The sequence below is a fragment of the Triticum dicoccoides genome, chromosome 2A, assembly GCF_002162155.2.
Source record: "Triticum dicoccoides isolate Atlit2015 ecotype Zavitan chromosome 2A, WEW_v2.0, whole genome shotgun sequence".
NCBI lineage: Eukaryota > Viridiplantae > Streptophyta > Magnoliopsida > Poales > Poaceae > Triticum > Triticum dicoccoides.
This window is the reverse complement of record NC_041382.1, coordinates 129713170-129785258: the sequence shown is the minus strand read 5'-3', so window position 1 is coordinate 129785258 and position 72089 is coordinate 129713170. Positions and strand designations below refer to the sequence as shown.

The 72089-nt window shown below is 47.5% G+C and overlaps 1 protein-coding gene across 1 annotated transcript; it reads left to right on the top strand.

Annotated features, from left to right (window-relative positions):
* Nucleotides 1–31674: 31674 nt before the first annotated feature.
* LOC119359161 (dirigent protein 1-like) lies at nt 31675–32549 on the top strand. Its single transcript, XM_037625474.1, has one exon. The coding sequence runs from the start codon at nt 31723–31725 to the stop codon at nt 32257–32259; it is 537 nt and encodes a 178-aa protein (XP_037481371.1). The 5' UTR covers nt 31675–31722; the 3' UTR covers nt 32260–32549.
* Nucleotides 32550–72089: the final 39540 nt, after the last annotated feature.

The following is a 72089-nucleotide window of genomic DNA, read 5'->3' as shown; positions in this document are numbered from 1 at the left end:
CGCCGCTGGTCTCCGCGTGAGTATTCTCTCTCAACGCTTTATTCTTTCTTTGTGGCTTTGTCTGAGTCTTTTGCCTGCTTCCCTTGCTTCAGGGCTCCCCTCACTCTTGAGAGGGTCACCGCCGCCTCCATCATGGGGTCAGCGGAGACGTCCGCCACCACCCGGCGGATTGACCCCGCTGCTGACCTCCGGGAGGCAACAGAGCGAAATGCGCAAGAGAAGCGCAACGATGAAGATGCCGCTTGCCTGGAGAAGGCGGAGACCGATAGGGCGGAGGCCTCCGCCAAGAAGAAACCGGCGGAGGGCGAAGCCGTCGCCGCGATGAAGCGGCAGGCTGAGGAGGCCGCGCGCCGCCAATTGGCGGTGTTCGTCACCCCGCTGAACTCTGCGCCGCCGCCTCCGGAGTTCACGGGGCAGACTGAGGAAGCTGGCGGCGAGAACCCCATCATGAAGAGGGAAGGCGACGACTCCTCTACGCCGGACGTGATCGTTCCGCCGCCGCCTCCTCTACGCCGGACGTGATCGTTCCGCCGCCGCCTCCTCTACGCCGGACGTGATCGTTCCGCCGCCGCCTCCGCCGCCGTCTGGGAGCCCGCAAGGCAAACAGCCAGCGGACCCTCTGGTGCCGCCGACCGAAGACGAGGCCGTGGCGAGGGTACTCCTCCAAGGCGGCTCACCAACACGCCGCCGTCTGGAGAAGGCGACTTCGGCACCCCGCCCCCTGGAGGCCGGCACCGCCAGCTCGGCGACCCTAGACGCCGAAGCGACGAGCGCCGCGCCCATTGGGTGGGTGCGAGGAGGCGGCACAGGGTCGCTGAACCAGGTGCTTCTGGACGTCCAGGCGAAGCTTCATGCTGAGGGCGACGCTCTCCAGAATTGCACCAAGGCGTACCTGGCATCGCGGGCAGCCCTCCGGGTCTGTTTTTCCTTTGGTCCTTGTTTTCTTGTTCCTCTCTATGGGGACGCGCCAGCACACCCACTGGGTGTAGTTCCCGAGTTTCGGGCTGGCTGCTGAGCAGGCGGCCTGGAACTCCAATTGATGAACTCTGGGTATTAACTTTTTGTCTGAAACGCTTGTCGCAGGATTACCACAACCTCCGCGTCACTGCCTTCAACCGTAACGTTGAAGAGCTGGGCAAGCGGACCGCCGATTTGTCGGAGAGCCGGAGTAAGTCCTTTTTCTTCTTTGCGTGGGCGCGCTGGTGCACCCGCGGGCTGTAGTCCTCGAGATTCAGGACGACTGCTGAGCAGTCGGGCCAGATCTCCCCAGCGACCTTCTTTATTGATGACTTAATGCCTTCTTTCTTCCTTCTTTTCAGGAGCCAACGCTGCTCTTCAACAGCAACTAAGTGAAGCCAACTCCGCATTGCGCGCCAAAGGGGAGGAGTGCAGCAAGCTCGCCACAGAGCGCGATCTGCTGGCCACTCAATTGGCAGAGCAGAGGGAGCTACTTGCGAAGACGCAGAGGGAGGCGGAAGAGATGGAAACTGCCCTCCTGGCCGAGTTCGCGAGCGAGCGCTCCTCTTGGTCTGACAAGGAGGCAATGCTGGCCTCTGGCTTCCATGAGATTGAAGACATCGTTGATGGTGAGTTTCTTTAATTTCTTTCTTCGAGCTGCCGATTATAAGTCATGCAGACTCCTAGTTTTTGACTTGCTTCTTCATTTCTTCCGTCTTGGCAGACTTCTTTCCTGGGCACTCGCAGGCCGCCATCCAAGCCATCGAGGCTGACCGTGAAGGTCGGAGGCCGGAGGGCGCAGAGATCGCCGCCGACGCCCCCCGAACCCTTGACGAGCACATCCTGAGCATTGAGGCTCGCCTTCGGCCGGCTCACCGGATGCTGCACCGGCTTCGGCGTGTCGGTGCCCAGGCGATTGCCACCCTGTGGCCGGACATGCAGGCTCCGCGCACCCCCAGCCTGACGGCCGACTGGCTAGAGGTCGCGGCTGGTCGTCTTGAGGCCTGGAAGGGCTCTTCGGCCCGAGCTGGAGCGCGTCGGGCCTTGGAGTTCATCAAGGCATGGTATCCGGGGCTGGATCTAGACCGGCTGGCCACACTTCGGTCGGAGGCCCAGCCGGAGCTGGCAGCTGCGGAAGACGCCCTCGTCAAGCGTGCTGCAGCGATCGCCGAGTACACCGACACCAGCATCTTCATTCCCGAGCGGTCTGAAGACGGCGAGGAGGTACCGCCGGAGTGGTTTGGGATGAACCCAGACTACAGCGAGGACTCGGCGGAGGTGATTGGCTCCAGCGTCGAGGAGGAAGGCGAGGCGGAGGACGGAGGCGAGATGGAGGCACCAGAAGACGGAGCAGACGGCCAGCCTCAGCCCGACCGCGCCTCCAGCAACGAGTCGCGTGCGACCGAGCCGACTGCCGCCGGAGGCGATCAAGCCGAGACTACCCAGCCGGCCGCCCCGATGCATGACGCTGCCGCCTCTTCCGACCCTCCGAATCCGTCTGCTGCTTCCTAAGCTGCCGCCTTATCTTTATTTTATCTGCTTTAGTAGTCTTTGAAGAACTTGTTAATTCGCACAATTCCACCCGCGGGGTGTATTTTGAACTTCTGCTCGAAGATTCGGCCAAGGGCCTACGTTATGTAAATATATTTATCCGAGTTCTATCTTTTCTTGCTCATTGCTCTTTTGGCTTTCTTCCTTTGCCGCTTTCTCTTAGTTGCCTGCCTTGCCAATCGAACAGCCGCTCTCCGGACTGCCGCTGGATCAAATGCTTGGCTACTTTGAGAAGGCAAGTACTTAGCCATTTTTAAGAGTTTTTGAGCAAGTTGAATAGAAGGCAGCAATCCGACTATTCGAGTATCGGTTTGCGAAAAAAGGATGGAAGCCGTCTTGAGCTATGTTTTATGCTTTGAGTCCTTAGCCATTTTTTATGCGAACGCCCATTCTACCTTACTTCTGCCCACCGTACAGTCGCTCTGGGAGCTGCGGCTTCTGACAGGAGACGGTTTAGGTGTTACACACTACTTGTCCGGCTGCAGGAAGCATTTCACAGTGCAAGGCGGCAAGTCCCCGGGCCGACTTGTCGAGCCCAGTGCCAAGCGGCATAACAAAGAGTAACATACTTGTTGGCATAATTTTTATCATACAGACAAAAGAGGGCAGTCCCCGAGCTCGTCTCGGGGGCCCGAAGTCTTGGTACTTTAATACAAAAGGTAGCGTGGTACATACTGCATCAACTGTAAAATCTTCGGAGGAGATTTGCATTCCATGGCCGCTCTGTCTCCTTGCCGGAGTCGTCCCTCTTGCGTGCTCGGGGCTTCTGAGCGTCAATCAGGTAGTAGGAGTCGTTGCCCAGTACTTTGCTGATGATGAAAGGGCCTTCCCAAGGCGCCGACAGCTTGTGCTGGCCGGCTGTTCGCTGGATCAGCCAGAGCACAAGGTCGCCTTCTTGGAAAGATCTTGGCTTGACCTTCCTATTGTGGTATCGGCACAGGCTCTGCTGGTAGATGCTGGACCGGCCGAGTGCCAATAGCCGGCCCTCTTCCAGCTGATCGACACCGTCTTGTCGTGCTTCTTCTGCTTCCTCCTCGGTGTACATGGTGACTCGTGGGGAGTCGAACTCTATGTCCGTTGGGATGACGGCTTTGGCACCGTAGACGAGGAAGAAAGGCGTGAAGCCAGTTGACTTGTTTGGAGTCATGCGCAGACTTCAGAAGACGGCTGGTAGCTCGTTGAGCCAGCAGCCAGCCGAGCGCTCCAGAGGCTCGATCAGCCGGGGTTTGATGTCGGACAGGATGAGGCCGTTTGCTCGCTCCACCTGGCCGTTTTACTGTGGGTGGGCGACGGACGCTAGGTCCAGTCGGATGCCCTGTGTTGCGAGAAACGGGCCAAGGCGCCTTTGGCAAAATTTGTGCCATCGTCGGTGATGATGCTATGTGGTATGCCGTACCGAATTGTGATATTAGAGATGAAAGTTACGACAGTCGGACCGTTCAGCTTCTTGATTGGCTTTGCTTCTATCCACTTGGTGAACTTGTCCACGGCGACGAGTAAGTGAGTTAAGCCACCTCATGCTGTCTTGAATGGTCCCACCATGTCTAGACCCGAAACTGCAAAATTCCAGGCAATGGGGATGGTCTTGAGTGCAGAAGCCGGCTGGTGCGGCTTGGAGCTGAACTTCTGGCACCCTTTGCATTTTTGGACCAATTCCTTGACCTCTTCTAAGGAAGTCAGCCAGAAGAAATCGTGTCGAAAGGCTTTTGCGACGAGTGCTCTTGAAGCCGCATGGTGGCCGCACTCGCCTTGATGGATGTCTTTGAGAATTGCTTGGCCTTGCTCTAGCTCTACGCAGTGCTGGTAGACACCAGTGACGCTGCGCCTGACCAGCTCTCTGTTGACTATGGTGTAGGCTGCCGCCCGCCGTTGTACTTGCCGAGCTGAGGTGTCATCAGTCGGCAGCTCTTTGCTCACCATGAATTTGAGGATGGGCTGGGCCCATGAGGGTGCTGCTATTTTTTCCACTGCCAGAACTGTGACTTGGATGAGGGCGGTTGGGCTGGGAGGCGGCGGGTTGGAGTCAACAACTGTTTGCTGGGTTAATGAAGTCCCCAGGCCGACTGGCGCGGCCCTTGGGTCGAGTTCTAGAGTCTTCGAGTCCGCCGCCGCAGTCCCCGGGCCGGGTTCGACTATGGCGGCTTTGGAGCCATCTGCCAAAATCCCCGTACCGTCCGCCGGGGCTCGGGAGTCGGATCCGACGTCTTCGGGAGGAGCCGGCACAAAGATGGAGTCTGACTCTGGTGAAGGCTTGACAGACGGCTTGAGGAGGCATTGAAGGGCGACGCCGGATGGTATTGCTTGGCGGGTAGAGCCGATTCGTGCCAAGGCGTCTGCTTGGTCGTTGTCGTTTCTTGGCACATGGAGGAACTCGCACCCTTCGAAATACCCGCTGAGTTGTTGTACGAAGAAACGGTAACTCGCCATGTTTGCATCTTTCGCGTCCCAGTCGCTAGATGACTGCTGGACCACTAAGTCCGAGTCGCCATAACACAAGATCCGGCGGATGCCAAGTTCTTTGGCAAGCTGGAGCCCGTGAATGAGCGCCTCGTACTCGGCGACGTTGTTGGAGGCGGCAAAATGGATTTACAGTGCATATTTGAGCTTGTCGCCTTTAGGAGAGGTGAGGACGACGCCGGCTCCCAAGCCGGTGCGCATCTTGGAGCCGTCGAAATGCATCCGCCAATGGATGGAGTCAGGCGCTAGAGGTAGGTACTGGGTCTCGGCCCAGTCGACGAGGAAGTCGGCCAGTGCTTGTGACTTGATAGCGGTGGGGGGCTGGTAGTGGATGGTGTAGGGAGCCAGCTCTATGGCCCACTTGGCCACTTGGCCAGAAGCATCTCGGCTTCCGATGATCTCGGCAAGTGGGGCCGTGCAGACCACAGAGATCGGATGCTCTTGAAAGTAAGGCTTCAATTTCTTGGCAGTAAAGTGTACGCCATAGCACATCTTCTGGTAGTGGGGGTAGTTCTGCTTGGAGGTCGACAGTACTTCGCTCAGGTAATATACCGGTCTCTGGACAGGTAGTGCCTTGCCTTTCTCCTTGCGTTCCACTATAATGACCATGCTGACTACCCGGCTAGTGGTGGCGATGTACAGGAGCATGGGTTCCTTGGGAGTCGGAGGCGCCAGGACGGGTGGAGTAGTCAGCATCTTCTTCAACTGGAGAAAAGCTTCGTCCGCCTTATGGTTCCACTTGAAAAAAGTGGTCTTCTTCATGAGTTGGTATAAGGGGAGAGCTTTCTCGCCCAGCCGACTGATGAATCGGCTGATGGACGCCAAGCAGCCGGTGAACTTTTGCATATCCAGTAGTCGGCTGGGTACCTCCATTCTCTCAATGGCCTTGATCTTTATAGGGTTGCACTCTATGCCGCGTTCAGAGACCAGGAAGCCAAGGAGCTAACCGGCTGGTACCCCGAAGACACACTTCTCGGGATTGAGCTTGATCAGGAATTGGCGCAGGTTCTCAAAGGTCTCCTTGAGGTCTTCCAGCAGTGTTCCACACTTTTCAGTCTTCACCACCACGTCGTCCACGTAGACGTGGGCGTTCCTGCCGAGCTGCTTGAGGAGGCACTTCTGCATGCAACGCTGAAAGGTGGCGCCGGCATTCCTTAAGCCGAACGTCATGGTGAGGTAGCAGAAGGCTCCAAACGGTGTGATGAAGGCAGTCTTCAGTCTGTCAGCCGGGTTCAGCTTGATCTGGTGATATCCTGGGTATGCATCCAAAAAACTCAACAGCTCGCATCCGGCTGTGGAGTCTATCACCTGATCAATTCTTGGTAGAGCAAACGGGTCCTTAGGGCAGGCCTTGTTGAGGCTCGTGTAGTCAATACACATTCGCCACTGCTTGTTTTTCTTGAGTACCAGGACCGGATTTGCTAGCCATTCTGGAAAGAATACTTCCATAATGAAGCCGGCTACTAGGAGTCGGGCTATCTCTTCTCCGACAACTCTTCTCTTCTCTTCTGATAGGCGGCGCAGGGGCTACTTGATCGGCTTTGCGTCAGATCGGACATGTAACTTGTGCTTGGCGAATTCCGTCGGTACACCTGGCATGTCTTTGGGGGACCATGCGAAGATGTCCCGATTCTCACGGAGGAAATCGATGAACTCGCCTTCCTATTTGCTGTCGAGGTTTGCGCCTACGATAGCGTACCTCTCTGGGTGCTCCGGATCCAAGGGTATCTTCTTTGTCTCTTTGGCCGGCTTGAACGAACCCTCAGCCTCCGACTCCTTTGGGTTGGGCGATACCTCTGGCTGCTTGCCGGCCATCGCCACAACTCGCTCAAGGAGCCGCTTCTCGGCCGCGATCACCAGGGACTCGGCTAGCCGACTGCTCTCATCCGCGCAGGCAGACGACTTCCGGTAGTCGCCGGCTACAGTCAGAATTCCCCTGGAATTGGGCATCTTCATTTTGAGGTAGGCATAGTGGGGGACCGCCATGAACTTGGCCAAGGCGGGTCGGCTGAGTAGCGCATGGTATGGGCTCTCAAGGTCCACCACCTCAAATCAAACCGACTCTCGGCGGAAGTGATCTTTGTCTCTGAAGAGGACGTCCATCAAAATCTTGCCGATTGGTGAGCAGGAAAGCCCAGGAACAATGCCGTGGAACACAGTCCGGCTGTTCTGAAGCTGTCTTTGCTTGATTCCTAACTTCTCCATGGTGTCCTTGTACAGGATATTGATGCTGCTGCCTCCGTCTATCAGAACTCGCGAAAAACGCGCGGCTCGCCTATCCATAGCAAAGGTGGCGTCCAAGACCAAGGCATAGGAGCCCGGACTCGGCATCACCTCTGGGTGGTCAGCCCTGCTCCAGCTGATGGGCTTCTCGGACCAGTGCATGAACTCTGTCGTCTCTGATGCTACTGCATTCACCTCTTGTCGCTGCAGCCGCCTGCTGCGTCGATCATCGGCCATACTGGTAAACACCATGTAGGCTCCGTGTTCTTCAGGGTATTCGTCTTGTACTACGCCAACTTGTTGGGGAACATAGCAGAAATTCAAAAATTTTCCTACGTAACACCAAGATCTATCTATGGAGAGACCAGCAACGAGTAGAAAGGGGAGTGCATCTACATACCCTTGTAGATCACTAAGCGGAAACGTTCAAGTGAACGGGGTTGATGGAGTCGTACTCGTCGTGATTCAAATCACCGATGATCAAGTGCCGAACGGACGGCACCTCCGCGTTCAACACACGTACAGCCCGGTGACGTCTCCCATGCCTTGATCCAGCAAGGAGAGAGGGAGAGATTGAGGAAGACTCCATCCAACAGCAGCACAACGGCGTGGTGGTGGTGGAGGAGCGTGGTAATCCCGCAGGGCTTCGCCAAGCACCATGGGAGAAGAGGAGAAGAACTTGGGAGAGAGGGAGGGGCTGCACCAAAGGCATAAGGTGTGTTTGGGAGGCCCTCCTACCCCACTATATATAGGGATCCCAAGGGGGGGGTGCGCCAGCCCCTAGGAGATCCAATCTCCAAGGGGGCGGCGGCCAGGGGAGGAGTCCTCCCCCCCCCAAGGCACCTAGGAGGTGCCTTCCCCTGCTGGGACTCTTCCTTTAGGGTTTCCCCAGGCGCATGGGCCTCTTGGGGCTGGTGCCCTTGGCCCATGTAGGCCAAGGCGCACCCCCTACATCCCATGTGGCCCCCCGGGGCAGGTGGCCCCACCCGGTGGGCCCCCGGGACCCTTCCGGTGGTCCCGGTACAATACCGATGACCCCGAAACTTGTCCCGATGGCCGAAACAGGACTTCCTATATATAAATCTTTACCTCCGGACCATTCCGGAACTCCTCGTGACGTCCAGGATCTCATCTGGGACTCCGAACAACATTCGGTAACCACATACAAGCTTCCTTTATAACCCTAGCGTCATCGAACCTTAAGTGTGTAGACCCTACGGGTTCGGGAGACATGCAGACATGACCGAGACGTTCTTCGGTCAATAACCAACAGCGGGATCTGGATACCCATGTTGGCTCCCACATGTTCCACGATGATCTCATCGGATGAACCACGATGTCAAGGACTCAATCGATCCCGTATACAATTCCCTTCGTCTAGCGGTATTTTACTTGCCCGAGATTCGATCGTCGGTATACCAATACCTTGTTCAATCTCGTTACCGGCAAGTCACTTTACTCGTTCCGTAACACATCATCCCGTGATCAACTCCTTGGTCACATTGCGCATATGATGATGTCCTACCGAGTGGGCCCAGAGATACCTCTCCGTTTACACGGAGTGACAAATCCCAGTCTCGATCCTCATAAAACAATAGATACTTTCGGAGATACCTGTAGTGCACCTTTATAGTCACCCAGTTACGTTGTGACGTTTGATACACCCAAAGCACTCCTACGATATCCAGGAGTTACACGATCTCATGGTCAAAGGAAGAGATACTTGACATTGGCAAAGCTCTAGCAAACGAACTACACGATCTTTGTGCTATGCTTAGGATTGGGTCTTGTCCATCACATCATTCTCCTAATGATGTGATCCCGTTATCAACGACATCCAATGTCCATAGCCAGGAAACCATGACTATCTGTTGATCACAACGAGCTAGTCAACTAGAGGCTCACTAGGGACATATTGTGGTCTATGTATTCACACGTGTATTACGATTTCCGGATAATACAATTATAGCATGAATAAAAGACAATTATCATGAACAAGGAAATATAATAATAACTTATTTATTATTGCCTCTAGGGCATATTTCCAACAGTCTCCCACTTGCACTAGAGTCAATAATCTAGTTCACATCGCCATGTGATTAACACTCACAGGTCACATCGCCATGTGACTAATACCCAAGAGTTTACTAGAGTCAGTAGTCTAGTTCACATCACTATGTGATTAACACTCAATGAGTTTAATGTTTGATCATGTTGCTTGTGAGAGAGGTTTTAGTCAACGGGTCTGAACCTTTCAGATCCGTGTGTGCTTTACAAATCTCTATGTCATCTCCTAGATGCAGCTACCACGCTCTATTTGGAGCTATTCCAAACAACTGTTCTACTTGGAGCTATTCTAAATTATTGCTCCATTATATGTATCCGGTCTCTCTACTCAGAGCTATCCGGATAGGTGTCAAGCTTTCATCGTCGTAACCTTTACGACGAACTCTTTTACCACCTCCATAATCGAGAAAATTCCTTAGTCCACTAGTTACTAAGGATAACTTTGACCGCTGTCCTGTGAGCCATTCTTGGATCACTCTTGTACCCCTTGACTGACTCATGGCAAGGCACACTTTAGGTGCGGTACACAGCATAGCATACTGAAGAGCCTACGTCTTAAGCATAGGGGACGACCTTCGTCCTTTCTCTCTATTCTGCCGTGGTCGAGCTTTAAGTCTTAACTTCGTACCTTACAACTCAGGCAAGAACTCCTTCTTTGACTGGTCCATCTTGAACACCTTCAAGATCATGTCAAGGTATGTGCTCATTTGAAAGTATTATTAAGCATTTTGATCTATCCTTATAGATCTTGATGCTCAATGTTCAAGTAGCTTAATCCAGGCTTTCCATTGAAAAACACTTTCAAAATAACCCTATATGCTTTCCAGAAATTCTACGTCATTTCTGATCAACAATATGTCAACAACATATACTCATCAGAAATTCTATAGTGCTCCCACTCACTTCTTTGGAAATACAAGTTTCTCATAAACTTTGTACAAACCCAAAATCTTTGATCATCTCATCAAAGTGTACATTCCAACTCCGAGATGCTTACTCCAGTCCTTAGAAGGATCGCTGGAGCTAGCATACCTTTTAGCATCCTTAGGATTGACAAAACCTTTCTGATTGTATCATATACAACCTTTCCTTACAAAAACTGGTAAGGAAACTTGTCTTGACATCCATCTGCCAGATTTCATAAATGCAGCCAATGCTAACATGATTCCGACGGACTTTAAGCATCGCTACGGATGAGAAAATCTCATCGTAGTCAACTCCTTGAACTTGTGAAAAAATTCTTCGCCACAAGTCGAGCTTCATGGATGGTGACATTACCATCCACGTCCGTCTTCTTCTTAAAAGATCCATTTATCAAATGGCTTGCCGATCATTGGGTAAGTCCACCAAAGTCCATGCTTTGTTCTGATACATGGATCCTATCTCGGATTTCATGGTTTCTAACCATTTGTCGGAATTTGGGCCCACAATCGCTTCTCCATAGCTCGTAGGTTCATTGTTGTGTAGCAACATGACCTTCAAGACAAGATTACTGTACCACTCTCAAGTAGTACGTATCCTTGTCACCCTACGAGGTTTGGGAGTGACTTGATCTGAAGTTTCATGATCACTATCATAAGCTTCTACTTCAATTGGTGTAGGTGCCACAGGAACAACTTCCTGTGCCCTGCTACACACTGGTTGAAGTGATGGTTCAATAACCTCATCAAGTCTCCACCATCCTCCCACTCAATTCTTTCGAGAGAAACCTTTCCTCGAGAAAGGACCCGATTCTAGAAACAATTCATATTGCTTTCGGATCTGAATTAGGAGGTATACCCAACTGTTTTGGGTGTCCTATGAAGATGTACTTTATCCGCTTTGGGTTCGAGCTTAATCCTGAAAATTTTTCACATAAGCGTCGCAGCCCCAAACCTTTAAGAAACGACAACTTAGGTTTCTCTAAACCATAATTCATACGGTGTCATCTCAACGGAATTACGTGGTGCCCTATTTAAAGTGAATGTGGTTGTCTCTAATGCCTAACCCATGAATGACAGTGGTAATTCGATAAGAGACATCATGGTACGCACCATATCCAATAGGGTGCAACTATGATGTTCGGACACACCATCACACTATGGTGTTCCAGGCGGTATTAATTGTGAAACATTTTCCACAATGTGTTAATTGTGTGCCAAAACTCGTAACTCAGATATTCATCTCTATGATCGTATCATAGACATTTTATCCTCTTGTCACAATGATCTTCTACTTCACTCTGAAATTACTTGAACCATTCAATAATTCAGACTTGTGTTTCATCAAGTAAATATTCTCAACATCTACTCGAATCATCTGTGAAGTAAGATCATAATGATATTCACTGCATGCCTCAGCACTCATTGGACTACACACATCAAAATGTGTTACTTCCAACAAGTTGTTATCTTGTTCCATCTTACTGAAACCGAGGCTTTTCAGTCATCTTGCCCATGTGGTATGATTTGCATATCTCAAGTGATTCAAAATCAAGTGAGTTCAAACGGTCCATTTGCATGGAGTTTCTTCATGCATATATACCAATAGACATGGTTCGCATGTCTCAAACTTTTCAAAAAATGAGTGAGTCCAAAGATCCATCAACATGGAGCTTCTTCATGCGTTTTGTACCATTATGACTTACATGGCAGTGCCACACGTAAGTGGTACTATCATTACTATCTTTTGGCATGAAAATGTGTATCACTACGATCGAGATTCAATAAACCATTCAGGTTTAATACTAATCTTGATGGTAGAGGGAGCGTGCGATGTTTGATCATATCAACCTTGGAAACACTTCCAACATATATCGTCAGCTCACCTTTAGCTAGTCTCCGTTTATTCCATAGCTTTTATTTCGAGTTACTAACACTTAGCAACCGAACTGGTATCCTGTACCCTGGTGCTACTAGGAGTACTAGTAAAGTACACATTAACATAATGTATATCCAATATACTTCTATCGACCTTGCCAGCCTTCTCATCTACCAAGTACTAGGGTAATCTTGCTCCAGTGGTTGTTCCCCTTATTACAGAAGCACTTAGTCTCGGGTTTGGGTTCAACCTCGGGTTTCTTCATTGGTACAGCAGCTGATTTGCCGTTTCATGAAGTATCCCTTCTTTCCCTTGCCCTTCTTGAAACTAGTGGTTTCATCAACCATCAACAATTGATGCTCCTTCTTGATTTCTACTTTCGCGATGTCAAACAACGCGAATACCTCAAGGATAATCATCTCTATCCTTGATATGTTATAGTTCATCACGAAGCTCTAGCAGCTTGGTGGCAATGACTTTGGGGAAACATCACTATCTCATCTGGAGGATCAACTCCCACTCGATTCAAGTGATTGTTGTGCTCAGACAATCTGAGCACAAGCTCAACGATTGAGCTTTTCTCCCTTAGTTTGCAGGCTAAGAAAATCATCGGAGGTCTTATACCTCTTGACGTGGGCACGAGCCTGAAATCCCAATTTCAGCCCTCGAAACATCTCATATGTTCCGCGACGTTTCGAAAACGTCTTTGGTGCCTCTACTTAAACCATTTAACTGAACTATCTCGTAGTTATCAAAACGTGTATGTTCGATGTTCAAAACATCCACAAACGACGTTTGGGGTTCAGCACACTGAGCAGTGCATTAAGGACATAAGCGTTCTAGTGTCCGCATAATCGCTACTGTCAACTTTCAACTATAATTTCTCTAGGAACATTTCTAAACAGTAGAACTAAAGCGCGAGCTACGACATAATTTGCAAAAGGTCTTTTAACTATGTTCAGGATAATTAAGTTCATCTTATGAACTCCCACTCAGATAGACATCCCTCTGGTCATCTAAGCGATTACATGATCCGAGTCAACTAGGCCGTGTCCGATCATCACGTGAGACGGACTAGTTAACGTCGGTGAACATCTTCATGTTGATCGTATCTACTATACGACTCATGCTCGACCTTTCGGTCTCCGTGTTCCGAGGCCATGTCTGCACATGCTAGGCTCGTCAAGTTAACCCTAAGTGTTTTCGCTGTGTAAAACTGTCTTACACCCGTTGTATGTGAACGTAAGAATCCATCACACCCGATCATCACGTGGTGCTTAGAAGCGACGAACTGTAGCAACGGTGCACAGTTAGGGAGAACACTTCTTGAAATTGTTGTAAGGGATCATCTTATTTACTACCGTCGTCCTAAGTAAACAAGATGCATAAACATGATAAACATCACATGCAATCAAATAGTGACATGATATGGCCAATATCATTTTGCTCCTTTTGATCTTCATCTTCGGGGCTCCATGATCATCATCGTCACCGGCATGACACCATGATCTCCATCATCATGATCTCCATCATCGTGTCTTCATGAAGTTGTCACGCCAACGACTACTTCTACTTCTATGGCTAACGTGTTTAGCAATAAAGTAAAGTAAGTTACATGGCGTTCTTCAATGACACGCAGGTCATACAAAAAAATAAAGACAACTCCTATGGCTCCTGCCGGTTATCATACTCATCGACATGCAAGTCGTGAATCCTATTACAAGAACATGATCAATCTCATACATCACATATATCATTCATCACATCCTTTTGGCCATATCACATCACATAGCATACCCTGCAAAAACAAGTTAGACGTCCTCTAATTGTTGTTGCATGTTTTACGTGGCTGCTATGGGTTTCTAGCAAGAACGTTTCTTACCTACGCAAGACCACAACGTGATATGCCAATTGCTATTTACCCTTCATAAGGACCCTTTTCATCGAATCCGTTCCGACTAAAGTGGGAGAGACTGGCACCCGCTAGCCACCTTATGCACCAAGTGCATGTCAATCGGTGGAACCTGTCTCACGTAAGAGTACGTGTAAGGTCGGTCCGGGCCGCTTCATCCCACAATACCGTCGAAACAAGATTGGACTAGTAACGGTAAGCATATTGAACAACATCAACGCCCACAACTACTTTGTGTTCTACTCGTGCAAAGAATCTACGCAATAGACCTAGCTCTGATACCACTGTTGGGGAACGTAGCAGAAATTCAAAAAATTTCCTACGTAACACCAAGATCTATCTATGGAGAGACCAGCAACGAGTAGAAAGGGGAGTGCATCTACATACCCTTGTAGATCGCTAAGCGGAAACATTCAAGTGAACGGGGTTGATGGAGTCGTACTCGTCGTGATTCAAATCACCGATGATCAAGTGCCGAACGGACGACACCTCCGCGTTCAACACACGTACAGCCCGGTGACGTCTCCCATGCCTTGATCCAGCAAGGAGAGAGGGAGAGGTTGAGGAAGACTCCATCCAACAGCAGCACAACGGCGTGGTGGTGGTGGAGGAGCGTGGTAATCCCGCAGGGCTTCGCCAAGCACCATGGGAGAAGAGGAGAAGAACTTGGGAGAGAGGGAGGGGCTGCACCAAAGGCATAAGGTGTGTTTGGGAGGCCCTCCTACCCCACTATATATAGGGATCCCAAGGGGGGGTGCGCCAGCCCCTAGGAGATCCAATCTCCAAGGGGGCGGCGGCCAGGGGAGGAGTCCTCCCCCCCAAGGCACCTAGGAGGTGCCTTCCCCTGCTGGGACTCTTCCTTTAGGGTTTCCCTAGGCGCATGGGCCTCTTGGGGCTGGTGCCCTTGGCCCATGTAGGCCAAGGCGCACCCCCTACAGCCCATGTGGCCCCCCGGGGCAGGTGGCCCCACCCGGTGGGCCCCCGGAACCCTTCCGGTGGTCCCGGTACAATACCGATGACCCCGAAACTTGTCCCGATGGCCGAAACAGGACTTCCTATATATAAATCTTTACCTCCGGACCATTCCGGAACTCCTCGTAACGTCCGGGATCTCATCCGGGACTCCTAACAACATTCGGTAACCACATACAAGCTTCCTTTATAACCCTAGCGTCATCGAACCTTAAGTGTGTAGACCCTACGGGTTCGGGAGACATGCAGACATGACCGAGACGTTCTCCGGTCAATAACCAACAGCGGGATCTGGATACCCATGTTGGCTCCCACATGTTCCACGATGATCTCATCGGATGAACCACGATGTCAAGGACTCAATCGATCCCGTATACAATTCCCTTTGTCTAGCGGTATTTTACTTGCCCGAGATTTGATCGTCGGTATACCAATACCTTGTTCAATCTCGTTACCGGCAAGTCACTTTACTCGTTCTGTAACACATCATCCCGTGATCAACTCCTTGGTCACATTGCGCATATGATGATGTCCTACCGAGTGGGCCCAGAGATACCTCTCCGTTTACACGGAGTGACAAATCCCAGTCTCGATCCGCATAAAACAATAGATACTTTCGGAGATACCTGTAGTGCACCTTTATAGTCACCCAGTTACGTTGTGACGTTTGATACACCCAAAGCACTCCTACGGTATCCAGGAGTTACACGATCTCATGGTCAAAGGAAGAGATACTTGACATTGGCAAAGCTCTAGCAAACGAACTACACGATCTTTGTGCTATGCTTAGGATTGGGTCTTGTCCATCACATCATTCTCCTAATGATGTGATCCCGTTATCAACGACATCCAATGTCCATAGCCAGGAAACCATGACTATCTGTTGATCACAACGAGCTAGTCAACTAGAGGCTCACTAGGGACATATTGTGGTCTATGTATTCACACGTGTATTACGATTTCCGGATAATACAGTTATAGCATGAATAAAAGAAAATTATCATGAACAAGGAAATATAATAATAACTTATTTATTATTGCCTCTAGGGCATATTTCCAACACAACTGGCCTGACAGCCGGCTGCTGGGGCGGAGGCGGAGGCGGCTGCCCAGCAGGCGGGGAAGGCAGGAGGCCGTCTCCCTTGGCGATCCTGGTGAGCCAGTGGCACTTCCGGGTGGTGAGATTCGACGGCTTTGCGCCGCTATGGAACTTGCAAGGTCCATCCAGAGTCTGCTCGTACGAGAAGGCCGGCAACCAGTTGGGCTTGCCGCCTTTCTGTCGCTTGGGCGGAGGCTGCTCGTCCGGCTGCTGGGCTTCAACGGTCTCGACCTGCCGGCTGCTGGAAGCCGGCAGCGGGGCCTTGCACTTGTGGTCGCCCTGCTGTTGTCACCGATTGGCGTCTCCCGCAGGAGTTCTTGGAGCTTGGGGGGCCACTTTGCCAGTTGTGTTGACTTGAATCTCCGCCTTCATGGAGGAGTCGGCCGTGGCGTACTTGTCCGCTATGATCAGCAGCTCGTCGAGGGTTTCTGGCTCGTCGCAAAGGAGCTTGTGCTTGAGGAGGGTGCCTTCTCTGCCCCCGGCCGTGAAGTACTCGATGGCCTGCACCTCATGCACGCCCTCGCAGGAGTTCCGAAGCTCGGCCCAACGCATGAGGTAGTCGTGAGTCGACTCGTCGGGACCTTGCACGCACAAGGAGAGCTGGTGAGGCTTGGGAGGACGCTTGTACATGCTGGTGAAGTTGCGGACGAACGCTTCGGTGAAGTCGACCCAGCTGTTGATGCTGCGGGGCTTCAGGCTGTTCAGCCACGTCCATGCCGTGCCCTGGAGCATGAGCAGAACGTATTTTACAGCGACACGCTTGTTGCCGTTTGCTATGTTGACAGCCGTGGAGTAGTCGACCAGCCAGTCTTCCGGCGTCACGGAGCCGGTATACTTGGGCGTGTCTCTTGGGAGTGTGAACCCTCTGGGAAAGGGCTCGTCTCGAATGTGGGGTTCGAAACAAGGCGGACCCAACTCGTCTTCTTCTTCCAACGCTAGGGATCGGTGAAGTCGGTCGATCCGATGGCGGGCGTCATTTTCTCCGACTCCATCTCGGCGGCCAAGGCGATCGTCGAGAGTCGGATGGTCAACAGGTGGCGGGGAGACTCGCCTCTCCTTGCGAGGAGGAGGAGGCGGACAGTTGTCCCGTCGTTCCACTGCTCTCGGGCAGCCGTCTCGGTCGCGCTCTATGGTAATGTGAGTCCGACTGTGGCTGACAGCCGGATCCTTGTCTCTTCTTCCTCGGGCGCCGCCAGTCGGCGTCCGAGACGTCGCGCCTTGATCTCGGCGAAGGTCGTCATTTTGCCGCTGCGGCGCCTCCGTGCGGCAGCCGGCCTCGTTCTGCGCGGCACCCGCGTCGAGGAGCCGCTGGACTCGCTCCATCATCAGGCGGCGTTCTTCGCCCTCGAAATTGTCCAGCTCGTCCGCCGCTGCCTGGGCGGCTCGGATGTTCTCCGCTGGTGTAGCGTACACATGGTGGCTGGCCCCAAACGGGTTGGCGATGGCTACGCCGCGCTGCTGGACCGCGCCAAGGCGGCTGGGCCCTGCCGGGGCCGGCGAGCCGCCAACGGCGCGATCCATCTCCCGCTGGTAGGCTTCTGACAAGCGTCTCATGCTGGCCAGCTTCTTCACGCCTTCGACGAGCTGAAGGCGGCGCGCCTGCAACGTCTCTGCGTCAGCGTCTTCCGGAATGGGCGCAGTTAGGTCTTGTAGCGCCACGCCGAGTGGGTCATGTGCTCCTCTGCCGGGGAGCTCGTCATGACTGATGACGAGCACCTCGGTGACGGTGCTTCCGTCGCTCTCCACGCAAGGGAGAGGTTCGTCGTAGACCACCACATTAGTGGGGAAAGCGTTGAGCGACGCGGTGTCGGAGTCGACCAACATCGGGTCGATGGAGCCTACAGACTCCAAGTCTATGGCAGGCTCGCCGGAAACGTGGAGTTGATCAAGGAGGCCCGCGAGGAGGCTCTCAGAGCCGCCCGTTCCTGCGTTGGATGCAGGTTCGTCGGAGAGGCGAACCTCTCCGACAAGTTCGGCGAGGCAACTGGCTGCGCAGGCGATCTCAACGCCACACAGTGCATCAGCGCAAACTCCGTCTGGCGTGCCTGGCTGGCTGCGCTCGCCAGGGAGGAAAAGGGTTCCCGTCCAGAACAGGTCTCCGGAAGGCGATGCACCAGGCCCCACGGTGGGCGCCAAATGTCGGGGGTTGGTTGCGACATATGCCAAATGATGGCTTATCATGGTGGGGGCGAGTAGAATGTCGCCGGTGCCTGGAAACGGGATGAGGCGAAGACATGCACGCCGGCGAATCTTACCCGGCTTCAGGGCTCTCCGGGAAGATAATACCCCTACTGCTGCTCTGCGGGGTCTCTGCATGATCACTATGGCAAAGTGTTTACACGATTGCTCCTTGAGCTGTTTCCTAGAGGTAGGAGAGGGCAGGGCTAGCTCTCCCCCTCCTATATGATCTGGTCTAGAGCTAATGGATCCCAACCCTTTGCATGGGTGCCCTGGGGGTTTATATAGGCCTACCCCCAAGGGTACAATGGTAATCCTGCTGGACGTGGGCCCAACCATCAGTGCCTCTGGCCTCCGTCTTCTCCGCCAATTGCTGGGGCCCATCGGCTGGTGGGCCCCGCCGACTAGTCTGGTACGGAGCCGACAAGCCGTGTCCGCCGCGGGCGGGTCTTGCCGGCTGCTGATTACTGTAGCCGTGTTTCTGATGACGCGGGCTTGATCATGGAGTCGTGGCAACAGCCTCGCCGCCTGGCGGGCGATCACTATTGCCACTCTCCATCACATCTGATTAATGGCGCGTGGGCCCCGGGGGAGTGCTTGGCTGACCCCGGGGGCCGACTGGCGGCGCACTTGCCGTCTTCTGGGGTCTCACTGACTGGTGGGACCCGCTGCCTCTGGGACATACATACAAGCCGTCATGGGCGCTGGATTCGGTCCTGCAGTGCTGATGTCAGGGCCGGCACGGCAATAGTGTCACACCGCATGGAGATCTCCCCGGGTACGGCGTACTGTGCCCATGCCTGCCCTTGGTAAGGGGCGGGAGCGGGCTTTACTGTAGCCACTCCCCGGTCCTGTCCCTCCCAATGAGGACATGGGGTCTGTTGGAGTCGCAGGCGGACTCCCCAAAACCGGCTTCTCTGGAAGTCGCCAATCAGGAGTCGGCTTACCCTGAAGTCGTCCCTGGGACTCGGTCGTGAGTGGGCAGTCGGCCGTCTTGCCGTCGACTCCTTAGAAGGCGGCTCTTCGCCCTGGGTCTTGAGGGGCGCAGCCTGCCCCGATGTCTTGAAAGGTTCTGGGGCTCGGGTTGGCCTACCTATGGCCCATTACTCCGACAAGATGACTGTTGGACCACTAAGTCCGAGTCGCCATAACACAGGATCCAGCGAATGCCAAGTTCTTTGGCAAGCCGGAGCCCATGAATGAGCGCCTCGTACTCGGCGACGTTGTTGGAGGCGGCAAAATGGATTTGCAGTGCGTATTTGAGCTTGTCGCCTTTAGGGGAAGTGAGGACGACGCCGGCTCCCAAGCCAGTGCGCATCTTGGAGCCGTCGAAATGCATCCGCCAATGGGTGGAGTCGGGCGCTGGAGGTAGGTACTGGGTCTCGGCCCAGTCGACGAGAAAGTCAGCCAGTGCTTGTGACTTGATGGCGGTGCGGGGCTGGTAGTGGATGGTGTAGGGAGCCAGCTCTATGGCCCACTTGGCCACTCGGCCAGAAGCATCTCGGCTTCCGATGATCTCGGCAAGTGGGGCCGTGCAGACCATAGTGATTGGATGCTCTTGAAAGTAAGGCTTCAATTTCTTGGCGGTAAAGTGTACGCCATAGCACATCTTCTGGTAGTGGGGGTAGTTCTGCTTGGAGGCCGACAGTACTTCGCTCAGGTAATATACCGGTCTCTGGACAGGTAGTGCCTTGCCTTCCTCCTTGCGTTCCACTACAATGACCGTGCTGACTACCCGGCTGGTGGCGGCGATGTACAGGAGCATAGGTTCCTTAGGAGTCGGAGCCGCCAGAACGGGTGGAGTAGTCAACATCTTTTTCAACTGGAGAAAAGCTTTGTCTGCCTTGTGGTTCCACTCGAAAAAAATGGTCTTCTTCATGAGTTGGTATAAGGGGAGAGCTTTCTCGCCCAGTCGACTGATGAATCGACTGCTGGGCGCCAAGCAGCCGGTGAACTTTTGCACGTCCAGCAGTCGGCTGGGTACCTCCATCCTCTTGATGGCCTTGATCTTTACATGGTTGCACTCTATGCTGCGTTCAGAGACCAGGAAGCCAAGGAGTTGGCCAGCTGGTACTCCGAAAACGCACTTCTCGGGGTTGAGCTTGATCTGGAATTGACGCAGGTTCTCAAAGGTCTCCTTGAGGTCTTCCAGCAGTGTTCCACGCTTTTCCGTCTTCAGCACCACATCGTCTACGTAGACATGGGCGTTTCTCCCGAGTTGCTTGAGGAGGCACTTCTGCATGCAACGCTGAAAGGTGGTGCCGATATTCCTCAAGCCGAACATCATGGTGAGGTAGCAGAAGGCTCCAAACGGCGTGATGAAGGCGGTCTTCAATCTATCAGCCGGGTTCAGCTTGATCTGGTGATATCCTGAATATGCATCCAAAAAACTCAACAGCTCGCATCCAGCGGTGGAGTCTATCACCTGATCAATTCTTGGCAGAGCAAAAGGGTCCTTGGGGCAGGCCTTGTTGAGGCTCGTGTAGTCAATACACATTCGCCACTTCTTGTTTTTCTTCAGTACCAGGACCGGATTGGCTAGCCACTCTGGAAAGAATACTTCCATAATGAAGCCGGCCGCTAGGAGCCGGGCTATTTCTTCTCCGACAACTCTTCTCTTCTCTTTTGATAGGCGGCACAGGGGCTGCCTGACCGGCTTTGCATCAGATCGAACATGTAACTTGTGCTCGGCGAATTCCGTCGGTACACCTGGCATGTCTTTGGGGGACCATGCGAAGATGTCCCGATTCTCATGGAGGAAATCGACGAGCTCGCCTTCCTATTTGCTGTCGAGGTTTGCGCCTACGACAGCGTACCTCTCTAGGTGCTCCGGATCCAAGGGTATCTTCTTTGTCTCCTTGGCCGGCTTGAACGAACCCTCAGCCTCCGACTCCTTTGGGTTGGGCGATACCTCTGGCTGCTTGCCGGCCATCGCCACAACCCGCTTAAGGAGCCGCTTCTTGGCCGCGATTACCAGGGACTCGGCTAGCCGACTACTCTCAGCCGCACAGGCAGACGGCTTCCGGTAGTCGTCGGCTATGGTCAGAATACCCCTGGAACTGGGCATCTTCATTTTGAGGTAGGCATAGTGGGGGACTGCCATGAACTTGGCCAGGGCGGGTCGGCCAAGTAGTGCGTGGTATGGGCTCTTGAGGTCCACCACCTCAAACCAAACTGACTCTCGGTGGAAGTGCTCTTTTCTCCAAAGAGGACGTCCATCAGGATCTTGCCGATTGGTGAGCAGGATAGCCCAGGAACAATGCCGTGGAACACAGTCCGGCTGTTCTGAAGCTGTCTTTGCTTGATTCCTAATTTCTCCATGGTGTCTTTGTACATGATGTTGATGCTACTGCCTCCGTCTATCAGAACTCGCGAGAAACGCGCGGCTCGTCTATCCATGACAAAGGTGGCATCCAAGACCAAGGCATAGGAGCCCGGACTCGGCATCATCTTGGGTGATCATCCCTGCTCCAGCTGATAGGCTTCTCGGACCAGTGCATGAACTCTGGCGTCTCTGATGCTACTGCATTCACCTCTTGTCACTGCAGCCGCCTGCTGCGTCGATCATCAGCCATACTGGTAAATACTATGTAGGCTCCGTGTTCTTCGGGGTATTCGTCTTGTACTGCGCCGACTGGTCTGACAGCCGGCTGCTGGGACAGAGGCGAAGGCGGCTGCCCAGCAGGCGGGGGAGGTAGGAGGTCGTCTCCCTTGGCGATCCTGGTGAGCCAGTGGCACTTCCGAGTGGTGTGATTACGGCTTCACGCCACTATGGAACTTGCAAGTTCCATCCAGAGTCTGCTCGTCGGAGAAGGCCGGCAACTAGTTGGGCTTGCCGCCTTTCTGTCGCTTGGGCGGGGGCTGCCCATCTGGCTGCTGGGCTTCAACTGTCGCGACCTGCCGACTACTGGAAGCCGGCTGCGGGGCTTTGCGCTTGTGGTCTCTCTGCTGTTGCCGCCGACTGGCATCTCCCGCCGGAGTTCTTGGAGCTTGAGGGGCCACTTTGCCAGTTGCGCTAACTTGAATCTCCGCCTTCATGGAGGAGTCGGCCGTGGCGTACTTGTCTGCTATGATCAGCAGCTCGTCGAGCGTTTCTGGCTCATCGCAGAGGAGCTTGTGCTTGAGGAGGGTGCCTTCTCTGCACCCGGCGGTGAAGTACTCGATAGCCTGCACCTCGTGCATGCTCTCGCAGGAGTTCCGAAGCTCGGCCCAACGCGTGAGGTAGTCACGAGTCGACTCGTCGGGAGCTTGCATGCACAAGGAGAGCTGACGAGGCTTGGGAGGACGCTTGTATGTGCTGGTGAAGTTGCGGACGAAGGCTTCGGTGAAGTCGACCCAGCTGTTGATGCTGCGGGGCTTCAGGCTGTTCAGCCATGTCCGGGCCGTGCCCTGGAGCATGAGCGAAACGTATTTTACAGCGACACGCTTGTTGCCGTTCGCTATGCTGACAGTCATGTAGTAGTCGACTAGCCAGTCTTCCGGCTTCACGGAGCCGGTGTACTTGGGCGTGTCTCGTGGGAGCATGAACCCTTTGCGAAAGGGCTCGTCTCGAATGCGGGGCCCGAAACAAGGCGGACCCAACTCGTCTTCTTCTTACAGCGCCAGGGATCGGTGAAGTCGGTCGATCCAGTGGCGGGCGTCGTTTTCCCCGACTCCCTCTCGGCGGCCAAGGCGGTCGCCAAGAGTCGGATGATCAATAGGCGGCGGGGAGACTCGCCTTTCTTTGCGAGGAGGAGGAGGCGGACAGTCGTCCCGTCGTTCCACTGCTCTCGGGCGGCCGTCTCGGTCGCGCTCTATGGTAATGTGAGTCCGACTATGGCTGACAGTCGGATCCTTGTCCTTTCTTCCTCGGGCGCCGCCAGTCGGCGTCCGAGACGTCGTGCCTTGGTCTCAGCGAAGGTCGTCGTTTTGTCGCTGCGACGCCTCTGGGCGACAGCCAGCCTCGTTCTGCGCGGCAGCCGCGTCGAGGAGCCGCTGGACTCGCTCCATCATCAGGCGGCGCTCTTCGCCCTCAAAATTGTCTAGCTCGTCCGCCGCCGCCTGGGCAGCTCGAATGTACTCCACAGGTGTAGCGTACACAGGGCGTCTTGCCCCGAACAGGTCGGCGATGGCTACGCCGCGATGCTGGACCGTGCCAAGGCGGTTGGGCCCAGCTGGGGCTGGCGAGCCACCAACAGCGCGATCCATCTCTCGCTGGTAGGCTTCTGACAAGCGTCTCATGCTAGCCAGCTTCTTCGCACCTTCGATGAGCTGAAGGCGGCGCGCCTCCAACGTCTCCGCGTCAGCGTCTTCCGGAATGGGCGCAGTCAGGTCTTGTAGCGTCGGGCCAAGCGGATCATGCGCTCCTCCGCCAGGGAGCTCGTCATGACTGATGACGAGTACCTCGGTGACGATGCTTCCGCCGCTCTCCGCACGAGGGAGAGGCTCGTCGTAGACCACCACATTAGTGGGGAACGCATCGAGCGATGCGGTGTCGGAGTCGACCAGCATCGGGTCGGTGGAACCTATAGACTCCAAGTCTACGGCAGGCTCGCCGGCGACGTGGAGTTGATCAAGGAGGCCCACGAGGAGGCTCTCGGAGCCGCCCGTGCCTGCGTCGGATGCAGGTTCATCGGAGATGCGAACCTCGCCGACAAGTTCGGTGAGGCGGCTAGCGGCGCAGGCGATCTCAACGTCGTGCAGCGCGTCAGCGCAAACTCCGTCTGGCGTGCCTGGCTGGCTGCGCTCGCCAGGGAGGAAAAGGGTTCCCATCCAGAACAGGTCTCCGGATGACGGTGCACCAGGCCCCACGGTGGGCGCCAAATGTCGGGGGTTGGGTGCGACATATGCCAAAGGATGGCTTATCATGGTGGGGGCGAGTAGATCGTCTCCGGTGCCTGGAAACGGGATGAGGCGAAGACATGCACGCCGACGAATCTTACCCAGCTTCAGGGCTCTCCGGGGAGATAATACCCCTACTGCTGCTCTACGGGGTCTCCGCATGATCACTATGGCAAAGTGTTTACACGATTGCTCCTTGAGCTGTTTTCTGGAGGTAGGAGAGGGCAAGGCTAGCTCTCTGCCTCCTATATGATCTGGTCTAGAGCTAATGGATGCCCACCCTTTGCATGGGTGCCCTGGGGGGTTTATATAGGCCTACCCCCAGGGGTACAATGGTAATCCGGCTGGGCGCGGGCCCAGCCGTCACTGCCTTCGGCCTCCGTCTTCTCCGCCGACTGGTGGGCCCCGCCGACTGGCTAGGTACGGAGCTGACAGGCCGCGTCCGCCGCGGGCGGGTCTTGCCGGCTGCTGATTACTGTAGCCGTGCTTCTAATGACGCGAGCTTCGTCATGGAGTCGTGGCAACAGCCCCACCGCCTGGCGGGCGATCGCTATTGCCACTCTCCATCACATCTGGTTAATGGCGCGTGGGCCCTGGGGGAGGAGCCGGCCGACTCTCGGGGGCCGACTCCCGACGGGTCCGACTTGTGGCGCACTGGCCGTCTTCTGGGATCCCGCTGGCCGGTGGGACCGGCCGCCCAAAGGTCGTATAGACAAGCCGTCGTGGGCGTAGGATTCGGTCCACCGATGCTAATGTCAGGGCCGGCATGGCGACAGTGCCACGCCGCACGGAGATCTCCGCGGGTATGGCGTACTGTGACCATGCTTGCCTTTGGAAAGGGGTGGGAGCAGTCTTCACTGTAGCCACTCCCCTGTCCTGTCCCTCTTGATGAGGACATGGGGTTTTGCTGGAGTCGTGGGCCGACTCCCCAAGGCCGGCTTCTCTGGAAGTCGCCGGTCAGGAGTCGGCTTATCCTAAAGTCGTCCCCGGGACTCGGCCGCGAGTGGGCAGTCGGTCGCCTTGCCGCCGACTTCTCAGAAGGCGGCTCTTCATCCTGGGGTTTTGAGGGGCGCAGCCTGCCCCGATGTCTTGAAAGGTTCTGGGGCTCGGGTTAGCCTACCCATGGCCCATTACTCCGACAGAAGGCACATTCATTCTGTGAAGAGCATCACATTTAGAACATAAACATGGAGGAGCAATATGTTAATCGACACAAACCACGACAAAAAACAAATAAGAGAAACCTTCAACATTACCGAGTTGAGTGTTTTAACTCTGTCATTGATTGGCAGCTTCAAGAGTTTGATGACCGCTTCAATGAGATAAATTCTGCATTGCTTGGACACACGGCTTCTTTCAACCCAAAAGACTCGTTTACTGCTTTTAACTTGGACAGGTTAGTGAAGCTAGCCGAGTTTTATCCAAATGATTTTGATTCAAGAAAATTAGATGATCTTGGTCCTGAACTTCACACTTACAATGACAATGTGCGAGGAGATGAAAGGTTCGCCAATTTGGATGGAATCGCTGATCTTGCTAAACTAATGGTGGAAACAAATAAGCATATTATGTTTCCTTTGGTTTATCATCTTTTAAAGCTAGTACTGATATTGTCAGTTGCCACAATGTCAATGGAGAGATGCTTTTCAACCATGAATGTTGTAAAAAAAGTTACACTATAAAATGGGTGATCAATTCATGAGTGACTGCCTAATCTGCTATGTGGAGGAAGATATATTTTCTACCATTACCAATGATGCAGTGTTTAGTTTTTTTAAGGCCATGAAAGATCGAAAGGGGACGCTCTAAAATGTGAGTGCCTTTACCAGATTATTTCTCTTGTTAGTACTTATTCTAAACTTGTCAAACTAACTTGTCATTTTCGGTGTTCAAGGAAGATGAGAAGCTACATCTGGAGCTACAAAGTTATGTGATACTACTCTATTTATAATACGTAAACAAGTGATTTTATAATTTTATTGAATGGGTATGTCTTGCACTGTTCAGTTTTTAATGCAACACAATGTGTGATATATGATACCATATTTCTACTCATTATGTTGTTTTTGGGTGCTATAATTTTCTTGAAGTAATTAAAATAAGACTTTACACTTCACATATTAGTAGTAAGTTCTCACAACGAGTCATGGAGTGAACCCAATGGCCAAATTTTATGGCTCCGCCCCTGACCAGGGGTCAAACAGGTATACGGTCGACGCCATTGTTAGGTTCACACTAGCTCCAGCAGTACGGTTGGGGCATCGAGGCTGACAACCGCAAAATGCTTTATAATGTCTGACCTCTTTTTCACGCTCATGGTGCCGTCAAGACATAGTATTTTGGAGCTTGCTCTTTTCAGCGGCCCTTCGAGCAGAATCAACATCTTCTGGAACTAGAAAAACACGATAGACTTTGATGAAGGGTCTTCCTTCCGGGAACGCTTCAGTAGCTCCAGGAGGGCTTGCACCTTCGAAGAGAGAGGTTTGCCAGAGTTAAGACTGCCCGAGTCATCGTCATCAGAATGATGTACCGCCAGAGCAATAAAGAGGTCTTTTTTGATAGGGAGCGCTGACATATCGGATAACGTGAACTAGGGCTCTTGTATTTTTAGGATACAGGTTTGGCAATATATGTGAGTGCAGCTTGTTATAGCAGTTGTAGATGGAGGAGACCAGCAAATTGGACAGTCGAAGTCCTCTCCATCAGTAACCAATGAGGCAAGCTTCTTCAACAACTCGAGTTCTTAGACACATCTGCAACAAAGGTAACAGATTTCTCTATAAGTAGCAACAAAGATATTTTCAAAGTGAAAAAGTACAACGGGGTTTACTAATAAGAATCAATACTCCTAAATATTCAATTGAGTTTTTCCTCTTTGTGGAATTATTTCTACAAGTACAATGGGAGTTCAAGTTTATTTCAAAAATATATTTAGAATTTTTTGATTTTTTATTACTATTTTTCATATAGGGTGCATATACACTCATAGACCATAAGTTCCCCTCCCTAACTCCCCCAATAACAATAGTTTATTGGAGAAAAGGGATCTGCCGGACATGCTCCAAGATCAACCACATGCTGGTTCCGAAAGTTTTGAGCGTTGACTTATAAGACATGTTCAAAATGTCTTTCTTTTTGTATTGGATGTGCTTTCCAAAACCACAAGACAACCAGTATGCTCAAACTTTACAAAATAATGCAATTTGCTAGTAGGAATGTAGGATTTATGTTTTTTATGGTTTATGTGTTGCACATCCATATTTGAGACAATTATAACTTGAGCACCACTGATGTCTAAAACTGCACTGCACCCCCATTCTCCCTCGTGCCGCCCCTCCTGGGCGACTCGAGGGCGACCAAATCCTAGCCTCTCAAGCCCCACCTCTCCCTCCCTCCTCTCCCAGCTGCCGCCTGAGGACGTCGCCGACCTTGTTGTGCGGCCTTCGATGAGGGTCGTGGTGAGGCTCCGCTGCCTTGCCCTGTTGCGGGAGCTCTGGAAGCCGGGGCGGCGGCCCCGAGTGAAGATGGCGACGCGGTTCTCGCCGGTGGATGGCGTCGCGGGAGCTGGCCGCCCCTTCCGGCTGTGTGGGCGGCGGTAGGGCGGCGGAGGTCCTTCGTGGCCGCGGGAGGATCCAGTGGCTCCGTCGATCTGAATCCTGGCCCCCTCCCCTCGCTGCGATCCATCTGACCAGACCTAGATGTTGGGCGTGGGCTGGCGGAGCTCTAGAACGGGGAAACCCCTGGTCGACTTTGCGTTGACCTCGACGGTGTCGGCATCCCCGCGCTGGTTCCCTCTTCAGGGTGCGTCGAGCTTCTGGATCCCGCCACCCCTCTTCCTTCCCCGCACTCCCAGGTGAAAACTTTGGCCTGTTGGGCCGGACGACGATGGCGTTTTAGCGGTGTAGTCCTCCTTGGAGGCGTCGTTCTAGGGATGGTTGGAGGTTGTGGCTGTGGTGTTTGGTGGTTGATGGCGGCGGTCGTGCATTGCTCTCTTGGCCGCCGGTGGTGTGGGAGGCGTTGGCTGGTCCGCAATCCTTCAACGACCTTTGTCTGGTACTCTGGTGAGTCGTTGGCCGGCGTACAGTGTCCTCGTGTAGTGACACGACATGGACGAAGAGGAGACTGCGATCTCTCTCCAACTTTGGATCCCTTGGGTCAACGGCAAAACCGATATTCTCTCCTCGTTGTTCAGCCTCTCCCGTCCGCATTCATTGGCGTTTCCAATTGGCCTCTGCACTACTGTTCTAACTGCGATGGGCTCTCCGGCGACTTGACTCTATTTTTTTTAAACGGAGGCAAAAGTTTTGCCTCATCGATTAATTAAGAAGAAGAGAATTTCTTAGTTAATTAAAGGAAAACCGGGCGAAAGCCAATACAAACGGAGCACAGACTAACTACTCACATGGCAAGAAAACCCCACAACCGCATAGGCGGCCCCTGCCAGACAATCTGATTACACAACATCCACAAAGCTCGACATTGCTACTACGCCATGTGACCCCCGACAAGAACACCTCGACATAAGACATCAAACACCTTTGAACCCACAACGACGACCCAATCCAAGAGGATTGGCTGAGAGAATGAAGATCATCCATCAAGTAGCCAGAGACGCCTTGCCTATGGCGTCACTCTTGCCTTTTCCCACCTTCTTTTGTTTGCCTCTTATTGGTGTCCCCGTCAGAAGGCAAGCAATCGACCTGCCCAAACCAGGTCTAGCAACCTCCACACTGGCGAGCAAGTCACAAAGTTCTTTAGCGAAGAGAGCATCTGGGTTTGGAGTAGGTGCAACCACAATTGGCTCACTGGTCATGTTACTCACAGGCATCACATGCTCGATGGTCGCAGATGAGGGAATGGCAGAGACTGCAACACTACTAGGAAAAGGGCTACTAATGGCGCACCAGTTTTGCCTACTAATGGCGCATCACTGGTGCGCCATTAGTATCATGCCACTAGTATTTTTACTAATGGCGCACCACTGGTGCGCCATTAGTATCTGGTATACTAATGGCGCACCACCGGTGCGCCATTAGTATAGGCCACAGTGCGCCATTAGTATAGGCCACTGGTGCGCCATTAGTATTTTTGAATTTTGAAGGCGGGAAAATAATAGTGGCGCACCGTCTAACCCCCACCATGCGCCATTGCTATTTTTGAATTTTGAATTTGGATCTGGATCGTGATTTTTTTGCCCATTTTTTGCTCGTTTTTTTGCTCGTTTTTTGGCACGATATTATTTCAAATTTTGTTCCTGTTTTTGGATCTTGTACGTTCTTTTGCCGTGTTCTTTTGCCGGAGAGGAGTTCGCCGGAGAGGAGTTCGCCGGAGAGGAGGAGGAGGAGGTTACCGGAGAGGCGCTCGCCTACATCGCCGGAGAGGAGGAGGAGGTCGCCGGAGAGGAGTTCACCGAAGCATCGGAGAGGAGGAAGGAGAAACCATGAGGGAATGGGAGGAGAGGAGGTAGGAGGAGCTCACCGGAAAGGAGGGAGGAGGAGCTCACCGGAGAGGAGGGAGGAGGAGCTCATCGGAGATGAGGGAGGAGAAACCGTGAGGGGAGGGGAGGGGAGGAGAGGAGGGAGGAGGAGGTCGCCGGAGAGGAGGAGGAGGTCGCCGGAGAGGAGGAGGAGGAAGTCGCCGGAGAGGAGCAGGGTAGTATGGTGGAGGAGAGAAGGGAAGATGGAGTGGAGGAGAGGAGTAGATGGAGTGGAGGAGAGGTGGAGTGGAGGAGAAGAATGAAGAGGTAAGGAGGAGAGGACCACGCCCAGCCATATATACGGCATAGTAATGGCGCACCGTGGGCATGTGCGCCATTATTAATTTTTTTTTATTTTTTTGACTTATTTTGAATTTTGAAGGCGGGAAGATACTAATGGCGCACCATGGGCAGGTGCACCATTCGTAAGTTTAAATTTTTTTGAATTATTTTTGCCTCTCCAGATCTTAAAAGCCCCATATCTTTTTTCTGTTAGGTTTTTGAGGATTTTGAAAATGTTTAACAGGGTTCCCCCTGTTGAATTCGGATGTAACTTTTCGAGTAGATGATTTTTCATATAAAAAACTTTTTCAACCGAGTTCGTACGCGAAAATTCATGTTTGTAAATTTTGCTAACAACTAGACCACATATCACATGGGAATCTTATTTTGTTGACATTTCTATCATTTTCTTTTATTTTTTTGAAACTCAAAAGGCGGTCCACGGGGAGGGGGGGGTGCATTCGGGCGAATGTTTGGGCCAAGTTACTAATGGTGCACCGTGGCATGGTGCGCCATTACTAGTTGAACTAGTAATGGCGCACCACTCCCACGGTGCGCCATTAGTAGTTAATTTTTTTACTAATGGCGCACCGTGGATGTGGTGTGCCATTAGTATTTGCACACTAATGGCGCACCAACACATGGTGTGCCATTAGTATATAGTAATGGCGCACCACATGTTTGGTGCGCCATTAGTGTCAATTCCATCTATAGCCCTTTTCCTAGTAGTGCAACGTCCAAATCACCACACCCCTTGGCATCAGGTATCTGGCTAGACTTCAGGGGTGATGATGGCGGTAAAGCCACAATCGAGATCTCGGGGGGGGGGGGTCTACCTTCAGTTGTTCGACAGACGGAGGCAGAACCAGGCCCTCACACAACTCCCGCAACTCAGGCATGATCTGCAACACCGAAGTCACAACCTCATCATTGTCCAGTCCCTCGGAGGCTGACGGCGAACATGCTCTAGCAAGAGGGGAGAAACGACCATGAAGCTCGACACCCATCCCGACCTTGAAGTTTCCAACAGGCTCAACCAAAGGACCCAATACATGAGTAGTCTGCAACACAGGCGGCACCATGGAGAGCTCGCCAAGTGCAGCCTCAGCACGCTCCATGAAGCTCTCCATCCGCAACATCCAACCTTGCATGGAGTCAATGACATCACGTAGAGGTTGGACCATCTTCTGAAGCTAGAGGGAAGTCATACCAAGGAGGTTAGAGCGCAGCAGCTTGGCCTGCCGCTCCAAGGCAGGCCGCATAGGGAAATCCGCCGAGGCCATAGAGCCATCAGGAGCAGCAACAATCGATGCCCAAGAATTACGACAAAACGTCTTCGAGAGGGGCGAGGCTTCTTTCTGGACCTTGCAAGGAGCTAGAGCTTGTTGGTGCCCGAGGAATTTGACTCTGTTTTCATAGTGCAGGCAATGGCATTTGTTGTTGTGCTCCCTATGGCTCCTAGTCTCAAACCAAATTCCATGTATCTTTCAGTTTTTTGTCAAGTTTTGGCCTTTGTAATCAGGTTCCATGTATCCTAGCCGGTTGATGGCTTCACTAATTTGAAGTGGGGCTTTATGCCTTTTCTCAAAAAAAAAACATCCATATCGTTGACATTTGTTAGCAGCCCAACTAGCGGGCGCGTCGGCAGTTGGTAGCTACTATTAATAGTTGATCATGTAGCTGGCGATGAAATCATGAAAAAGACAGAGAATTTGGTTCTGTAAGCTGAAAAAAACTAGCTAGCTGCGACTCGCGAGAGCTACATAGGGGATTGCACGTCGGTTGAGAGCTGCCGATCGATCATGCACGCAGGTCAACGGAGTGGTTGCTATATATTATGAGCCCTATCAAGAGCATGTTCAACCCATCGACCGCGTTGCATTGTATTCCAGCGGCTGCGAGTCGATACCGCAACGCTTTCTGATCGCCATGACCTCCTCCTCGCTGCTGCTCTTGCTCGCTCTCATGCTGGCCTGGTCAGCACCAGCCTTCCTCCTGGCGCGCGCCGGCGACCAAGGGCTCAAGCGCATCCACCTGTACATGCACGAGACCTTCGCCGGCCCCAACGCGACGGCGATCGTGGTGGTGCCATCACCACTGGGCGCCAACGCGACGTTCGGGCTGGTCGGCGTGCTTGACGACGAGCTGCGCGACGGCCCGGACCCGAAGAGCTCGTCGCTAGTGGGCCGGTACCAGGGCATTTTCGCTGGAGCCGGGCTCGTGAGCCCGCCGGGCATGCAGTCGGCGATCAACTTCGTGTTCACGGCCGGGGAACACAGCGGGAGCACGCTGGCCATGCTGGGGCCTGTTCTGAGCTTCACAGGTGCCATCGAGCGCGCCGTGGTGGGCGGCACCGGCGCGTTCAGGATGGCGCGTGGGTACTGCGTCATGATGGCCGCGGGCAACCCCACGCCTGACTCCATCGTCTACGAGGTCGACCTATTCGTGAAGATGGATTATGCCTGATCATTTCCCTCTTCTCGTAACCTGTATCGATCATTATCGTGTACTACCATGCATGCTGTAGAGTGTTGTACAAGGAAGAATAGCATTTGCCAGTGCGCAGCCCATTGCACATCGTTCAGGAGAAAGGGCTCAGTCTCTTTGCGATCTGAGCCCATCTGCCGCTTTTTTTTTTGATGCTCAAAAAAAAAATCTGCCGCTTTTTTCGCTTTTTTTTCTCCATTTCAGCCCTATAATTATGATTGTATCGTGTATATGCGTGAATGTGAGCATCTTCAATTGTATTGTGTTAAAAAATGTTTCATTTTGCTTCATATTGGCTGGGTTTTTTCATGGCATATGTTCTATGCACAATAATATGGTTTTCTGGGACTTAGGCATCTCCAACACCGACCCTCAAACCTCCGCATCCGTCCAGACCGCAGAAGCCATCCAACGCGACCCTGTATCGCTCCACGACGCGGCCCGGAAATATTTTCTCCGGCAAACCGGAGATAAACGCGTGAGGCTTTGTGGAAGTCCGGACCGCTGCCACGCCCGCTTTTGATCACCCTGGCCCGCCCAAACCCCTCCTCCCTCGCCCGCACGCGTTCCCGCCCGGCGCCAGTTGCCCGCATTCATGCCGCTGTAGAGCACGCCGCTCCACATTGAAGATGACTCAGGGCGTACGCGGCCTCTCACCGTCTCCGTTGTCCGCGCTTGTTCAATGTCAGAGACGCGTGACTGGACGGCGGATGGAGGACAACACGGGCTTGGACAGCGGGCGCCGCTGCCGTAGGATAGGTTTAGGGGCGAGTCTTTTTTTGTTCTAAATGTTTGAAACGTAATAAAAATCCGTTGTGTTTGTATAAAATCCGTCATGTTAATATGTAATCCGGCCGTGTTTGCACGAATTTCATTCGGTTTGTTGAAAACGAGTTTGAAATGTATGCGACTATGGTTGGATTGCGGCGTCCCGCATCCGTGTCCGCGGAGTGCCTCCCAGATGTATACTACGTAACTTATTCTTGTAGACTTGTGTTGGGCGTCCAAACGCAGAGTTTTGTAGGACAGTAGCAATATTCCCTCAAGTGCATGACCTAAGGTTTATCAATCCGTGGAAGGCGTAGGATGAAGATGGTCTCTCTCAAACAACCTTGTAACCAAATAACAAAGAGTCTCTTGTGTCCCCAACACACCCAATACAATAGTAAATTGTATAGGTGCACTAGCTCGGCTAAGAGATGGTGATACAAGTGTAATATGGATGGCAGATATATGTTTTATAATATGAAAATATAAAAAGAACAAGCTAGCTGATACGTCTCCAACGTATATATAATTTATGAAGTATTGATGCCATGTTATTTACAACAATTTTATATGGTTTTGGTATGATTTGAATGGAACTAACCCAGACTGGCGCTGTTTTCAGCAGAACTACCGTGATGTTGTTTTTTGTGCAGAAAAAAAGTTCTCCAAATGCAAGAAACTTTTTGGTGATTTTTCTGGAACAAAAGAGGCACCATAAGCTTTGTGGGAGGACCAGAAGGTGATGGAGGTGAGCACAACCTACCAGGGCGCGCCTGGGCCCTTTCCCGTCTGCAGGTGGGTTGTGGTCACCTTGAGGCTCATCTTCGCGTGAAACTGATGCCAAAAAATCCTATAAATACATAAACCTCCAGAAATAACACTAGATCAGAAGTTCTGCCGCCGCAAATCTTTGTAGCCATGAAAACCAATCTAGACCCCGTTTCGGCACCCTGCCGGAGGGGGAAATCATCGCCGGTGGCCATCTTCATTATCCCGACGGCCACCATGATGAGGAGGGAGTAGTCCACCCTTGGGCTGAGGGTTTGTACCAGTAGCTATGTGTTTAATCTGTCTCTCTCTCTCGTGTTCTTGAGATGGCATGATCTCGATGTATCGCGGGCTTTGTTAATATAGTTGGATCATATGGTGTTTCTCCCTCTCTATCTTGTTGTGATGAATTGAGTTTTTCCTTTAAGATTTCGTTCTTATCGGATTGAATACTTTTATGGATTTGAGAACACTTGATGTATGTCTTGCTATGAATACTTGTGGTGACAATGGGGTATCATATTGATTCACTTGATATGTGTTTTGGCACTCAACTCGCGCATTCCCGAGGTGATATTGGGGTAATCTAAGCTTAGGGGTTGGTGCACGTTCTCGTCTTTGTTTCTCCGGTATAAATCTTGGGGCACTCTTTTCTTTGTGTTGGATTGATTATTATGAATCTGAATTTGTTTTGGTGTTATTTTAGTACGAACTCTTGATAGATCGATCAGAAAGAATAACTTGGTGTTTTTTTAGTATGAACTCCTGATAGATCGATCGGAAATAATAACTTGGTGTTATTTTAGTACGAACTCTTGAATAGATCGATCAAAAAGGATAACTTTGAGTTGGTTTCGTACCCTACAAACAATTTCGTCTTATGTTTGAAGGAAATATGCCCTAGAGGCAATAATAAAGTTATTATTTATTTCCCTATATCATGATAAATGTTTATTATTCATGCTAGAATTGTATTAACTGGAAACATAATACATGTGTGAATACATAGACAAACATAGTTTCACTAGTATGCCTCTACTTGACTAGCTCGTTGATCAAAGATGGTTATGCTTCGTAACCATAGACATGAGTTGTCATTTGATTAATGGGATCACATCATTAGGAGAGTGATGTGATTGACTTGACCCATTTCGTTAGCTTAGCACTTGATCGTTTAGTTTGTTGCGATTGCTTTCTTCATGACTTATACATGTTCCTATGACTATGAGATTATGCAACTCCCGTTTACCGGAGGAACACTTTGTGTGCTACCAAACGTCACAACATAACTGAGTGATTATAAAGGTGCTCTACAGGTGTCTCCGAAGGTACTTGTTGGGTTGGCGTATTTCAAGATTAGGATTTGTCACTCCGATTGTCGGATAGGTATCTCTGGGCCCTCTTTGTAATGCACATCACATAAGCCTTGCAAGCATTGCAACTAATGAGTTAGTTGCAGTATGATGTATTACGGAATGAGTAAAGAGACTTGCCGGTAACGAGATTGAACTAGGTATTGAGATACCGACGATCAAATCTCGGGCAAGCAACATACCGATGACAAAGGGAACAACGTATGTTGTTATGCGGTCTGACCGATAAAAGATCTTCGTAGAATATGTGGGAGCCAATATGAGCATCCAGGTTCCGCTGTTGGTTATTGACCGGAGACGTGTCTCGGTCATGTCTACATTGTTCTCAAACCCGTAGGGTCCGCACGCTTAACGTTACGATGACAGTTTCATTATGAGTTTATATATTTTGATGTACCGAAGGTTGTTCGGAGTCCCGGATATGATCACGGACATGACGAGGAGTCTCGAAATGGTCGAGGCATAAAGATCAATATATTGAACGGCTATATTCGGACACTGGAAGTGTTTCAGGTGATTTTGGAGAAAACCGGAGTGCCGGAAGGGTTACCGGAACCCCCCGGGGAAGTATTGGGCCTTAGTGGGCCTGAGGGGAGAGAGAGGGCAGCAGCCCAGGAGGTGGCGCGCCCCCTCCCATGGGGAGTCCGAATTGGACTAGGGGAGGGGGGTGCGGCCCCTCTTTCCCTCTCCCTCTCCCTCTCTTTCCTTCCCCCTTCCCTCTTCCTAGTTGGACAAGGAAAGGGGAGTCCTACTCCTACTAGGAAGAGGACTCCCCCCTCCTTGGCGCGCCTCAAGGGCCGGCCGGCCTTCCCCCTTGCTCCTTTATATACAGGGGCAGGGGGGTACCTCTAGACACACAAGTTGATCTTCGTGATCGTTCTCTTAGCCGTGTGCGGTGCCCCCCTCCACCATAATCCTCGATAATATTGTAGCGGTGCTTAGGCGAAGCCCTGCGATGGTAGAACATCAAGATCGTCACCACACCGTCGTGCTGACGGAACTCTTCCCCGACACTTTGCTGGATCGGAGTCTGGGGATCGTCATCGAGCTGAACGTGTGCTAGAACTCGGAGGTGCCGTAGTTTCGGTGATTGATCAGTCGGGCCGTGAAGACGTACGACTACATCAACCGCGTTGTGCTAACGCTTCCGCTTCCGGTCTACGAGGGTACGTAGACAACACTATCCCCTCTCGTTGCTATGCATCACCATGATCTTGCGTGTGCGTAGGATTTTTTTTGAAATTACTACGTTCCCCAACAGTGGCATCCGAGCCTAGGTTTTATGCGTTGATGTTATGCACGAGTAGAACACAAGTGAGTTGTGGGCGATATAAGTCATACTGCTTACCAGCATGTCATACTTTGGTTTGGCGGTATTGTTGGATGAAGCGGCCCGGACCGACATTACGCGTACGCTTACGCGAGACTGGTTCTACTGACATGCTTTGCACACAGGTGGCTGGCGGGTGTCAGTTTCTCCAACTTTAGTTGAACCAAGTGTGGCTACGCCCGGTCCTTGCGAAGGTTAAAACAGCACCAACTTGACAAACTATCATTGTGGTTTTGATGCGTAGGTAAGAACGGTTCTTGCTAAGCCCGTAGCAGCCACGTAAAACTTGCAACAACAAAGTAGAGGACGTATAACTTGTTTTTGCAGGGCATGTTGTGATGTGATATGGTCAAGACATGATGCTAAATTTTATTGTATGAGATGATCATGTTTTGTAACCGAGTTATCGGCAACTGGCAGGAGCCATATGGTTGTCGCTTTATTGTATGCAATGCAATTGCGCTATAATGCTTTAGTTTATCACTAAGCGGTAGCGATAGTCGTGGAAGCATAAGATTGGCGAGATGACAACGATGCTACGATGGTGATCAAGGTGTCGCGCCGGTGACAATGGTGATCATGACGGTGTTTCGAAGATGGAGATCACAAGCACAAGATGATGATGGCCATATCATATCACTTATATTGATTGCATGTGATGTTTATCTTTTATGCATCTTATCTTGCTTTGATTGACGGTAGCATTATAAGATGATTCCTCACTAAATTATCAAAGTATAAGTGTTCTCCCTGAGTATGCACCGTTGCGAAAGTTCTTCGTGCCGAGACACCACGTGATGATCGGGTGTGATAGGCTCTACGTTCAAATACAACGGGTGCAAAATAGTTGCACACGCGGAATACTCAGGTTTAACTTGACGAGCCTAGCATATAACAGATATGGCCTCGGAACACGGAGACCAAAAGGTCGAGCATGACTCATATAGTAGATATGATCAACATATTGATGTTCACCATTGATACTACTCCATCTCACATGATGATCGGACATGGTTTAGTTGATTTGGATCACGTGATCACTTATAGGATTAGAGGGATATCTTTCTAAGTGAGACTTCTTAAGTAATATGATTAATTGAACTTAAATTTATCATGAACTTAGTACATGATAGTATCTTGCTTGTCTATGTTTGATTGTAGATAGATGGCTCGTGCTGTTGTTCCGTTGAATTTTAATGCGTTCCTTGAGAAAGCAAAGTTGAAAGATGATGGTAGCAATTACACGGACTGGGTCCATAACTTGAGGATTATCCTCATTGCTGCATAGAAGAATTACGTCCTGGAAGCACCGCTAAGTGCCAAGCCTGCTGCAGGAGCAACACCAGATGTTATGAACGTCTGGCAGAGCAAAGCTGATGACTACTCGATAGTTCAGTGTGCCATGCTTTACGGCTTAGAACCGGGTCTTCAACGATGTTTTGAACGTCATGGAGCATATGAGATGTTCCAGGAGTTGAAGTTAATATTTCAAGCAAATGCCCAGATTGAGAGATATGAAGTCTCCAATAAGTTCTATAGCTGCAAGATGGAGGAGAATAGTTCTGTTAGTGAACATATACTCAAAATGTCTGGGTATCATAATCACTTGACTCAACTGGGGGTTAATCTTCCTGTTGATAGTGTCATTGACAGAGTTCTTCAATCACTGCCACCAAGCTACAAAAGCTTCGTGATGAACTATAATATGCAAGGGATGAATAAGACTATTCCTGAGCTCTTCGCAATGCTAAAAGCCGCGGAGGTAGAAATCAAGAAGGAGCATCAAGTGTTGATGGTCAATAAGACCACCAGTTTCAAGAAAAAGGGCAAAGGGAAGACGAAGGGGAACTTCAAGAAGAACAGCAAGCAAGTTGGTGCTCAGGAGAAGAAACCCAAGTCTGGACCTAAGCCTGAAACTGAGTGCTTCTACTGCAAGCAGACTGGTCACTGGAAGCGGAACTGCCCCAAGTATTTGGCGGATAAGAAGGATGGCAAAGTGAACAAAGGTATATGTGATATACATGTTATTGATGTGTACCTTACTAATGCTCGCAGTAGCACCTGGGTATTTAATACTGGTTCTGTTGCTAACATTTGCAACTCGAAACAGGGGCTACGATCAAGCGAAGATTGGCTAAGGACGAGGTGACAATGCGCGTGGGAAATGGTTCCAAAGTCGATGTGATCGCAGTCGGCACGCTACCTCTACATCTACCTTCGGGATTAGTATTAGACCTAAATAATTGTTATTTGGTGCCAGCGTTGAGCATGAACATTATATCTGGATCTTGTTTGATGCGAGACGGTTATTCATTTAAATTAAAGAATAATGGTTGTTCTATTTATATGAGTAATATCTTTTATGGTCATGCACCCTTGAAGAGTGGTCTATTTTTGATGAATCTCGATAGTAGTGATACAGATATTCATAATGTTGAAATCAAAATAAGCAGAGTTGATAATGATAGTGCAACTTATTTGTGGCACTGCCGTTTAGGTCATATCAGTATAAAGCGCATGACGAAACTCCATACTGATGGACTTTTGGAACCACTTGATTATGAATCACTTGGTACTTGTGAACCGTGCCTAATGGGTAAGATGACTAAAACGCTGTTCTCCGGTACTATGGAGAGAGCAACGGATTTGTTGGAAATCATACATACAGATGTATGTGGTCCAATGAATGTTGAGGCTCGTGGCGGATGTCGTTATTTTCTCACCTTCATAGATGATTTAAGCAGATATGGGTATATCTACTTAATGAAACATAAGTCTGAAACATTTGAAAAGTTCAAAAGAATTTCAGAGTGAAGTTGAAAATCATCGTAACAAGAAAATAAAGTTTCTACGATCTGATCGTGAAGGAGAATATTTGAGTTATGAGTTTGGTCTACATTTGAAACAATACGGAATAGTTTCGCAACTCACGCCACCCGGAACACCACAGCGTAATGGTGTGTCCGAACGTCGTAATCGTACTTTATTAGATATGGTGCGATCTAGGATGTCTCTTACTGATTTATCGTTATCATTTTGGGGTTATGCTTTAGAGACGGCTACATTCACATTAAATAGGACACCATCGAAATCCGTTGAGACGCCACCTTATGAATCGTGGTTTGGCAAGAAACCAAAGTTGTCATTTCTGAAAGTTTGGGGCTGCTATGCTTATGTGAAAAAGCTTCAACCTGATAAGCTCGAACCCAAATCGGAGAAATGTGTCTTCATAGGATACCCAAAGGAGACTGTTGGGTACACCTTCTATCACAGATCCGAAGGCAAGACTTTTGTTGCTAAATTCGGAGTTTTTCTAGAGAAGGAGTTTCTCTCGAAAGAAGTGAGTGGGAGGAAAGTTGAACTTGATGAGGTAACTGTACCTGCTCCCTTATTGGAAAGTAGTTCATCACAGAAACCGGTTCCTGTGACACCTACGCCAATTAGTGAGGAAGCTAATGATGATGATCATGAAACTTCAGAACAAGTTACTACCGAACCTCGTAGATGAACCAGAGTAAGATCCGCACCAGAGTGGTACGGTAATCCTATTCTGGAAGTCATGTTACTTGACCATGATGAACCTACGAACTATGAAGAAGCGATGGTGAGCCCAGATTCCGCAAAATGGCTCGAGGCCATGAAATCTGAGATGGGATACATGTATGAGAACAAAGTGTGGACTTTGGTTGACTTGCCCGATGATCGGCAAGCCATAGAGAATAAATGGATCTTCAAGAAGAAGACTGACGCTGACGGTAATGTTACTGTCTACAAAGCTTGACTTGTTGCGAAAGGTTTTCGACAAGTTCAAGGGGTTGACTACGATGAGACTTTCTCACCCGTAGCGATGCTTAAGTCTGTCTGAATCATGTTAGCAATTGCCGCATTTTATGATTATGAAATTTGGCAGATGGATGTCAAAACTGCATTCCTGAATGGATTTCTGGAAGAAGAGTTGTATATGATGCCGCCGGAAGGTTTTGTCGATCCAAAGGGAGCTAACAAAGTGTGCAAGCTCCAGTGATCCATTTATGGACTGGTGCAAGCCTCTCGGAGTTGGAATAAATGCTTTGATAGTGTGGTCAAAGCATTTGGTTTTGTACAGACTTTTGGAGAAGTCTGTATTTACAAGAAAGTGAGTGGGAGCTCTGTAGCATTTCTGATATTATATGTGGATGACATATTATTGATTGGAAATGATATAGAATTTCTGAATAGCATAAAGGGATACTTGAATAAGAGTTTTTCAATGAAAGACCTCGGTGAAGCTGCTTACATATTGGGCATTAAGATCTATAGAGATAGATCAAGACGCTTAATTGGACTTTCACAAAGCACATACCTTGACAAGGTTTTGAAGAAGTTCAAAATGGATCAAGCAAAGAAAGGGTTCTTGCCTGTGTTACAAGGTGTGAAATTGAGTAAGACTCAATGTCCGACCACCGCAGAAGATAGAGAGAAAATGAAAGATGTTCCCTATGCTTCAGCCATAGGCTCTATCATGTATGCAATGCTGTGTACCAGACCTGATGTGTGCCTTGCTATAAGTCTAGCAGGGAGGTACCAAAGTAATCCAGGAGTGGATCACTGGACAGCGGTCAAGAACATCCTGAAATACCTGAAAAGGACTAAGGATATGTTTCTCATATATGGAGGTGAAAAAGAGCTCATCATAAATGGTTACGTTGATGCAAGCTTTGACACTGATCTGGAGGATTCTAAATCGCAAACCGGATACGTGTTTTTATTGAACGGTGGAGCTGTCAGTTGGTGCAGTTCTAAACAAAGCGTCGTGGCGGGATCTACATGTGAAGCAGAGTACATAGCTGCTTCGGAGGCAACAAATGAAGGAGTCTGGATGAAGGAGTTCATATCCGATCTAGGTGTCATACCTAGTGCATCGGGTCCAAAGAAAATCTTTTGTGACAATACTGGTGCAATTGCCTTGGCAAAGGAATCCAGATTTCACAAGAGAAGCAAGCACATCAAAAGACGCTTCAATTCCATTTGGGATTTAGTCCAAGTGGGAGACATAGAAATTTGCAAGATACATACGGATCTAAATGTTGCAGACCCGCTGACTAAGCCTCTTCCACGATCAAAACATGATCAGCACCAAGTCTCCATGGGTGTTAGAATCATTACTGTGTAATCTAGATTATTGACTCTAGTGCAAGTGGGAGACTGAAGGAAATATGCCCTAGAGGCAATAATAAATTTATTATTCATTTCCTTATATCATGATAAATGTTTATTATTCATGCTAGAATTGTATTAACCGAAAACATAATACATGTGTGAATACATAGACAAACATAGTGTCACTAGTATGCCTCTACTTGACTAGCTCGTTGATCAAAGATGGTTATATTTCCTAACCATAGACATGAGTTGTCATTTGATTAACGGGATCACATCATTAGGAGAATGATGTGATTGACTTGACCCATTTCGTTAGCTTAGCACTTGATCGTTTAGTTTGTTGCTATTGCTTTCTTCATGACTTATACATGTTCCTATGACTATGAGATTATGCAACTCCAGTTTACTGGAGGAACACTTTGCGTGCTACCAAATGTCACAACGTAACTGGGTGATTATAAAGGTGCTCTACAGGTGTCTCTGAAGGTACTTGTTGTGTTGGCGTATTTCAAGATTAGGATTTGTCACTCCGATTGTCGGAGAGGTATCTCTGGGCCCTCTCGGTAATGCACATCACATAAGCCTTGCAAGCATTGCAACTAATGAGTTAGTTGCAGTATGATGTATTACGGAACGAGTAAAGATACTTGCCGGTAACAAGATTGAACTAGGTATTGAGATACCGACGATCAAATCTCGGGCAAGCAACATACCGATGACAAAGGGAACAACGTATGTTGTTATGCGGTCTGTCCGATAAAAGATCTTCGTAGAATATGTGGGAGCCAATATGAGCATCCAGGTTCTGCTATTGGTTATTGACCGGAGACGTGTCTCGGTCATGTCTACATTGTTCTCGAACCCGTAGGGTCCGCACGCTTAATGTTACGATGACAGTTTCATTATGAGTTTATATATTTTGATGTACCGAAGGTTGTTCGGAGTCCCAGATATGATTATGGACATGACGAGGAGTCTCGAAATGGTCGAGACATAAAGATCGATATATTGGACGGCTATATTCGGACACTGGAAGTGTTTCGGGTGATTTTGGAGAAAACTGGAGTGCCGGAGGGGTTACCGGAACCCCCCGGGGAAGTATTGGGCCTTAGTGGGCCTGAGGGGAGAGAGAGGGCATCAGCCCAGGAGGTGGCGCCCCCCCTCCTATGGGGAGTCCAAATTGGACTAGGGGAGGGGGCGCGGCCCCTCTTTCCCTCTCCCTCTCCCTCTCTTTCCTTCCCCCTTCCCTCTTCCTAGTTGGACTAGGAAAGGGGAGTCCTACTCCTACTAGGAGGAGGACTCCCCCCTCCTTGGCGCGCCTCAAGGGCCGGCCGGCCTCCCCCCTTGCTCCTTTATATATAGGGGCAGGAGGGCACCTCTAGACACAAAAGTTGATCTTCGTGATCGTTCTCTTAGCCGTGTGTGGTGCCCCCTCCACCATAATCCTCGATAATATTGTAGCGGTGCTTAGGTGAAGCCCTGCGATGGTATAACATCAAGATCGTCACCACACCGTCGTGCTGACGGAACTCTTCCCCGACACTTTGCTGGATCGGAGTCCGGGGATCGTCATCGAGCTGAACGTGTGCTAGAACTCGGAGGTGCCGTAGTTTCGGTGCTTGATCGGTCGGGCCGTGAAGACGTACGACTACGTCAACCGCGTTGTGCTAACTCTTCCGCTTCCGGTCTACGAGGGTACGTAGACAACACTCTCCCCTCTCGTTGCTATGCATTACCATGATCTTGCGTGTGCGTAGGAAATTTTTTGAAATTACTACGTTCCCCAACAATGTTCTCCGCTAGATAAGATATTTGGAGTGATTCTTCTTCGCACGTTGAGGGATGGTTCTATGATCCAATTATATTAGGATTATTGAGAGATTGCAGTAGTGAAAAATACAGACCCTAGATCTCATTTTCAAGCATTGCAATACCGTTTGTGCTTACTTTTGTTACTTGCTACCTTGATGTGATGTTTTTATTGTTCCTGTTACAAAAGGCAATATCTAATATCATTACAACACTTGTATCACCATCTCTTCACCGAACTAGTGCACCTATACAATTTACCATTGTATTTGGTGTGTTGGGGACACAAGAGACTTTTAATTATTTGGTTGCATGGTTGTTTGAGAGAGACAATGTTTATCCTATGCCTCCCACGGATTGAGTCATCCACTTGAGGGAAATTTGCTACTGTCCTACAAACCTCTGCACTTGGAGGCCCAACACGAGTCTACTGGAACAAGTTGTGTAGTAGACATTAGTAACAAGTAGTAAAACGGAGCACAAACGGTATTGCAATGTTTAGAAACAAGGCCTAGGGTTCATACTTTCACTAGTGCAAGATCTCTCAACAATGAAAACATAATTGGATCATATAAAAATCCCTCAACATGCAACAAAGAAACACTCCAAAGTTTCTATTCGAGAACATAGGACGAAAACGTGCATTAACCCCTATGCATAGATTACCCCAATTCACCTTGGGAATCCGTGAGTTGAGTGCCAAAACATACATCAAGTGAATCAATATGATACCCCATTGTCACCACGGGTATTCATACACAAGACATACATCAAGCGTTCTCAGATCCTTCGTTAACAACGAGATCTCAAAGGTAAAACTCAATTCATCACAAGAAGGTAGAGAGGGAAGAACACCATAAGATCCAACTATATTAACAAAGCTCACGGTACATCAAAATCATGCCAAATCAAGAACATGAGAGAGAGAGATCAAATAGATAGCTACTGGCACATACCCCTAGCCCCAAGGGTGAACTACTCCCTCCTCATCATGGTGGCTGTCGGGATGATGAAGATGGCCTCTGGTGATGATTGCCCCCTCCGGCAGGGTGCTGGAACGGGCTCCCGATTGAGTTTTCCTATCTATAGAGGCTTCCGGTGGTGGAACTTCTAATCTAGGGTTCTTTCTGGGGGTTTGGATATTAATAGGAATTTTTGGCATCGGTCTCGCGTCAAGGGGGTGCTTGAGGGGCCCACAAGCTCGCCGCTAGCACCCTGGTGATGTCTACTACACAACCTTGTTCTTGTAGACGTTGTTGGGCCTCCAAGTGCAGAGGTTTGTAGGACAGTAGCAAATTTCCCTCAAGTGGATGACCTAAGGTTTATCAATCTGTGGGAGGTGTAGGATGAAGATGGTCTCCCCCAAACAACCCTGCAACCAAATAACAAAGAGTCTCTTGTGTCCCCAACACACCCAATACAATGGTAAATTGTATAGGTGCACTAGTTCGGCGAAGAGATGGTGATGCAAGTGCAATATGGATGGTAGATATAGGTTTTTATAATCTGAAAATATAAAAACAGCAAGGTAACTAATGATAAAAGTGAGCGTAGACGGTATTGCAATGCTAGGAAACAAGGCCTAGGGTTCATACTTTCACTAGTTCAAGTTCTCTCAATAATAATAACATAATTGGATCACATAACTATCCCTCAACATGCAACAAAGAGTCACTCCAAAGTCACTAATAGCAGAGAACAAACGAACAGATTATTGTAGGGTATGAAACCACCTCAAAGTTATCATTTCTGATCGATCTATTCAAGAGTCCGTAGCAAAATAACACGAAGCTATTCTTTCCATTCAATCTATCCCAGAGTTCGTACTAGAATAACACCTTAAAGACACAAATCAACCAAAACCCTAATGTCACCTAGATACTCCAATGTCACCTCAAGTATCCGTGGGTATGATTATACGATATGCATCACACAATCTCAGATCCATCTATTCAACCAACACAAAGAACTTCAAAGAGTGCCCCAAAGTTTCTACCGGAGAGTCAAGACGAAAATGTGTGCCAACCCCTATGCATAAGTTCATGAGGTCACGGAACTCGCAAGTTGATCAACAAAACATACATCAAGTGGATCACGTGATATCCCGTTGTCACCACATATAAGCACATGCAAGACATACATCAAGTGTTTTCAAATCCTTAAAGACTCAATCCGATAAGATAACTTTAAAGGGAAAAATCAATCTATCACAAGAGAGTAGAGGGGGAGAAACATCATAAGATCCAACTACAATAGCAAAGCTCGCTATACATCAAGATCGTGCCGAATCAAGAACACGAGAGAGAGAGAGAGAGAGAGAGAGAGATCAAACACATAGCTACTGGTACATACCCTCAGCCCCGAGGGTGAACTACTCCCTCCTCGTCATGGAGAGCGTCGGGATGATGAAGATGGCCATCGGAGAGGGATTCCCCCCTCCGGCAGGGTGCCAGAACGGGTCTAGATAGGTTTTCGGTGGTTACGGAGTCTTGCGGCGGTGGAACTCCCCATCTAGGTTTCTTTCTGGAAGTTTGGGTATGTATAAGAGGTGTTGGAGTCGGGAACAAGTCAGGGGGGTCCCCGAGGCGGCCACGAGGTAGGGGCGCGCCCAGGGGGGTAGGGCGCGCCCCCACCCTCGTGGTGGCCTCGGGACTCCTCTGGCCCATCTCCGGTACTCCCTGGGCTTCTTCTGGTCCAAAAATGATCTCCATGAAATTTCAGGTCAAGTGGACTCCGTTTAGTTTTCCTTTTCTGCGATACTCAAAAACAAGGAAAAAAACAGAAACTGGCACTAGGCTCTAGGTTAATAGGTTAGTCCCAATAATCATATAAAATAGCATATAGATGCATATAAAACATCCAAGGTTGATAATATAATAGCATGGAACAATAAAAAATTATAGATACGTTGGAGACATATCAAGCATCCCCAAGCTTAATTCCTGCTCATCCTCGATAAAAACAGAATTTTTGATGTGATATGCTACCTAACATATTTATCCATTTAATTCTCTTTATTGTGGCAAGAATATTCAGATCTGAAAGATTCAAGACAAAAGTTTAATATTGACATAAAAATAATAATACTTCAAGCATACTAACAAAGTAATCATGTCTTCTCAAAATAACATGGCCAAAGAAAGCTATCTCTACAAAATCATATAGTCTGGCTATGCTCTATTTTCATCACACAAAATATTTAAATCATGCACAACCCCAATGACAAGCCAAGCAATTGCTTCATACTTTTGATGTTCCCAAACTTTTTCAATCTTCACGCAATACATGAGCGTGAGCCATGGACATAGCACTATAGGTGGAATAGAATGGTGGTTGTGGAGAAGACAAAAAGGAGAGATAGTCTCACATCAACTAGGCGTATCAACGGGCTATGGATATGACCACCAATAGATATCAATGTGAGTGAGTAGGGATTTCCATGCAATGGATGCACTAGAGCTATAAGTGTATGAAAGCTCAAAAAGAAACTAAGTGGGTGTGCATCCAACTCGCTTGTTCACGAAGACCTAGGGCATTTTGAGGAAGCCCATCATTGGAATATACAAGCCAAGTTATATAATGAAAGATTCCCACTAGTATATGAAAGTGACAACATAGGAGACTCTCTATCATGAAGATCATGGTGCTACTTTGAAGCACAAGTGTGGTAAAAGAATAGTAGCATTGCCCCTTCTCTCATTTTCTCTCATTATTTGTCTTTTGGGCCCTCTCTTTTTTATGGCGTCTTTTTTCTCTTTTTTTTAATTTTTCGTCCAGAGTCTCATCCTGACTTGTGGGGGAATCATAATCTCCATCATCCTTTCCTCACATGGGACAATGCTCTAATAATGATGACCATCACACTTTTATTTTTATTTACTTACAACTCAAGAATTACAACTCGATACTTAGAACAAAATATGACTCTATATGAATGCCTCCGGCGGTGTACCGGGATGTGCAATGACTCATGAGTGACATGTATGAAAGAATTATGAATGGTGGCTTTGCCACAAATACGATGTCAACTACATGATCATGCAAAGCAGTATGACAATGATGGAGCGTGTCATAATAAACGGAACGGTGAAAAGTTGCATGGCAATATATCTTGGAATGGCTATGGAAATGCCATAATAGGTAGGTATGGTGGCTCTTTTGAGGAAGGTAATGGTGGGTGATATGGTACCAGCGAAAGTTGCGCGGCACAAGAGAGGCTGACAATGGTGGAATGGTGAGAGTGCGTATAATCCATGGACTCAACATTAGTCATAAAGAACTCACATACTTATTGCAAAAATCTATTAGTTATCGAAACGAAGTACTACGCGCATGCTCCTAGGGGGGTAGATTGGTAGGAAAAGATCATCACTCGTCCCCGACCACCACTCATAAGGAAGACAATCAATAAATAGATCATGCTCCGACTTCATCACATAACGGTTCACCATATGTGCATGCTACGAGAATCACAAACTTTAACACAAGTATCTCTCAAATTCACAACTACTCAACTAGAATGACTCTAATATAACCATCTTCATATCTCAAAACAATCATCAAGTATCAAACTTCTCATAGTATTCAATGCACTCTATATGAAAGTTTTTATTATACCCATCTTGGATGCCCATCATATTAGGACTAATTTCATAACCAATGCAAATTACCATGTTGTTTAAGACTAACAAAATAATACAAGTGAAGCATGAGAGTTCAACAATTTCTTCAAAATAAAACTACCGCCATGCTTTAAAAAGATATAAGTGAAGTACTAGAGCAAATGACAAACTACTCCAAAAGATATAAGTGAAGATCAATGAGTAGTTGAATAATTATGTAAGTATGTGAAGACTCTAACATTTAATAATTTCAGATCTTGGGATATTATTCAAACAGCAAGCAAAACGAAACAAAATAAAATGACGCTCCAAGCGAAACACATATCATGTGGTGAATAAAAATATAGCTCCAAGTAAAATTACCGATGAACGAAGACGAAAGAGGGGATGCCATCCGGGGCATCCCCAAGCTTAGGCTCTTGGTTGTCCTTGAATATTACCTTGGGGTGCCTTGGGCATCCCCAAGCATAGGCTCTTTCCACTCCTTATTCCATAGTCCATCGAATCTTTACCCAAAACTTGAAAACTTCACAACGCAAAACTTAACAGAAAACTTGTAAGCTCCATTAGTATAAGAAAATAAATCACCACTTTGGTACTGTTGTGAACTCATTCTAAATTCCTATTGGTGTGATATCTACTCTATTCCAACTTATCTATGGTTCATACCCTCCGATACTACTCATAGATTCATCAAAATAAGCAAACAACACATAGAAAAACAGAATCTGTCAAAAACAGAACAGTCTGTAGCAATCTGGAGGTTTCAAATACTTCTGTAACTCTAAAAATCCTTAGAAATTAGGAAGTCCTAGGCAATTTGTTTATTAATCTACTGCAAGTGCAATTGGTATTTTATCGCTCTCTGGTAAAAAATGAAAATTATTCTCATGAGCGCATACATTCTGTTTTTTTATAACAAGATCAAATAACAATCACCCAAGAAGATCCTAAAGGCTTTACTTGGCACAAACACTAATTAAAACATAAAAAACACAATAATAACATAGGATAGATGATTTATTTATTACTAAACAGGAACAAAAAGTAAAGAAGAAAAATAAAATTGGGTTGCCTCCCAACAAGCGCTATCATTTAACGCCCCTAGCTAGGCATGATGATTTCAATGATGCTCACATAAAAGATAAGAATTGAAACATAAAGAGAGCATCATGAATAATATGACTAGCACATCCAAGTCTAACCCACTTCCTATGCATAGGGATTTTGTGAGCAAACAACTTATGGGAACAAGAATCGGCTAGCATAGGAAAGCAAAACAAGCATAGCTTCAAGATTTCAAGCACATAGAGAGGAAACTTGATATTATTGCAATTCCTACAAACATATATTACTCCCTCATAATAATTTTCAATATCATCATGAATGAATTCAACAATATAACCATCACATAAATCATTCTTTTCATGATCCACAAGCATAGAAATTGTACTACTCTCCACATAAGAAACTAGAATACTATAAATTGTTTCCACATTAAAAGAGTAGTTCAGAAAAAGGGTAATCATAATCATGACAAGTTTTATAAATATAATCATCACTACTTTTTATAGCATAAGTGTCATCACAATAATCATCATAAATAGGAGGCATGCTATCATCATAATAAGTTTGCTCATCGAAACTTTAGAGACTAAAAATATCATCTTCATTAAAAATAGCATCCCCAAGATTGGGGCAAACATTAATTGCAGAAAATACATTCTCAAACATGTCATTCTCATCAAACATAGAATCCCCAAGCTTGGCCCTTTTTATATCATAAGCATAATCACTCTCATCATTAATGGTATGGACAACACCAATAGTATGACAATTATCATCATCACAATGAGTAATAGGAGCAACATCATTTGGGAGGGATACCTTTTTCCTTTGCTTCTTCGTCTTTTCTTTTTCTTCTTCACATCATGTGTGGGTTTAATCCTCTTTTTGGAGCTCCTTATTAATGAGAATGGTTGAATAGAAGGCTCCTCCTCGTTACCTGATTCATCATAAGAAATAATAGGAGGATATTGGGAAGTCTCTCCCTTTCATTAGTATTATTTTCACCTTCTAATTGTTCTATTGACTTTATGTAATTGGAAATGTAAGGATTTTCAATGCAATTCGCCGCAGAATACATATAAATTTGCTCTAGATCAAAATCAAGAACTTTATCAATGACAAATTCTGGAAGATCCTTAGTTATACGTTTCATTTCTTCATAACCCACAAGCAAACTAAGTTCATTATGATGCACAAGGGAAATCAAGTCATCACAATTTTTGGACACGATTCGATCATGAAACAGTTTGCATTGGATATTTAAATGACCATGTTCATTTCAAAGTTCACAAGGATGGCTAAGAAAATTTAAATTTTCAGCACAGACATCTAGCCTTTCTTGCAACCATTTAGTTTCTAAATACTTATGCCTCTTGCAAAATCTATCTTCCCTATTTGGTGTGTACTTGCAAACCCAATGCACTCCACAAAAATTGACATGCTTATAAGAGACATTTTCATCATGACTAGTGCAATCATCATTAGTACTATGGATATTCAAAGAGATCATACTAACAACATTGCAATCATGCTCATCATTCAAAGATTTAGTGCCAAACATTTTAATGCATTCTTCTTCTAGCATTTTGGCACAATTATTAGAATCCTTATTTTCATGAAAGATATTAAAAAGATGAAGCATATAAGGTACCCTTAATTCCATTTTTTTTGTAATTTTCTGTTATAGACTAAACTAGTGATAAAACAAGAAACAAAAAGATTCGATTGCAAGATCTAAAGATATACCTTCAAGCACTCGCCTCCCCGGCAACGGTGCCAGAAAAAGAGCTTGATGTCTACTACACAACCTTCTTCTTGTAGACGTTGCTGGGCCTCCAAGTGCAGAGGTTTGTAGGACAGTAGCAAATTTCCCTCAAGTGGATGACCTAAGGTTTATCAATCCGTGGGAGGCGTAGGATGAAGATGGTCTCTCTCAAACAACCCTGCAACCAAATAACAAAGAGTCTCTTGTGTCCCCAACACACCCAACACAATGGTAAATTGTATAGGTGCACTAGTTCGACGAAGAGATGGTGATATAAGTGCAATATGGATGGTAGATATAGGTTTTTGTAATCTGAAAATATAAAAACAGCAAGGTAGCAAGAGATAAAAGTGAGCACAAATGGTATTGCAATGCTAGGAAACAAGGCCTAGGGTTCATACTTTCACTAGTACAAGTTCTCTCAACAATAATAACATAATTGGATCATATAACTATCCCTCAACATGCAACAAAGAGGCACTCCAAAGTCACTAATAGCGGAGAACAAACGAAGATATTATTGTAGGGTACGCAACCACCTCAAAGTTATCCTTTCTGATCGATCTATTCAAGAGTCCGTAGTAAAATAACACAAAGCTATTCTTTCCGTTCAATCTATCCTAGAGTTCGTACTAGAATAACACCTTAAGACACAAATCAACCAAAACCCTAATGTCACCTAGATACTACAATGTCACCTCAAGTATCCGTGGGTATGATTATACAATATGCATCACACAATCTCTCTATTAAACCAACACAAAAGAACTTCAAAGAGCACCCCAAAGTTTCTACCGGAGAGTCAAGACGAAAACGTGTGCCCACCCCTATGCATAAGTTCACGAGGTCACGGAACTCGCAAGTTGATCACCAAAACATACATCAATTGGATCACGTGATATCCCATTGTCACCACAGATAAGCACATGCAAGACATACATCAAGTGTTCTCAAATCCTTAAAGACTCAATCCGATAAGATAACTTCAAAGGGAAAACTCAATCCATCACAAGAGAGTAGAGGGGGAGAAACATCATAAGATCCAACTATAATAGCAAAGCTCACGATACATCAAGATCGTGCCCAATCAAGAACATGAGAGAGAGAGAGAGATCAAACACATAGCTACTGGTACATACCCTCAGCCCCGAGGGTGAACTACTCCCTCCTCGTCATGGAGAGCGCCAGGATGATGAAGATGGCCACCGGAGAGGGATTCCCCCCTCTGGCAGGGTGCCAGAACGGGTCTAGATTGGTTTTCGGTGGCTACAGAGGCTTGCGGCGGTGAAACTCCCTATCTAGGTTTCTTTCTGGAAGTTTGGGTATATATAAGAGGTGTTGGAGACGGGAACAAGTCAGGGGAGTTCCCCGAGGCGGCCACGAGGTAGGGGGCGCGCCCAGGGGGTAGGGCGTGCCCCCACCCTCGTGGTGGCCTCGGGACTCTTCTGGCCCATCTCTGGTACTCCGTGGGCTTCTTCTGGTCCAAAAATGATCTTCGTGAAATTTCAGGTCAATTGGACTCCGTTTAGTTTTCCTTTTCCGCGATACTCAAAAACAAGGAAAAAACAAAAACTAGCACTGGGCTCTAGGTTAATGGGTTAGTCCTAAAAATCATATAAAATAGCATATAAATGCATATAAAACATCCAAGGTTGATAATATAATAGCATGGAATAATAAAAATTTATAGATACATTGGAGACGTATCACCTGGGGGTAGTGCGTGCCTAGCGAGCTTGTGGCTTCCTTGTCCACTTCCTGACCCAGCTCCGGTGCTTCGGGGGTCTCTTTTGGTCCACAAAAATCACCGTAAATTTTCAGCCCATTCCGAGAACTTTTATTTCTGCACATAAAATGACACCACGGTAGTTCTGCTGAAAACATCGTTAGTCCAGGTTAGTTCTAATCAAATCATACCGAAACCATATAAAATTGTAGTAAACATGGCATGAATACTTCATAAATTATAGATATGTTGGAGACATATCAGCATCCCCAAGCATGATTCCTGCTTGTCCTGGAGTAGGTAAATGATAAAAGAAATAATTTATGAAGTGTGAATGCTAGCATAGTGCATAAGTTTGATCAATGATAGTTCCAAACACATTTTCTAGCATCTTTATATATCATAAACAGTAGCTCATCTCATAAAACTTCTCATGATCAAGTAGCAACCTATTCACATGTTAAAGCATAGACCATAAACTTTCTTGAAAACTAACAAACTATGTTCTCAGTCATCAAACAATTGCAATTCATCTTATTTTTAGGGTCTATGTAAGAGCTTTGATTTAGCAAATTCCACGTACTCAAATATCATATAGTCTTCCATGATTGCTGACACTCAAAGCATATTTTTAGAAAAAATAGCATCCATCAAACACAGAGAAAGATAGGGGCTTAATGTTTCGCCTCCCAACCTATTTATCATATAGATAGTTGTCAACAATAATAATTCCTGATCAAATATATTTGAATGGACATATATGCTTGGATCTTTCCCCACCACATGATACTTGCCAACTAGAGAGTAATTGAGGTTGAAATGAGAAGGAATACTACTGAATCTTGCATAAAAGTAAAATATAGGCCCTTCGCAGAGGGAAGCAGGGATTTGCACTGGTGCGAGAGCTCGAAGCTTTTAAAACAGAGATGAATATAATTTTGAGAGGTATTCTTTCATGACCAAGAGTTTTCAACATCTTCCATGCTAGACACGTTATAGGTGGTTCCCAAACAGAAAGGTGAAGTTTTACTCCCCCCACCAACAAATAGAGGCCATGGCTAGCCGAATCCACGAGTGCCCTCCATACCAACAAAAATCCGGGGGAGTTTTGTTTTATTACTATATTTTGATTTTGATCGTAGGAATGGGCATCCCAATTACCAGCCACTTTCTCGTGAATTACAAGCGAATAAACACTCATCGAAAGAATAGCCCACCTAGCATGCAAGGTGCTTATAGCCCCCTGTTGCTTCATGAGCTATTTGGGCATACAGAACAGATTATTATTTGAGATCTAGAGTTTGACAATCCAAATTTACTTGGAACGGCAGGTAAATACCGCATATAGGTAGGTAAGATGGACTCATACGGAATAACTTTGGGTTTAAGGATTTGTATGCACAAGCAGTGTTTCCACTTAGTACAGGCGAAGGATAGCAAAAGTTCCTAAGCAAGCACCACATGTTGGAGGATCCATAACAATATAACTGATGTACAAATATACCGAAACATAACTCATTACGTTGTCTTCCTTGTCCAACTTCAACTAATTTTCTCAAGTTTGAAAATAATTAATGGGGCTCAGAATCATAGAAGATGTCCAAGATATTATATTTGTATGTGAAATCTCTCTTCATTCAATATTCTTTCATGAATTGTTCAAGTGAACAATGTTGTGTTTGCTAACTTTCAATATATTTTAGCACTTATACTTCTTATACATGAAGTCATTACTTCCCATGGGATAAGCATATGAAACATATATAATTTCAGATTTAACATTCTCCACTATAGAAAATGACAAAACCTTATCATTCTCTATTATAGAAAATCACTAAAATTAAATTTAACATTGCATACTAAATGGATTTGCATATTTAATACTCCTATCCTCAAATAGAATCATTAAACAAGCAAACATATGCAAATAATGCAAACATAACAACAATCTGTCTAAACAGGACAGTGTGTAAAGAATGCAAGAATATTCATACAACGATAGCTCCAAAAATTCTTAGAAATTACCACACAATAAAAATATTTGTAGCTTATTTCATAAAAAATCAAGATTTTATCACGTTCTGACTTTTCTAAAGAATTCAGACAATAATATAAAACTTTTTGTTTTCAAAACAGCAACATATAGACTTGCAAAATAAGCATGGTAAAGGCTATACTTGACAATTTTATTGAAATAAAAGATGCAAATCATTATTCTGAATAGCAGCAAGAAAACCTGAACAACATAAAATGACGCTCCAATCAAAACGCATATCATGTGACGAATAAAAATATAGCTTCAAGTAAGGTTACCGATAATGTTGAAGACGAAAGAGGGGATGCCTTACGGGGCATCCCCAAGCTTAGTTGCTTGGATCTTCCTTGAATATTACCTTTGGGTGCCTTGGGCATCCCCAACCTTAGTGTCTTGCCACTCATGTTTCTCCTCATATCGATATCTCACCCAAAACTTGAAAACTTCAATCACACAAAACTTAACGGAACTTCGTGAGATGGATTAGTATGAAAAAGAGCAAATCATTCACTTGGGTACTGTCAAAGACAAGATTCATAATTGTTCTCACATAATCTACTGTATCTTATCATTTCCACAATTTATAACACTTAATATAAGCTATGGAAACACTAAAAGAAGCAAACTTTGCATCGAAAACAGAATCTGCCAAAAACAAAATAGTCTGTAATGATCTGAACAATGACCATACTTCTATAACTCTTAAAATTCTAGAAAAATAGGAAAACTTATGCTACCTCTTGAGCATTCTGTCACATCCCTAGCTTACCCTGGCCTTGGACTAGCTTGGTTGCTGCATCATGTTTAAATTCAAATAAAATTTGAATTGAGGAATTTTCAAAGCCTCAGAATCCTTTAAAAAAAATGATCAAGATAAAAATTGCTTCAAATAAGTCCAAGAAAATGTTCTTGTTATCCTCTGGAAATATTGGCAAGAGGAAAAATCCAAACCAATATTTTCGGTATCTCAGAAACATTTATTTTTGGGTATTTGAATTAAATCAATAGCTATTTGAATTGGACTTATATCTACTGTTAAATAAATATAGGTCCAATAATTCTGAAATATTTTTGTGGAGCATTGTTTTAATTCTTTTAGCTCCTAAAAATATTGTCAGAAGCAAAATAAATTGAATTGGTTTCAAAACCAAATTCAAAACAAACCTGCAAAATAGAAAAACAGAATTAAAACAGAAAAAGAGAGCAGAACCACCTGGGCCACTTACCTGTAGCCGGCCCAGCTGGCCAGCTCCTCCCGCTGGCCCAGCCTACCGCCGCCTCCCTCCCCTGTCGCCTTCCTCCTCTACCAGGAGGACGGGCACGCGCCCGGCGCGCGCGGCCACGCGCCCCGGCCACCTCCTCCCTGCCTGGCTGCCTCCTCCTCCCCTGGTCCCTCCCGCGACGCCACGCAGCCCCCGACCCCCTCTCATTTCTCCCTCGCTCTCTGGACCCCCTCCTCCTCCTCTGCTCTCCCTCCCTCTCGTCACCGAACGCACCTGAGAGCGCCGCTCGCCGTAGCTATGACCACCGACCACCTCTCGTCCCGTGACCGTGCCCAGCAGCTCCGCAATCGAGCACCACATCCCCAAGCCGAAGGAAACGAGCCGGAGGGCTTTGCTTCGTCGCCAACGTCGTCGTCTTCATCTCCGGTGCCCGAAGATCGCCGCCGTAAATTCACGTCGTCCAGAGCTTCCCCGACCTCGTCGTCGACTCTGCTAGTCCCTACGTGAGCTCCTCTCCATTTCCCCCCTGTTCCCTTCCTCTAGCGCGTCCTCTAGCACCGATTCCGCCATGGCCGAAGCTCACCTCCGCCGAGCTCGCCGCCGGCGTAGCTCCGGTGACCATTTGGTCACCCCGGCGAGCCCTGCGCGTTCGTAGTATCCCATAGAGCATGCCTAGCACAAAAACTAGCCCGCTTGCTCTCTGCAGCATCAAACCCGTGGTCGCCCGAACTCCGGCCGCCGCCGTCGTTGTAGTTGCCGTCGCTTCGGGCCACCCCAGCTCCATTCGCCGCCACCGCTGGATGCGCACGAGTCCCAGCTCGCCGTAGGACCCATCCGCGCCCTAAACCGTGCCCTGTGGGCGATTCCCGAGCCTCCGCCGCGTCTGGTCGTTGCCGGCGGCTAGACGCCGGTGGGTTAGGCCCTGTTGACCAGGGGTTTGACCCCCCTGGGTCGATGACAAGTGGGGCCAGCCCCCCCTGATAACTAGTTTAGTTATTTTAATTTAATTACCCCCCTGCTGACACTGACATGTGGGCCCTAGTGCCCTATTCTTTAATTAAGCTAAACTAAACCCCCCTGCTTAACCCGTGTCACTGACGTGTGGACCCCACACGTCAGGTTTGACCTGAATCTGCCCCGTTGACCTGATGACGTCAAGGTGATGTCATGTTGACGCATTAAATGATTTTCTGAATTTAAAATAAATCAGAAAATCCAGAAAATTGTAAAAACTTCTAAAAATCATAGAAATTCAACCGTAACTCCAAATGAGATAATTTATATATGAAAAATTATCAGAAAAATTCAAGGAATCCATCTGTACCATTTTCATGCATGTTTGAACAATGTTTGTCCTCTGTTTTGGACAAAACAAATTAAAGGCATTTAAATAATCATATATGGAGTTTGAATTTGAATCTTGTATTCAAACCAACTTCATTTAAATCATAGCTAGTTGCATTAGCTCAAATCACATCATATTGCCATGTCACATTCATGCATCATATTGTCGCATTGCATTGATTGTGTTCTTCCTTGTTTGCCGGTAATTGTCCCCTCTCGATAGACGTGTACCGGCGATGTGATCGATGACACCGATGAAGAGCTATATTATCTTCAGAAGTGCCAGGCAAGCAAAACCCCCTTGTTCATTCCGATAAAATCCCACTCTCTCGCTCCTGCTCTCTTTTACTGCATTAGGACAACAACGACATATTTGATACTTGCTGCGGTAGCTGAACCCCTTTATCCTTTGCATGACCTGTCATTGTCACATTAAATAGATGAAACCCACTAGCATGAGTAGGAGTTGTTTGAGCCCTGATGTGCCTACTCATTCATGCTTGTTTGTCATGCCTGCTACTGCTTAGAGTTGAGTCAGGTCTGATTCATCGGGGATGAATCAGAGGCGTGTGAACATGTCCTACTGTGTGTGAGCTAAGTGTGTGAACACGATTTGGTAAAGGTAGCGGTGAGAGGCCATGTAGGAGTACATGGTGGGTTGTCTCATTGCAGCCGTCTTCAGGAACCGAGTTCTGTGTTTGTGATCCATGACCAGTTACTACCACACATTGGGTTCCGGTAACTCGACCCCTCTCGACTTATTAATCAACATGATCTCTGTCCAGGAGTTGCAACTAGTTTCTGGTGTTTGTAGGTAGTGTTAGTAGTCTACCAAGTGGCACCCGGTACAGGTGGGCTTGGGACAGACTAGGCACAGTGGCACGGTGTACCAAGCGTACATCCACCCGTCGAGGTGGGCTTGGGAACCCTACACACATCGTTTGGGGCCGTGAGCGACACCCCGGCCGGATCTCCTTGCGGATGGAACCCGAATAGGCGATAAACCTGGACTAGAGACTTGTTCGGTTAGTCAGGTCGTGGCCGACTCCCTCGCCCGGCTTCCGCTTGAAGGTTGCCGAGGTACATGATGTGTACAGGGCGATAAGTGGCGAAAGCATGTGTGAAGAAGTACACCCCTGCAGGGTTATCATTATCTATTCGAATAGCCGGATTCCTCGGATATGGAAACTTGGACCCCTTGCATAGTTCATAGACAAGTGAAAGTGGATACTCTAAAATACGCAAGATAAGCGTGAGTGCTATGGATGGCGTTCTCGTAGGGAGACGGGAGCGGTTCCATAGTGGTGTATTGATATGGTGAATATGTGGACTCGTGTGCGCCACCTCAAAAGAGTTACTTGCAGTCGTAGTTCAGGATAGCCACCGAGTCAAAGCTGGCTTGCTGCAGTCAAACTCCACCATCCCCTTTGTTGATAATGATGCATATGTAGTTAGTTCTGATGTAAGTCTTGCTGGGTACATTTGTACTCACGTTTGCCTATTTTATGTTTTTGCAGAGAGACTTCGGTCTCACTAGTAGTTTCGCGTGGACTTCGACGTTTAGCTTGATACCTCAGCTACGATCTTGTGCCCTCGGCAGGATCTGATAGATAGTCAGGCTTCTCAGCCTTTTTCATTTATAGATGTCTGTACTCAGACACGATAGCTTCCGCTTGTGCTTTGACTTGTATGCTCTGATTGTTGGGTCATGAGACCCATGTTTGTAATGTCTCGCTCCTCGGAGCCTATTGAATAAACTATTTGAGTCGTAGAGTCATTTTGTGATGCCATGTTGTATTGCACATATCGAGCATATTGTGTGTATGTTATTGAAATGCTTGGTATGTGTGGGATCTGACTATCTAGTTGTTTATCTTTAGTAGCCTCTCTTACCGGGAAATGTCTCCTAGTGTTTCCACCGAGCCATGGTAGCTTGCTACTGCTCCGGAACACTTAGGCTGGCCGGCATGTGTCCTTCGTTCCTGTGTCTGTCCCTTCGGGGAAATGTCACGCGATGAATACCGGAGTCCTGTTAGCCCGCTACAGCCCGGTTCACCGGAGTCCTGCTAGCCCAGTGCTACAGCCTGGATTCACTCGCTGATGACCGACACGTTCGATGCTGGGTCATGGATGCCTGTCCCTGTAAGTCTGTGCCACTTTGGGTTTACGACTAGTCATGTCAGCCCGGGCTCCTTATCATATGGATGCTAGCGACACTATCATATACGTGAGCCAAAAGGCGCAAACGGTCCCGGGCAAAGGTAAGGCGACACCCGTGGGGATACCGTGCGTGAGGCCGCAAAGTGATATGAGGTGCTACAGGCTAGATCGATGTGACATCGAGTCGGGGTCCTGACAGCGTTGGTATCAGAGCTTGACTGCCTGTAGGATTATCAAGCCAAACTGGTCGAAGTTGAGTCTAGAAATTCTTTAGTTATATAAGGGAATTGATTGTGGGATGGAACGTAAGGCTCTTTTTACTCCTTATACCTTATGCCCTTCTGATCTGAGTCATCTTATCTTTCCTACGGGGATTAAGAACTAGGCTATCTTTTCTTTCTATCAGGATCACGTGTTACTAATCCGTAGACTTATAAGATTGTTGGATTAAGCTTGAGTTCAGTTCCTACTACCTCCATATGTTAATTGTTGATCTCGAAACCTTGATATTGTGCTTCTGAGTGGTTATGCCACCATTTTTGTGAATGTCTCAAGTCTTTTCTGAGCATTTACAGCCTTTATGCTGTCCGAGTCATTCCAGGTTTCTAAACAGTCTGATGCATTTGCAAAATCCTTTCCCTCTGGTTTCGATGTTCCTTTATGCCAGCTCAATCACACTAATTGTTGAGTTGAGGTAATTTATTGCCTTGACATATATGTTGGAGCTATTATTATGACCCTAGGTGTCTTAGGGGATCATCTAGTAATTTAGCCATGATTTGTGTCCCAGTGTGATGATTCTGGTTTTTATTCTCGAAAGCATCCCGTGATGCCACATAGTTAGTAGGTATTCTACTCCTGGGTTTGAACCCGAGATTCACTCTACTTACATCATGTTGATAGTGTTGCTAGTTCCTTTAGGATATTAGTAACCTTTGCGATAGTCCTTGAAGTCCGTGGTGTCTTCTTCTTCCAAATACCATGAACTACTTATGGCAGAAGTTCCTCGTTGAACTGAAATATCACAACAGGATTATTCTTGATGAGTTCTCCATTCATAAATCGTGACTCTGCCAGTTCTACCTTCTGCATGGGTTATTCGGAAGAAATATGTTGAACTTGGTTCGACATACTAATCTATGCATCCACAACTCAGAAAATTATATGTTCCTTTGAGTTGTTCTCTTTAGTTGCATTCTGACTTTCGTCTATCAATTGATAGTCAAGAGTATGCGTGCATTCGTGTATCGAGGCCTATTACTCTTGTGGTCCGTCAAGCCATTTTGTCTTGAATGACTTGGAGAAACAAACTTCAGTACCTCATCCATATCCAGGATCGGGTCAAAGAAGTTGTGCTCCGCAGATCAAAATGCCAATTCAGCTTTTGCTCTGTTCTACCTTGGAGTATTACCATCTTTATATCGGGATTGTTATAGAAATTGCACACCATCCCATGAACTCTTGGTACAGTGATACTTCTTGCCATCACTGTTCATTCCTCGGTTCCTGTGTTATTGTAACCGGAATGCCGACAAGTGGATCGTGGTGTGTGAAATCAATACTCCCAGCAACCTCGTTGCTTGGTAGTTAAAGGACAATAATTTCATTCTTAGCGTGTTGGTTTTTGAATCATCCTTCTAAGATTGATCGTGCTACCTTGTCCATCTTCCTGGTGCACACTTCGATTGATGAGTTAGGATTTTGTCAAGTCCTCACTCATTAGATCATATCGTCTTGCCCTCAAAAGCGAGATTGTTCTCGAGCTTAGTAACATATCGGTGGTTCGTGGTTTTCCGAATATCTTCTCGAAAGTATCACCAGGTTGTCACCTGACTGTTATGTTAAGCTCGTGATCAAGTTGGTTTATCCTGTAAACCACCCTTTCTCCAAGAATCCGTGTTGGATACCCCTGAGCTAGTTGGTTAAGCTATGCATCAACTTGGAGAGTTGGAAGATAGAAGCTTGTCCGATATAGTTCATTATAAGGGATGCCTTGTATGTGTGTTGAAGAAAGTTGATATTTTCATCGACTGAACCTCGTGATCAGTTAATGGACCTATCATTTTATCCAACCTTTGATTGGAGTATGGGCTATCATCCAATCAGACTAGAACCAACGATATTCGTAATGTTGTCTTACTCGTGGTTGATCCCTCGAGTATACACCATTATATCTTTTGGGTCTGACCCATGCTATCACTTGTTCACTTAACTATGGAATTCCTTTTAAAAGGAAACCCAGATGAATTGTTGTTGAGTCCATTGACAATATCCTTATCTCCTCCATGATTTTGTTGGACATTAAGCTAGTGTTGGAAACTTTTGAAAGCATTTTCTTCATGCTAGCTCATGAAGTATTTGTTTGATGAAAGGAGTGACTTCCTCTTATACACGTGCATTTGGTGAAAGCTGCCGCCGTGAATTTGAGAAAGTTAGTTTTGCTTCCTCTGGAATCATCCCAAGTCAGTCATGCATACGTGCGAAGTATTCTGTGGTCTGGAGATTTGCAACCTCCATTCTATATGTATATCCTAGCACACCAAGCCACTGATTGACTTGTTCAAGGAAAAGAAGTCTATGCTTGGGATCTAATCCATGGACTTGCGTAAAGACTTCGATATCCTCGATTATGGTTCCCCACCCGAACTCGGTAGTGTTTAATTATAAGACTGCTACGTGGCCATGCTTGTCTGGGACAACGTGTTCGCATGTTTGTAGCAGAACCAGCTCATGTTTTGGAGCTTACTATCGTAGCTCACTCCCCGAGAATCCCGCAACATTATCTCGTCGATTTGTGTTGCAAACTTTCATTTTTCTTTCTAGACTTGATGAGTCTGGGATATCCTGACACCAACCAGATCTGAATCTCAGGCAGATATGATGGTTGGAATATTTCCCAAGAATTATAATATTGGTCGCGCGATAACCGGTAAAGTGGATGTCGTGGCCAACACACCCAGCCGGAAGACCTGTTATTATAATATCTTGATTGATGAAGTTGGCCACCTCCCCATAGGGATTTCGTAGGATTTACTCCCTAGTTACCCCTATGGATTTCTGTGTTCCGAAGTCCGACCTTTTACTTGATGTTCTAGTTATCAAACCGTATCTATGAATGGGATACACTAGCACATCAAGGAGAACATTAGAAGCGGAGTGCTAAATGTCTCTCAATCATCCAGATTTTATTTCCTTGGCCCCGCCAAGGGTGAAATCTGAGAAGGTGTTATCTTCCTTTGCATCTGCATCCTCCATCACCATTCATCATGGTAGTAAGTTGTGTTACCGGACCCTTGACACGGATGTTGATAAAACCTTGATGATTATGGAAATGCTCAAGTTCTTGAGAGCACGCACAAGCGCTACGTGTTATCATCGGATCTAACTGGATTCCTCTCAGTTTCCTCGGTTATGCTATAACCATTCCAATAGTGGGATAACTCTCTATTGTTGAGCCTCTCCCAGTTACTAGAATCATTCCCAGCATTTGCATTTTGTTCCCAGCTTGCACCGCCAATGTGCCATTCTACCATGGGTCTCTTCCATTTCCGGTGGTAAGTAAAAATCATCCATTACGTTGTCTTCAACAAGGTAATCCACATCATCCAAGTCCGAGTATGCCATTCTACCGACCCCCTCCAAATGATCGCTCGAGAATTGCCTTAGGCTGGTTTAAAGAGTTTCAATGATCTCTGAATCAAAGGTAATTCTTTTTGCCACTTAAAGGGATATCTCTACGAGTCACCTTCCCTAAGGTGTATCGTTATGGTATCATGGCAACTCAACTCCTTGCTACGTGGACAATCGTTTACCACCTTCTTAAGTGTGGAATTGTTGTCCACCTAGTGAACCTTCGTCATCCGTTTCTTTCCACCCCTCTTGATGTGTATCTCGTGTCTCAACCCGAGAGATGGTCCTATGTGTCATTCCGTGAGTTGTTCGATCTTCGAGGAGATCGACCCTTCTAGAGTCTTCTTCCCTCCATGTCATGTTGACAGGATTTCTCAGAGCAAGACATCAAGACAATGATGGTGATCGGATCAACGTTCCTATGAAGTGCAACCTGGACCGTGAAGAGTATATTAGTCTGCGTTACCCTTCACCTTACCCTACGCTTGAATCTCGAGACGAGATTCTTGTTTAGTGGGGGTGAGTTGTCACATCCCTAGCTTACCCTGGCCTTGGACTAGCTTGGTTGCTGCATCATGTTTAAATTCAAATAAAATTTGAATTGAGGAATTTTCAAAGCCTCAGAATCCTTTAAAAAAATGATCAAGATAAAAATTGCTTCAAATAAGTCCAAGAAAATGTTCTTGTTATCCTCTGGAAATATTGGCAAGAGGAAAAATCCAAACCAATATTTTCGGTATCTCAGAAACATTTATTTTTGGGTATTTGAATTAAATCAATAGCTATTTGAATTGGACTTATATCTACTGTTAAATAAATATAGGTCCAATAATTCTGAAATATTTTTGTGGAGCATTGTTTTAATTCTTTTAGCTCCTAAAAATATTGTCAGAAGCAAAATAAATTGAATTGGTTTCAAAACCAAATTCAAAACAAACCTGCAAAATAGAAAAACAGAATTAAAACAGAAAAAGAGAGCAGAACCACCTGGGCCACTTACCTGTAGCCGGCCCAGCTGGCTAGCTCCTCCCGCTGGCCCAGCCCACCGCCGCCTCCCTCCCCTGTCGCCTTCCTCCTCTGCCAGGAGGACGGGCACGCGCCCGGCGCGCGCGGCCACGCGCCCCGGCCACCTCCTCCCTGCCTGGCTGCCTCCTCCTCCCCTGGTCCCTCCCGCGACGCCACGCAGCCCCCGACCCCCTCTCATTTCTCCCTCGCTCTCTGGACCCCCTCCTCCTCCTCTGCTCTCCCTCCCTCTCGTCACCGAACGCACCTGAGAGCGCCGCTCGCCGTAGCTATGACCACCGACCACCTCTCGTCCCGTGACCGTGCCCAGCAGCTCCGCAATCGAGCACCACATCCCCAAGCCGAAGGAAACGAGCCGGAGGGCTTTGCTTCGTCGCCAACGTTGTCGTCTTCATCTCCGGTGCCCGGAGATCGCCGCCGTAAATTCACGTCGTCCAGAGCTTCCCCGACCTCGTCGTCGACTCTGCTAGTCCCTACGTGAGCTCCTCTCCATTTCCCCCCTGTTCCCTTCCTCTAGCGCGTCCTCTAGCACCGATTCCGCCATGGCCGAAGCTCACCTCCGCCGAGCTTTCCGCCGGCGTAGCTCCAGTGACCATTTGGTCACCCCGGCGAGCCCTGCGCGTTCGTAGTATCCCATAGAGCATGCCTAGCGCAAAAACTAGCCCGCTTGCTCTCTGCAGCATCAAACCCGTGGTCGCCCGAACTCCGGCCGCCGCCGTCGTCGTAGTTGCCGTCGCTTCGGGCCACCCCAGCTCCATTCGCCGCCACCGCTGGATGCGCACGAGTCCCAGCTCGCCGTAGGACCCATCCGCGCCCTAAACCGTGCCCTGTGGGCGATTCCCGAGCCTCCGCCGCGTCTGGTCGTTGCGGGCGGCTAGACGCCGGTGGGTTAGGCCCTGTTGACCAGGGGTTTGACCCCCCTGGGTCGATGACAAGTGGGGCCAGCCCCCCCTGATAACTAGTTTAGTTATTTTAATTTAATTACCCCCCTGCTGACACTGACATGTGGGCCCTAGTGCCCTAATCTTTAATTAAGCTAAACTAAACCCCCCTGCTTAACCCGTGTCACTGACGTGTGGACCCCACACGTCAGGTTTGACCTGAATCTGCCCCGTTGACCTGATGACGTCAAGGTGATGTCATGCTGACGCATTAAATGATTTTCTGGATTTAAAATAAATCAGAAAATCCAGAAAATTGTAAAAACTTCTAAAAATCATAGAAATTCAACCGTAACTCCAAATGAGATAATTTATATATGAAAAATTATCAGAAAAATTCAAGGAATCCATCTGTACCATTTTCATGCATGTTTGAACAATGTTTGTCCTCTGTTTTGGACAAAACAAATTAAAGGCATTTAAATAATCATATATGGAGTTTGAATTTGAATCTTGTATTCAAACCAACTTCATTTAAATCATAGCTAGTTGCATTAGCTCAAATCACATCATATTGCCATGTCACATTCATGCATCATATTGTCGCATTGCATTGATTGTGTTCTTCCTTGTTTGCCGGTAATTGTCCCCTCTCGATAGACGTGTACCGGAGATGTGATCGATGACACCGATGAAGAGCTATATTATCTTCAGAAGTGCCAGGCAAGCAAAACCCCCTTGTTCATTCCGATAAAATCCCACTCTCTCGCTCATGCTCTGTTTTACTGCATTAGGACAACAACGACATATTTGATACTTGCTGCGGTAGCTGAACCCCTTTATCCTTTGCATGACCTGTCATTGTCACAGTAAATAGATGAAACCCACTAGCATGAGTAGGAGTTGTTTGAGCCCTGATGTGCCTACTCATTCATGCTTGTTTTTCATGCCTGCTACTGCTTAGAGTTGAGTCAGGTCTGATTCATCGGGGATGAATCAGAGGCGTGTGAACATGTCCTACTGTGTGTGAACACGATTTGGTAAAGGTAGCGGTGAGAGGCCATGTAGGAGTACATGGTGGGTTGTCTCATTGCAGCCATCTTCAGGAACTGAGTTCTGTGTTTGTGATCCATGACCAGTTACTACCACACATTGGGTTCCGGTAACTCGACCCCTCTCGACTTATTAATCAACATGAACTCTGTCCAGGAGTTGCAACTAGTTTCTGGTGTTTGTAGGTAGTGATAGTAGTCTACCAAGTGGCACCCGGTACAGGTGGGCTTGGGACAGACTAGGCACAGTGGCACGGTGTACCAAGCGTACATCCACCCGTCGAGGTGGGCTTGGGAACCCTGCACACATCGTTTGGGGCCGTGAGCGACACCCCAGCCGGATCTCCTTGCGGATGGAACCCGAATAGGCGATAAACCTGGACCAGAGACTTGTTCGGTTAGTCAGGTCGTGGCCGACTCCCTCACCCGGCTTCCGCTTGAAGGTTGCCGAGGTACATGACGTGTACAGGGCGATAAGTGGCGAAAGCATGTGTGAAGAAGTACACCCCTGCAGGGTTATCATTATCTATTCGAATAGCCGGATTCCTCGGATATGGAAACTTGGACCCCTTGCATAGTTCATAGACAAGTGAAAGTGGATACTCTAAAATACGCAAGATAAGCGTGAGTGCTATGGATGGCGTTCTCGTAGGGAGACGGGAGCGGTTCCATAGTGGTGTATTGATATGGTGAATATGTGGACTCGTGTGCGCCACCTCAAAAGAGTTACTTGCAGTCGTAGTTCAGGATAGCCACCGAGTCAAAGCTGGCTTGCTGCAGTCAAACTCCACCATCCCCTTTGTTGATAATGATGCATATGTAGTTAGTTCTGATGTAAGTCTTGCTGGGTACATTTGTACTCACGTTTGCCTATTTTATGTTTTTGCAGAGAGACTTCGGTCTCACTAGTAGTTTCGCGTGGACTTCGACGTTTAGCTTGTTACCTCAGCTACGATCTTGTGCCCCGGCAGGATCTGGTAGATAGTCAGGCTTCTCAGCCTTTTTCAGTTATAGATGTCTGTACCCAGACATGATAGCTTCCGCTTGTGCTTTGATTTGTATGCTCTGATTGTTGGGTCATGAGACCCATGTTTGTAATATCTCGCTCCTCGGAGCCTATTGAATAAATTACTTGAGTCGTAGAGTCATGTTGTGATGCCATGTTGTATTTGCACATATCGAGCATATTGTGTGTATGTTATTGAAATGCTTGGTATGTGTGGGATCTGACCATCTAGTTGTTTATCTTTAGTAGCCTCTCTTACCGAGAAATGTCTCCTAGTGTTTTCCACTGAGCCATGGTAGCTTGCTACTGCTCCGGAACACTTAGGCTGGCCGGCATGTGTCCTTCTTCATTCCTGTGTCTGTCCCTTCGGGGAAATGTCACGCGATGAATACCGGAGTCCTGTTAGCCCGCTACAACCCGGTTCACCGGAGTCCTGCTAGCCCAGTGCTACAGCCTGGATTCACTCGCTGATGACCGACACGTTCGATGCTGGGTCATGGATGCCTGTCCCTGTAAGTCTGTGCCACTTTGGGTTTACGACTAGTCATGTCAGCCCGGGCTCCTTATCATATGGATGCTAGCGACACTATCATATACGTGAGCCAAAAGGCGCAAACGGTCCCGGGCAAAGGTAAGGCGACACCCGTGGGGATACCGTGCGTGAGGCCGCAAAGTGATATGAGGTGCTACAGGCTAGATCGATGTGACATCGAGTCAGGGTCCTAACACATTCATTGGTTTTCCCTTAAAGAGGAAAGGGTGATGCAGCAAAGTAGCGTAAGTATTTCCCTCAGTTTTTGAGAACCAAGGTATCAATCCAGTAGGAGACAACGCACAAGTCAACTAGTACCTGCACAAACAATCAAGAACCTTGCAACAAACATGATAAAGGGGTTGTCAATCCATTCACGGTCACTCACAAAAGTGGGATCTAATAAAGATAGTAAGGTAAATATTTTTGGTATTTTTGTTGAATAGATTGGAAAGTAAAGATTGCAAAATAGTAAACGATATGCGATGTAAATAAAAGAGATGCAATATAATAAGAAAGAGACCCGGGGGCCATAGGTTTCACTAGTGGCTTCTCTCAAGATAGCATGTATTACGGTGGGTGAACAAATTACTGCCGAGCAATTGATAGAAAAGTGCATAGTTATGAAGATATCTAAGGCAATGATCATGAATATAGGCATCACGTCCGTGTCAAGTATGTCGAAATGATTTTGCATCTACTAGTATTACTCCACACATCGACCGCTATCCATCATGCATCTAGAGTATTAGGTTCATAAGAACAGAGTGACGCATTAAGCAAGATGACATGATGTAGAGGGATAAACTCAAACAATATGATATAATCCCCATCTTTTTATCCTCGATGGAAACAATACAATACGTGCCTTGCTGCCCCTATTGTCACTGGGAAAGGACACCACAAGATTGAACTCAAAGCTAAGCATCTCCCCTTGCAAGAAAGATCAATCTAGTAGGCCATAGTAAACCAATAATTCGAAGAGACTTGCAAATATATCAAATCATGCATATAAGAATTGAGAAGAACCAAATAATATTCATAGATAATCTTGTTCATAAAGCCACAATTCATCGGATCTCGGCAAACACACCGCAAAAAGAGTATTACATCAAATAGATCTCCAAGAACATCAAGGAGAACTTTGTATTGAGAATCAAAGAGAGAGAACAAGCCATCTAGCTAATAACTATGGACCCGAAGGTCTGTGGTAACTACTCACGCTTTATCGGAGAGGCTATGGTATTGACGTAGAAGCCCTACGTGATTGATTCCCCCTCCAGCAGATTGCCGGAAAAGGCCCCAAGATGGGATCTCACGGGTACAGAAGTTTGCGGCGGTGGAAAAGTGGGTTCATGGCTCTTTGTGATTGATCTAGGGTATAAGAGTATATATAGGCGAAAGAAGTACGTCGGTGGAGCTACGAGGGGCCCACAAGGGTGGGGGGCGCACCTACCCCCCTGGGCACGCCCTCCTGCCTCTTGGCCGCCTCGCGGAGTTCCAGACTTCAACTCCAAGTCTTCTGGATTGCTTTCGGTCCAAGAAATATCATCACGAAGGTTTCATTCCGTTTGGATTCCGCTTGGTATTCCTTTTCTGTGAAACTCTAAAATAGGCAAAAACACAGAAAGTGGCACTGGGCCTCCGGTTAATAGGTTAGTCCCAAAAATAATATAAAAGAGCATATTAAATCCCATTAAACATCCAAAACAGATAATATAATAGCATGGGACAATCAAAAATTATAGATATATTGGAGATGTATTAAGCATCCCCAAGCTTAATTCCTGCTCGTCCTCGAGTAGGTAAATGGTAAAAACAGAATTTTTGATGTGGAATGCTACCTAACATAATTATCAATGTAATTTTCTTTATTGTGGCATGAATGTTCAGATCCAAAAGGTTCAAGACAAAATTTTCATATTGACATAAAAATAATAATACTTCAAGCATACTAACGAAGTAATCACGTCTTCTCGAAATAACGTGGCCAAAGAAAGTTCATCCCTACAAAATCATATAGTTTGGCTATGCTCCATCTTCGTCACACAAAATATTCAAATCATGCACAACCCCGATGACAAGCCAAGCAATTGTTTCATACTTTAGTATTCTCAAACTTTTTCAACTTTCACGCAATACATGAGCGTGAGCCATGGACATAGCACTATAGGTGGAATATAATGGTGGTTGTGGAGAAGACAAAAAGGAGGAAGATGGTCTCACATCAACTAGGCATATTAATGGGCTATGGAGATGCCCATCAATAGATATCAATGTGAGTGAGTAGGGATTGCCATGCAACGGATGCACTAGAGCTATAAATGAACGAAAGCTCAACAAAAGAAACTAAGTGGGTGTGCATCCAACTTGCTTGCTCACGAAGACCTGGGGCATTTTGAGGAAGCCCATTGTTGGAATATACAAGCCAAGTTCTATAACGAAAATTCCCACTAGTATATGAAAGTGACAAAATAAGAGACTCTCTATCATGAAGATCATGGTGCTACTTTGATGCACAAGTGTGGAAAAAGGATAGTAGCATTGTCCCTTCTCTCTTTTTTTCTCTTTTTTCTGCCTTCTCTTTTTTTTGGCCTTTCTATATTTTTCCTCACATGGGACAATGCTCTAATAATAAAGATCATCACACTTTTATTTACTTACAACTCAAGAATTACAACTCGATACTTAGAACAAAATATGACTCTATATGAATGCCTCCGGCGGTGTACCGGGATGGGAAATGAATCAAGAGTGACATGTATGAAAACATTATGAATGGTGGCTTTGCCACAAATACGATGTCAACTACATGATCATGCAAAGCAATATGACAATGATGGATCGTGTCATAATAAACAAAATGGCGGAAAGTTGCATGGCAATATACCTCGGAATGGCTATGGAAATGTCATAATAGGTAGGTATGGTGGCTGTTTTGAGGAAGGTAAATGGTGGGTTTATTGTACCGGTGAAAGTTGTGCGGTAGTAGAGAGGCTAGCAAGGGTGGAAGGATGAAAGTGCGTATAATCCATGGACTCAACATTAGTCATAAAGAACTCACATACTTATTGCAAAACTCTACAAGTCATCAAAACCAAGCACTACGCGCATGCTCCTAGGGGGATAGATGTCAGGACCCCGATCCTAAGTCACACCGATCGAGCATGTAACACATCATATCACTTTGCGGCCTCACACACGGTATTCCCACGGGTGCCACCTTACCTGGCCCGGGACCGTTTGCGCCTTTTGGCTCACGTATATGATAGTGTCGCTAGCATCCATATGACAAAGAACCCGGGCCGACATGGCTAGTCGTTAACCCAAAGCGGCACTAACCTATGGGGACAGGCATACATGATTTGCATCGAGCATGTCGGTCAATAACGTGTGAGTCCGGGCTGTAGCACTGGGCTAACAGGACTCCGGGAACCCGGGCTGTACCATGCTAGGCAGGACTCCGGATGTCACCGCGTGACATTTCCTCGAAGGGACAGACACAGGAACGAAGTGAAACACATGCCGGCCAGTCAAGTGTCCTAAGCAGTAGTGCTGGGCTAGCAGGACTCCGGTGAACCGGGCTGTAGCGGACTACTATGGCTCATGGAAGCACTAGACTACATTTCCCCATAAGAGAGGCTGCCAAGGATAATCAACTAGATTGTCGGATCCCACACATACCAAGCATTTCAATCATACACACAATATGCTCGATATGTGTAAATACAACATGGCATCACAACATAACTCTACAACTCAAGTATTTATTCATTAGGCTCCGAGGAGCGAGATATTACAAACATGGGGCTTATGACACAACAATCATAGCATACAATGCAAAGCACATGCGGAAGCTTAACATGTCTGAGTACAGACATCTACAAATGAAAAAGGCTAAGAAGCCTGACTATCTACCAGATCCTGCCGAGGGCACAAGATCGTAGCTGAGGTATCAAGCTAAACATCGAAGTCCATGCGGAACTACTAGCGAGACTGAAGTCTCTCTGCAAAACATAAATTAAGCAAACGTGAGTACAAAGGTACTCAGCAAGACTTACATCAGAACTAGCTACATATGCATCGGTATCAACAAGGGGGGTGGTGGAGTTTAACTACAGCAAGCCAGCTTTGACTCAGTGGCTAACCTAAACTACGACCACAAGCAACTCTTTTGAGGTGGCGCACACAAGTCCACATATTCACCATTCAATACACCACTATGGAACTGCTCCCGTCTCCCTACGAGAAGGCCATCCATAGCACTCACACTTATCTTGCGAGTTTTAGAGTATCCACTTTCACTTGTCTATGAACTATGCAAGGGGTCCAAGTTTCCATATCCAAGGAATCCGGCTATTCGAATAGATAATGATAACCCTGCAGGGGTGTACTTCTTCACACACGCTCCCACCACTTACCACCATATACATGCCATGTATCTCGGCAACCTTCAAGCGGAAGCCTGGCGAGGGTGTCGGCCACGGCCTACCTAAACACTTAAGTCTCTAGTCCAGGTTTATCGCCTATCCAAGTTCCATCCGCAGGGAGT

Coding starts and splice junctions, on each gene's coding strand:
- LOC119359161 (XM_037625474.1), top strand. CDS start 31,723: ATGACCTCCTCCTCGCTGCTGCTCTTGCTCGCTCTCATGCTGGCCTGG.